General features: G+C 45.3%; 5 protein-coding genes across 5 annotated transcripts; 2 read left to right on the plus strand and 3 right to left on the minus strand.

The window, feature by feature from the left end:
* Positions 1-4226: 4226 nt before the first annotated feature.
* Positions 4227-5204, minus strand: LOC309673297 (proto-oncogene Mas-like; the record flags this gene model as incomplete). The annotated part of the gene is made up of 1 exon (XM_082485038.1): positions 4227-5204. The coding sequence occupies one exon, from the start codon at positions 5202-5204 to the stop codon at positions 4227-4229; it is 978 nt and encodes a 325-aa protein (XP_082341164.1).
* Positions 5205-10835: 5631 nt separating this feature from the next.
* On the minus strand, positions 10836-12013 carry LOC309673298 (mas-related G-protein coupled receptor member H-like; the record flags this gene model as incomplete). Its single annotated transcript, XM_082485039.1, has 1 exon — positions 10836-12013. One exon carries the CDS (start codon positions 12011-12013, stop codon positions 11027-11029), a length of 987 nt encoding a protein of 328 aa, XP_082341165.1. The 3' UTR covers positions 10836-11026.
* An 11603-nt stretch (positions 12014-23616) lies between these two features.
* On the minus strand, positions 23617-25091 carry LOC309673587 (proto-oncogene Mas-like). Its single transcript, XM_082485405.1, has one exon. The coding sequence runs from the start codon at positions 25068-25070 to the stop codon at positions 24120-24122; it is 951 nt and encodes a 316-aa protein (XP_082341531.1). The 5' UTR covers positions 25071-25091; the 3' UTR covers positions 23617-24119.
* Positions 25092-35445: 10354 nt separating this feature from the next.
* LOC309673299 (uncharacterized protein) lies at positions 35446-41191 on the plus strand (the record flags this gene model as incomplete). The annotated part of the gene is made up of 3 exons (XM_082485040.1): positions 35446-36386; positions 38956-38993; positions 40245-41191. 3 exons carry the CDS (start codon positions 35446-35448, stop codon positions 41189-41191), a joined length of 1926 nt encoding a protein of 641 aa, XP_082341166.1.
* Positions 41192-46646: 5455 nt separating this feature from the next.
* LOC309673079 (olfactory receptor 4Q2-like) lies at positions 46647-47573 on the plus strand (the record flags this gene model as incomplete). The annotated part of the gene is made up of 1 exon (XM_082484784.1): positions 46647-47573. One exon carries the CDS (start codon positions 46647-46649, stop codon positions 47571-47573), a length of 927 nt encoding a protein of 308 aa, XP_082340910.1.
* Positions 47574-58714: the final 11141 nt, after the last annotated feature.

Below are 58714 nucleotides of genomic sequence, written 5' to 3' on the forward strand. Positions count from 1 at the left end.
ACGCCCTTGGCTGAGGTACAGCAAAAAATGGGAAGAATTTATGCTCCGTGGCTGGCCATTTATAACCAGAGATGGAAACTCGGAAGAATGGTGGCCACCACAGGGGACTTTTGATCAGCACAGCCTTACCTTTCTGTGCCGTCGCCAAGAGGATGGCTTCCCGGGACAAAGGGATTACTGGTATGTTTGGGATGACTGAGCGCGGGAGAGGAAACACCCAAGTTGGAGGTGCGGGATGAAAGAAGCGTCGCCAAAGGTAACGCTTCCAGTAGCAGAGGATACTGCCGTGGATGAAGCCAGAGCTAATGTCCCAACCGCATCGGCTCCACCTTATATACCTACTTCTCCTTCTCTGCCTTCTGATTCTGCTCCCCCAGCTGCCAGACTCTACCCTATGATTTTTAATTAGGTCTTACCTAATCCAGCTGCTATGTAACCGGGAGATGGCAGGGTTCCCCCTGTGTTGCATGGATTTATGAACCAGCCTCCGAATCCCAGAGATTCCACTTCACGGGGGAGTAAAATGCCCAAACTGAGAGAGGATGCAGAAAAAATGCGCTCAGTTGTTTTACTAATATATGCACGGGGTACGACCCAAATTGGGGAGATACTCAAATACTTTTAAGAGAATTGTTTCAGCCCGATGAATGGCAAAAGATAATTAAGAAAGCTTGCAGAAGTAGCACAAAAAGCTGGGGGAGGTAGAACCCCCTGGCCGGCAAATGATCCAAATTGGGATTAAAATAATGCAGGAGAGAGAGCCGCCAGCCAAACGGCACTCCAAAATTTAGCAGAAGTAATTAGGGCGTGCAGATAATGGGGGGTAAATTGGGCTAAGGTACAGGAGTGCAGACAAAGGCTGGATGAACATCCTGGTGATCTTTGGGCCCAACTCCGACAAGCCTTGTTGAAATATTGGGGGATGACCACTGTCGTGGTTTAACCCCAGCCAGCAACTAGGACCATGTGGCCGCTCGTTCACCCCTCCTTTCCCCCAGAAGGGTGGGGAGAAACGGCAGAAAAGGAAGGGAAAGGGGGAAAAAAACCCTTGTGGGTGGAGATAAAAACAGTTTAATAGAACAGTAATGGAAAAGGAAAATAACAATAATAATAATATATACTGAGCATGACGTCTAGAGCATGGAATATTCCTTTGGCCATTCCATTATTCTGTCTGTGCTCCTTCTCAGCTTCTAGGGGAAGATGAAAAAAGTCCTTGAATACTGTAACTATCACCTGGCAACAAGTAAACCAATACACGATTGACATTCCTTTCATACCAAATCTGAAACACAGCAGCCACTAGAAAGAAAATGAACTCTATCCCAGCTGAAACCAGCACAGACCACACAAAATTTTAATGACGCACTCGCAATTACCGTCAGTGTGGATCAAGCAGCCCCCGGTATACAGAAATACTTTAAAGAACACATGCCTGGATGGCAGGGGCAGAATTTGCAAAAGATTTTGAGCGTTGCTGTGTTTGTCTGTGATGGATGTGAGGAAAGGCAGAAAGATGGGCAGATTAAACAAAGACAGAAAGGGAAAGAAGAGGAGGCACATTTTCTGGCCATGTCTTTGGCAAGGCTCTTGAAAAGGAGAAACAGGGGCCGAAAGGGGGAAGAAGACCAGGTACAGGATCTGGACTAGAACAGGAAGGAAAACACGGTGGAAACAGCTGTTTAAACCTCTGCAGATGCTCTCTGAGAGAAGATGCTCTAGAGATGGAGGCGCCTCATGATCCATGGCGAGCCAAGGAAGATGGTTTTGGCATGGGTCTGGCCACAGCTGAACGGAATTAGCTGCAGCACAAGGAACCGTGCTGGGGTGGACACTGGACAACGTGGTGAAATACCCATCAAAACCTTTTGCTTTGAAACTTGTGCTGTCCAACAGCTCTGAGCTTTCCCTGCCTCAAAAGTGACCTCGCTCTACCCTGAGCTCTAGTAAAACAAAGCCGCGGAGGCTCTTAGCTCCTGCCAGTGGGTTTTCTTTGGTGTGTCTTCTTAAGAGCAGAGGTTGGGTGGATCAGAAGGTTTGGTACAGCAGGACAGAACAACTGCTGGGCAAACCCTTATGCGTGTACCTCCAGTGGGTGCCAAACTGTGTGTAGAATATGTGGAGACTTCACACTCAGCGTTGTTGCCAGGCAAGTAGGCATGTGTTTGGGATCACCCTGGAAGGCTTTCCCAGAACTACATTGCTTCTGCTGCTAACTGAGCTTTGTCCGCATATCATGTGGATCGTCTGCACGCGAGGTTTATTGACTGGAACTGCCTCTGGTGGTTCCTCCCACTTTTCTCTGGGCTGTCTTGATGGTTAGCTTAAGCAAATGCCATTTCGCAACCACGAGCCGAGGTCCCTATCTATTTCTGGTGTTTTTGCTCCTCATCTGGAAAAACAAGAGGAATAGGGCTAAAATGAAACAACCCCAAAAGCACAGCCCTGCCTGAAGACTCTGTAAAGAATGCATTTTCCATGTGCAAGAGAACACAGGGAGAAGGTAGGAAAACAGTGAACTTTCTATGGAAAAGACCCTGTTGAGGCCATGAGGACTGACTCCCTGTAGCCTGACTCAGGCACTTGTGAGGTAAAAGGGGTAGTGGCAACATTTTCTCTGCTCCTCTCTCCCCTCTGTGGCTGTCAGCTCTTGCCATCAAAGAGATGGGGGGACGGGGAGGTACACCAGCTCTTGTTTGCGAGTGAACTAAGCCACCAACAAACCATTGCTTTTGAGTTGGTTTTGTTTCCTGGTGTAACTCCCCACCAGGCACTAACTCTAGTACGAGCACAAGGGAAAGGTTGGGAAGATGCAGCGGGCAGGAAGGGGTGGAGGGAGAAAAGGCATCAGCAGTGCAGACACAGGCCCAGGGGCAGTGCAGGACCCAGGATAGTGGCAGAAGTTTCTCTGCACTTGACTTGTCCCTCAGCCCAGAGCTACAAGTCACTGGACAGGCTGGAATGAAAATCAATCACTTGGCGCGGTACAGGTACAGAGCCATGGTAAATAAACCCATAAAAGCCCCTGGTAAAAACAAGAAGGTGGTGGCCTGGGTCTCGTCGTCCAGCTGTAGCCGTGTTCCTCTTGAGCAGAGTCGGAAAGCAGCACCTCATGTCAACTTCTTGGCATGAACATGAGCGCCGTGAACGCGCCACTCGTAGTCCCCTAGCACTATCGAACCCATACTTTTCTCAGAACGATTTGACCCCGGAATACAACAGTGTGACAAATTCCCCCTTCAAGCTCTTGTTTCTTCCCCATCTTTGCAGCCCAACCTAATGGTGGTTTGCTTCTCTTTCCATCAACGGGGAGCTCAGGGCTGGCTCTGCTGACTGTCTCTTTAGACAGAAGAGCAAGGATGCTCTGTGCGATCCTTACCCCTCTCCTGCCACCTAGAGGCACCAACCCCGCAGATATTTGTGAAATCGCTGCCAGCCCCGTGCTGGATGAGTCCCCGCAGCCTTCTGAGCCCGGGGTGTGGGTGAGCAGCAGGGCCTGAGTCTCCCACTCTTGCTCAGAGGAGTCTGAGCAGCCCCAGAGAAGGCAGAGAGGTTCAGTGAGGCTGGGGAGGGCATTTTGGTGGGGGTGAGTTGCCATCTAGCTTCTCTTTGCTAGGGTATCCTCCTCGGCTTCCAGGAGCAAGTGGCTCTCCAAGGAGTCCTCACCCTCCACTTCCCACCCAGGTGGCAGCGGACATAGAGGTATGGCCAGCTCTGCCATTGCAGTGTCTTCATGTCGAGGGAACCAGGGACAGGAGGGGGTTGCACTACCCCGTGGACAAGCTACACGTCTGCTTCCCACGGCAGCAATTGGCTCTATGCTTTGCTCAGCCTTTCACTTCAGCACGAGTGCAGTGGTGTGGGAGAGATGCCCACTGGACCCCCTTGGCATGATCATTTTGCCCATCCTTTCAGCCATCCTGCTTCGCTTGGACAGCAGAGATAGCCAGAGCTCCCCCAGGGTGTCATGGATCAGACTTTCCCCAGGCAAGACATCCCCCAAAACACCACAGAACTCATCTGCTGAGCCAAAGGGGACAGAGTTTATTTCCTGGGGTCAGAGCAATGAGGGTCATGGCCATGGGAGTAGAGCCCGGGCACAGGGACCGAGCCCGGCTGAGCAGTGCTGCGCTGTCTGGGCTGGCTCTGTGCTACATGCCCCCGTGTCTCCATCTCCTGGCTGTCAGTGAGGGGATACACCTCGAGGCCTCCTCGCCAGCAGTGCCTTACACAGTGGTCTCCACTGCAGCATCCCCACGCGCGTGGCTCCCCTCCTCACTTGTCACTTTCTCTTCGAACACTTGGCGAAGGGCAACTTTCACGGAGCCCTGGAAGCAGCGCTGCCGGCAGCTCCCCACCAGGAAATAAATGACTGGGTTGACACTGCTGTTCAGTGATGCCAGCAGGTAAGCAATCTGAAGTATAAATAGGCGTCTACCAAAATAACGAATATGAATCACCACAGTGAGAGGAAGCCCAAAGATGAACATGAAGATGACGCTGAGGAGGACAGCAACATAGAGTTTCCCCGGGTGTCGTCTCTGTGAGCCACATCGGAGTTTGATGAAGAGGGACAGGTTGGAAAGCAATGGGAATAAAAAGAAAATAAGAATATTCACAATGCTTAAACCATCTAATACTTTGTCACACTTTTGATAATGAAATAAAGTACAACTAATGAAAGCCAAACAAACAACAAGTCCGGCGAGAGCCCAGATCACTCCACACATAATGCCTGACAAGTGCTTTGGGCGGTGACACCGGTACCAGATTGGGAACAAAACAGAGATGCACCTCTCAATGCTCATGGCTGTCAGGAGATACATGCTGGCCAAATACCAAAACAGAAACACGATCATCAGGATAATCCTGGTAAATTCCTCTTCAAATGTGGGAAAACAAGTAGTTGCTGAAATAATGTATAATATAAGTATAACAAGAATGAACAGGAGCAGAGAGAAGTCAGCGATGGCCAGGTTCAGGACATAGACCGTGAAGGGGGTCTTCTTCATCTGGCAACCCAGGAACCACACAACCACCATATTCCCCACAAGTCCACAAAGGCAAATACCAACAAAAACACTTGAAATTATCAACATATCATAATTTTGTATTATGCACCAATATTGTGTAACTGCATGCGAGTCTTCATATCCAGAATCTATGTAGGTCAGAGAGAGGTTGGTTGTGTTGGCCTCCTCCATGGCGAATGACCCTGCTCTGGGTGGCTGCCTTCTCCCTCTCCCACCACCTCCTAGGAGAGACCAGGAATCAGAAGGAAATGAGGGGCATCGGTGTTCCCAGCACTCACCATCTTTCCCCATGGCTCCACCCCAGTCCCGGGTTATGCTGGGAAAGACCCCGTCCCTTGCCATGACCAGGACAAGCTCCCACCCCTCCAGCCCTGTCTCTGGACGGGAGGCATCTTCCACCTGCCTGTCCCCGGCCTCCTACCTCCTGGTTCTCCTGGGAACCGTGCTGCTGCAGGAACTCCAGCACACAGGGATTCCAGGCTTAAAAGAGGAAGAGTGTAGTGATGGCTGCAGGGGCCACCCGCTCTGCTTGGCTTCCTCCCTTGTGCCTGACGAGCAGACCATTGACCAGAGATCACATCATATGGTCCGTAGACTCCCGTCACAATCTCAGTACATCGGTGACAGCTTCCTCTCACATGTCTGATGGACGGCGATCTTGTCAGTAGGAGTTGGCCACGTCACCCCCTTCCTATCCTCCTGATGTCACCCAGTGTCTTCCCACCATGCGAGGGGCTCCTGGTGTTTACTGAGTGTACATGGTGGTCTAAGACTTCCCCCTGCTCTCCCTGGGGGTGCTTTGCCCCCATACAGAGCCTTCTCCTAGATGTGTGGCAACACCTGGAATGCATTGCAAGGAACTTTGCTATGGCTCCAAAACCATGGGAGACAACCTCCACAGAGCCAAGGGCAAGCAAGATCTTCTGCTTGGAGGCTAAGGAAGAGAGAGGAGCACCGTGCCAATAAGGGACAACACTGGGAAATGATTTTCCCAGTGGAGGCAAAGAAAGAAATACACATGCTGTCATTGAAGGACAATGATGAGCTAACTTTTATAGGCCCAGAACTGTGGGAAGTGGTATAAAGGGACTTCATCTAATGAAGCATGACTGAACAACATAGCATGACAATCTGTCCACATGAGGCACTCTGATCCTCTCTTCAAGTGTCCTGAAAGCAAAAGCAGGCCCTATTTCCCCTGACCCCACCCCTCCATCCCCTGCCCATGGCACTGGGGCTCCAGTTACGGTTAGGCCTGATTAACCAGGTGATGCAGGACTTGCACCTCTCTGAAGACCCATCTCCATGCCCCTCTCATGGACGGGCCTGGCGCTTATGATCTAGCCTTGTTTCAAATCTATCTCTGGCCCCCAACTTCTGCAGCTCCAGGCTGGAGTCCCCGGAGAGACAATGGACCTTGTTCATTACAATGTGCTCAGCACATGAAATCAAAGGGCTTCCTTGGAGGACAGCAGTCTTGGGGATGACAAGCAGAGGCAGTAACTCCCAAGAAGAGGAATTCAAAAGATGGAAAACACATGGAAGGGAGAGAGAAAATAAGCAATGAAAATGGCAGTCCCTGTGAGGCTAAAGGATGAAATCGTGCAACAGGAACCACTTGTAGATAAAAGCACATTTGCAGCACTATGTACCCCACAAACCGTAATCTCAGAGGAGACACATGCGTGTTAGGGATGTGATTAGAGGCAGTGGGCAAAGGCCTCGTGCTCTTCTCTATCTGAATACTGGTGATTTCTCACGGCAAGTTGAGGCAAGGCCAGTGCTCTGCTCTGCTCATTGGCTGCTGCTGAGGGGACTCTGTTGGCACCCCAGGTGCAGGGAGTGGGTGTAGATGAGGTTGGGGAGGGGGCAGAGGAAGGGATGGGAATGACCAGGATTGGTTCTGCACCTGAGGAATTGTGGGAAGAAGAAGGAGCCATGGGACCATCAGGGACTTCTGAGGGGTTTCTGCTGGTTCATCCCCATTGTTGATGGTCCCTGGCTCATCTCACCCATTCTCATCTTTCTGCCTCCATCTCGCCCTGCCCAATCTCTTCCCCACCATTGCCTTGGCGATGCAGGCCGTAAGGAGAGAGAAGGAACAGAAGGGAGCTAGGGGAAGTCTTCCACCACCACCAGCTGTGCAGAGCAACACCCAGGAGACCACAGCGTGGTGAGCTGATCCACAAACCTCTCAACCTGCAGAGTCCCAGGCCTGAGCTGTGCCACGCTGTGCTGTGCTGTGCTGTGCGCCGCCCTTGGCCATGGGATAAACCTGGTCGGTTGACAGTAAGAGAGGAGCCTGCAGGCAGCTCCCACTGGGTGCTGGTGATTACACCACCTGCGTGTCCTTGCCTTTATCTGAGACTGCTGCAACGGTTCTCATGTGAACATCCTTTTTGTTTGACAGTAGAATGAGTTGTTTCCTTTTTTAAGAAAATCCCGTAATACCTCAAAAGGCCATTCTGAGGTAACGTTTGCACGGACAGGATCTGCCCTGATCAGAAGTCTGTTTGGTGCTGCAAGACCTGGGGTTGCCAGCACCTGAAGGGACATAAGATTATCTGTGCGACCCTCTCCTTCTTCATAGTTTTAGAGGTAGTAAACGGTGTTTAAAATGATACTTTACGGAGTCTGCCTAGCTTTCTTAATGGCATCATAACATATCAGCACCTCATGTTGAAAAACAGGGGGGAGGAGAGGAAGGCAGTGATGTGGCCAACTCCTACTGACAAGATCACCATTGATGGGACATGTGAGAGGAAGCTGTCACCGATGTACTGAGATTGTGACGGGAGTGTCCTGACCGCGGGACATGATCTCTGGACAATGGTCTGCTCCTTAGGCATGAGGGAGGAAGTCAAAGCAGAGCGGGTGGCCCCTGCAGCCATCACCACACTCTTCTTCTTTTAAGCCTGAAATCCCTGTGTGTTGGAATTCCTGCAGCAGCACAGTTTCCAGGAGAACCACAAGGTAGGAGGCAGGGGACAGGCAGGTGGGAAATGCCTCCTGTGCAGGGACAGGGCTGGAGGGGTGGGAGCTTGTCCTGGTCATGGCAGGGGATGGGGTCTTTCCCGGCATAGCCTGGGGTGGAGCCATGGGGAAAGATGGTGAGTGCTGGGAACACCGATGCCCCTCATTTCCTTCTGATTCCTGGTCTCTCCTAGGAGGTGGTGGGAGAGGGAGAAGGCAGCCACCCAGAGCAGGGTCATTCGCCATGGAGGAGACCAACACAACCAACCTCTCTCTGACCTATGTAGATTCTGGATATGCGATCTCTCAGGCAGTTAAACAAAATTGGTGCATAAAAGAAAATTTTAATATGTTGATAACTGCAAGTGTTTTTATTGGTATTTGCCTGTGGGGACTTGTAGGGAATATGGTGGTTTTGCGGTTCCTGTGCTGCCAGATAAAGAAGACCCCCTTCACGGTCTATGTCCTGAACCTGGCCATCGCTGACTTCTCTCTGCTCCTGTTCATTCTTGTTATACTTACATTATATATTATTTCAACAATCAATTGTTTTTCCACATTTGTATATGAGTTGTCCAAGATGATACTGATGATTCTCTTTGTGTTTTGGTATTTGGCCAGCATGTACCTCCTGACAGCCGTGAGCATTGAGAGATGCATCTCTGTTTTGTACCCAATATGGTACCGGTGTCACCGCCCCAAGCACTTGTCAGGCATCATGTGTGGGGTGCTCTGGGCTCTTGCTGGACTTGTTGTTTCTTTGACTCTCATTAGTTGTGGTTCACTAGGTCATAAACGGTGTGCAAAACTATTAGATGGTTTAAGCATTGTGAATTTTCTCATATTCTCTGTGTTCCCATTGCTTTCCAACCTGTCCCTCTTCATCAAACTCCGATGTGGCTCACAGAGACGACACCCGGGGAAACTCTATGTTGCTGTCCTCCTCAGTGTCACCTTCATGTTCATCTTTGGGCTTCCTCTCACTGCAGTTATTTTTCTTCGTTATTATCTTCCACGCTTATTGGTACTTCAGATTGCTTACCTGCTGGCATCACTGAACAGTAGTGTCAACCCAGTCATTTATTTCCTGGTGGGGAGCTGCCGGCAACGCCGCTTCCAGGGCTCTGTGAAAGTCGCCCTCCGCAGAGTGTTCGAAGAGAAAGTGATGAATGAGGAGGGGAGCCACATGCATGGGGATGCTGCAGTGGAGACCACTGTGTAAGGCACTGCTGGCGAGGAGGCCTTGACATGCGTCCCCTCGCAGACTGCCAGGAGATGGAGACACGGGGGCACGTAGCACAGAGCCAGCCCAGACCAGCACAGCACTGCTCTGCCGGGCTCGGTCCCTGTGCCCGGGCTCTACTCCCATGGCCATGACCCTCATTGCTCTGACCCCAGGAAATAAACTCTGTCCCCTTTGGCTCAGCAGATGAGTTCTGTGGTGTTTTGGGGGATGTCTTGCCTGGGGAAAGTCTGACACATGATGCCCTGGGGAAGCTCTGGCTATCTCTGTTGTCCAAGCGAGGCCAGGCTCTACAAGAGGGATTGCAAAAAATCAGCAAGCCAAGGGGTCCTGGTTGGTGATGGGGGATGAGTGGTGTAGAGAATAAGGCATAGGGTAAAATTACAGTTTTGAGAATGCAAAAATAGTACAAAACCAGAAGGAAACTAGGAAGAAAGAGAGAATGAGAGAAAGAGAGAGATATAGAGAAAATAAGCAAGAAAGGAAGAGAGAAAGCAAAAAAGCAAGACAGAGAAAGGGAAAGCAATGGTTCCCAGTGACAGGATGAGGGGTAATGGGCACAAGTTAGAACACAGGAAGTTCCGTTCAAATACACGGAAAAACCTCTTTACGGTGAAGGTGACAGAGCACTGGCACAGGCTGCCCAGGGAGGTTGTAGAGTCCCCTTCTCTGGAGATTTTCAAGACCCGCCTGGATGCAGTCCTGAGTAATGTGCTCTGGGCAATCCTGCTTTAGCAGGGGAGTTGGACTAGATGATCTCTAGAGGTCCCTTCCAACTCTGAAACTTCTTTCTTTCTTTCTTTCTTTCTCATTGTCATGGTGAAATCCCAGCCACCAAGTAAGACCACGCAGGCACTCTCTCAGTTCTCCTCCTCTTCCCCAGAAAAGTAGGGACAAGAGGGAGAAAAGGAGGCAGAACAGAAAAAAAGCACGTTGTAGATTCACAGAAAGTTTAATAGAGCGATAACGGACAAGGAAAATAACAATAAGAAGAATAATAATGGTACAAGAATATACAAGCCAAACTAATACGACACAGGTCACTCTCACCCACTCTCAACACCCGACGACCGATTGTCCAGCCCTCCTCAAGCAGCCACCACCAATTCCCACCCCCCAGCCAACCCCCATTGATGTCCTGAGCGTGACGTCTATGGGACGGAACATTCCTTTGGCCAGCTTGTCCTCTGCATGCTCCCTCTCAGCTTTTGTGGGAAGCCAAAAAAAGTCCTTGAATCCTATAACCATCACCTGGCAACAACTAAACCAATATGCATTATCGACTTTCATACCAAATGTGTAACACAGCAGCCACTAGAAAGAAAATTAACTCTATCCCAGCTGAAACCAGGACACTCATTCTCCAAACTCAAATTTTACCCTATGCCTTATTCTCTGCACCACTTATCTCCCATCACCAACCAGGAGCCCTTGGCTTGCCCATTTTTGCAATCCTTTTTGCAGAGCCTGACTTCGCTTGGACAACAGAGATGGCCAGGGCTTCCCCAGGGCGTCATGTGTCAGACTTTCCCCAGGCAAGACATCCCCCAAAACACCACAGAACTCATCTGCTGAGCCAAAGGGGACAGAGTTTATTTCCTGGGGTCAGAGCAATGAGGGTCATGGCCATGGGAGTAGAGCCCGGGCACAGGGACCGAGCCCGGCTGAGCAGTGCTGCGCTGTCTGGGCTGGCTCTGTGCTACGTGCCCCCGTGTCTCCATCTCCTTCTGGCAGTCTGCAAGGGGACTCGTCTCCAGGCTTCCTCGCCAGCAGTGCCTTACACAGTGGTCTCCACCGTAGTGTCCTCAGGCACATGGCTCCCCTCCTCGCTTGTCGCTTTCTCTTCGAACACTCTGTGGAGGGCGACTTTCATGGACCCTTGGAAGCGGCGTTGCCGGCAGCTCCCCACCAGAAAGTAGATGACTGGATTGATGCTGCAGTTCAGCAACGCCAGCAGAAGAGGTGCATTTTCAGGAAATAGATCATGTGAACTTGGAAGATTGAGGAAAACCTCTACACTGAAAGGAATCCCAAGAACAAAGAAGAAGATCACATTAAGCAGGACAGCAACATAGAGTTTCCCCGGGTGTCGTCTCTGTGAGCCACATCGGAGTTTGATGAAGAGGGAGAGGTTGGAAATCAACATCATTGATGACAAAGTAATGGAAAATGCAATGGCTACACCTGCAAATACTGTCTCATAGCTTTCAGCAAAGTTAAAGCTAAGATACATTGAGGAAACAAAAAATCCAGCAAGAGCCCAGAGCACCCCGCTTACAACGCCTGATAAGTGCTTTGGGCGGTGGCAGCGATACCAGACTGGGAAGAGGACAGAGATAGAGCGCTCCACGCTGATTGCTGTCAGAAGACCCAGGCTGCTAAGGTCAAAGAAGTGGCACAGAAATTCAACTACAAATACAAAATCTATGTAGAAAGAAATAAAATGATACAAATAGGGGCAAAATGATGTTAAACTCAAAATAGCTAAGAGGAGCAGAAAAAAAAGGAGAAGCAGAGAGAAGTCAGCAACAGCTAGATTTAGGATGTAAACAGTGAAGGGATTCTTCTTCACGTGGAAGCCCAGGAACCACATGACTATCCCATTCCACACAAGTCCACAGAGAGAAATCACAATACAGACACCTACAAAGACCAGCAATCCGTAAGACAGTCTTGAGCATTCATATTCAATATTTTCCCCATAGTCCACATATCCAGAAGTCGTGTAGTTCAGAGAGAGGTTGGTTGTGTTGGCCTCCTCCATGGTGAATGACCCTGCTCTGGGTGGCTGCCTTCTCCCTCTCCCACCACCTCCTAGGAGAGACCAGGAATCAGAAGGAAATGAGGGGTATTGGTGTTCCCAGCACTCGCCATTTCTCCCCATAGCCCCACCCCAGCCCCAAGTTATGCCGGGAAAGACCCCATCCCCTGCCATGTCAAGGACAGGCTTCCACCCCTCTAGCCTTGTCCCTGCACAGGAGGCATTTCCCACCTGCCTGTCCCCAGCCTCCTACCTCCTGGTTCTCCTGGGAACACTGCTGCCAGAAGACCCCCACTACACAGGGCCTTCTCAAGGCCAGACTTGCTAGGAGAAAGAGGGTGGTGATGGCTGCTGGGGCCACCCGCTCTGCTTCAGCCTCCTCCGTTGTGCCTGACGAGCAGACCTTTGGCCAGAGATTATGTCCCGCGGTCAGGACACTCCCGTCACAATCTCAGTACATCAGTGGCGGCTTCCCCTCACACGTCCCATCAATGGTGATCTTGTCAGTAGGAGTTGGCCACATCACTGCCTTCCTCTCCTCCCCCCTGTTTTTCAACATGAGGTGCTGATATGTTATGATGCCATTAAGAAAGCTAGGCAGACTCCGTAAAGTATCATTTTAAACACCGTTTACTACCTCTAAAACTATGAAGAAGGAGAGGGTCGCACAGATAATCTTATGTCCCTTCAGGTGCTGGCAACCCCAGGTCTTGCAGCATCAAACAGACTTCTGATCAGGGCAGATCCTGTCCGTGCAAACGTTACCTCAGAATGGCCTTTTGAGGTATTATGGGATTTTCTTAAAAAAGGAAACAACTCATTCTACTGTCAAACAAAAAGGATGTTCACATGAGAACCGTTGCAGCAGTCTCAGATAAAGGCAAGGACACGCAGGTGGTGTAATCACCAGCACCCAGTGGGAGCTGCCTGCAGGCTCCTCTCTTACTGTCAACCGACCAGGTTTATCCCATGGCCAAGGGCGATGCACAGCACAGCACAGCACAGCGTGGCACAGCTCAGGCCTGGGACTCTGCAGGTTGAGAGGTTTGTGGATCAGCTCACCACGCTGTGGTCTCCTGGGTGTTGCTCTGCACAGCTGGTGGTGGTGGAAGACTTCCCCTAGCTCCCTTCTGTTCCTTCTCTCTCCTTACGGCCTGCATCGCCAAGGCAATGGTGGGGAAGAGATTGGGCAGGGCGAGATGGAGGCAGAAAGATGAGAATGGGTGAGATGAGCCAGGGACCATCAACAACGGGGATGAACCAGCAGAAACCCCTCAGAAGTCCCTGATGGTCCCATGGCTCCTTCTTCTTCCCACAATTCCTCAGGTGCAGAACCAATCCTGGTCATTCCCATCCCTTTCTCTGCCCCCTCCCCAACCTCATCTACACCCACTCCCTGCACCTGGGGTGCCAACAGAGTCCCCTCAGCAGCAGCCAATGAGCAGAGCAGAGCACTGGCCTTGCCTCAACTTGCCGTGAGAAATCACCAGTATTCAGATAGAGAAGAGCACGAGGCCTTTGCCCACTGCCTCTAATCACATCCCTAACACGCATGTGTCTCCTCTGAGATTACGGTTTGTGGGGTACATGGTGCTGCAAATGTGCTTTTATCTACAAGTGGTTCCTGTTGCACGATCTCATCCTTTAGCCTCACATGGACTGCCATTTTCATTGCTTATTTTCTCTCCCTCTTCCATGTGTTTTCCATCTTTTGAATTCCTCTTCTTGGGAGTTACTGCCTCTGCTTGTCATCCCCAAGACAGGTTCCAGGATGGCTAGACGTACAGGTGGAATTGTGAATAGGGAGACTATAAAGTGATTGCATGACAAAGGATTTGCTTGGACAGGACAGATGAAGAAGCATATCCCCAAAGCACTAAATCCTCATGGGTAATTGGGTGAGTCACACATGGGTGTGTCCTGCTCACTCTGGAATCACTGGAGAAAGTGTCATTCACCTGCCAAAGAGCAAGTGCAGCTGTGAAATACCAGACTAACATCTGGAATTAGCTGTTTTAAAAAAAAAAAACCTTGGCTTTTCTCTCCTTTTTCATCACCCACTGACTTGAAGGTTCTTCCTGTGTCTTAAATAAAAAAGTATTTATCTGGTCCAGTCCCTGTTTTCTCTCTTAATTTCCCCCTTTGTTTATTTTCATTATGATTTCCCTTAGACATGGTGCTGTCTTTGACAGTAATTCAAGTATTATTTCCTCTACTACATATTGTGCAATGAGGGTTCCTGGTTCTTCTCGGATCCCTTCTTTTTGTCAGGAACTTCCATAAAATGGGTGATGCGTATATCGCTGTTCTAATGCAAAGCACAGCTGTGACAGAAACATATCCTAAGGAGGCTCTGGAATAGGCAAAATGGACTGGGATAACAAGATGTATTTTAAGATGGAGAAAGCCATATTGCCAAATATGCATGAAATTACTCAATTAAAAGCAGAGAACAATAAGCCCAAAACAATTAAGTAGGTGCTAATATTCATATAATTACCAGGACAGAAACAATCTATATAAAATAGGAACATCTGTCAGAGAAAAAGGATGTTTTCTATACTGCTTATCTTCCAAAGATTCTTGGCATTAGTCATTTCCTCTACACAGAGAAGATGAGAAGTCACGAGCGTCACTGAGTACTCTAAAACTCGGTCCCTGTTCAGAAGAAATTGGACTTCATGAGCTCATTCCTCCTTCAGTTTGAGGTGATGCAAAGACAGCCTCTTTGTGAAAGATCCCAACAGATCCCAAGGGGACAAATTCCACCGGTGGTGCAGCTGGGAAATATTAGACTTCCAAGTGACTGGCTGTAAACCAGAAAACATTCACATGGAAATTGTGGGGAAAATCTGTTCTGTTTCTGTATCTTTCTCCAGAAGGCCCCTTGGTCATGGTCTCACTCCTTGTTTTTCCCACACCCATCGGGATGTGGCAGCTCCAAGCTGGGACCTGAACAGGGACAGCCATTATCGAAAAGTACAGACCTGGGCATGGAAAAGTTCGTATTTCCTTTTGCCTCTTAAAGGATGGGAGAGAAAAGGGAGAAATGGGGAGACAAACACCAGTGAGGAATGCTTTGTAATGAGTCCTTTCCTCTGCCAGGGACAGGTTTGAGGGACGGAGGTTGATGTATTACGGCAGACCCTCAGAACACGACAGAAGTCTTCAGTTCTGTTTGAACTGGTGGAGAAATGTGTCCCTAGTTCCCCTTTGCACAGGAGGTCCCTTATCAATTACTGCCATGGGCAAAACAGACTTGACTTGGGGAAAATCAATTTATTGGCAATGAAAAAAGATTTGGGTAGTGAGAGAGAATTAAAATCTGACCTTTGCTCCTGTCGTGGATTGGGTTGGACTGGCCACTGAAACGAACGACAGATGTTCTCCTTCACCTCTTCCTAAAGGGGAGGAGGCAGAGAGAGAAACAGACTTAGCAGTTTAAAAAGAAATTAAACTACTTTAACGAAAATATTAGTAAAATAATAAAAAGAAAATAACAAAATGTATACAATGTATTTACAAAACCCCATCAAGCTCCCAGGATGATGATCTGGCACTGGGGAAGACCCAGACTGGACTCAGTGACTGACAGGAACTGGATTCTGGATCGGGATGAAAGGCAGACGAACAGAGTCCTCCTCGCACATCGGCCATTGAAGAAGGAGACTGACCCCTTTGATCCCTCAGCTTTTATACTGAGAGTGATGCAGATGGGATGGAATACCCTGTTGGTCAGTTTTGGGTCACCTGTCCTGTCATTTCCTCCCCACAAGTGGGACCCCTCTACACTTTTCCCCTTCCGACCCTCCAAGGGGGCAAATAACCACGTTATCTGCCCTGGCGTGCTGGAGCAATAAGTACAAGCAAGAGCCTCCCTGCATACCATTCCTTGGCACAAATTATAAACACTCAGGTCTTATCACTCTGGGAGCGGGCTACTGTCAGGAAAACACGCCGTTAATTTCAGAGACTTCAGTGAGTCAGAAGAGGCTTAGCTGAAAAGGCAAATTCCTGAAGAGAAACGTGGCTCTGTTTGGGGTTTTTTACCTCAAGCCAGGACAGCCCCCCCCGTCCTCAACCCCTCACCCCAGCTGAGCTTCACTCCTTACCGCCAGGCCCCTCTGCCCCCTCACAACATGGCGGTGCAGTCCCTGCATGGCTGTGTCTCTCTGCTGCTCCATCCCTCTCCCGCTTTTCCCCTGCTCCACCGTGGCTCCCTCTCAGGCGGCCATTCCTGTCAGGTAACAGCCCGGCTGGAACCGGCTGTGCCCCACACAGGGCGGCCCCTCAGCTCCCCTCACAGAGGGCCCTGCAGCCCGTGCTGCCGGCAGCTTGCCACAGGCACCCGGTACACACACACGCTTAATTCTTGTATTTCAGAGGCTTTGGGTGTTCCTTGCTCTGTCCCTCTCCTGTGGGACACACACAGGGTCTGCCATCTCCAGTGCCACCTTCTGCCGTCGCCTGGAGGCTCTGCCAGGAGAGACTGGAGGAGAAGAGACTCGGAATCGGAGAAATTTCTGAGGTACAGGTCTGGAGGGAAAGGGCAGCCATTTTCTCCAGTTGATTTTCACACACTGTAAATGATATATTGTCGTTAATTCTTTCATTCCACCGTTCTTACCCTTTCCCGCCACCTTTACCTGAGGTAAACCACAACCGGGTATATTCCCTCTCTGTTCATGGCCAAGAACCCGATTAGGCCGTGTGTGATGGTTTGAGGAACCCACAACAATTTATTGTCATTTAGACAATTATTATCTCACCCGATGAGCCCTCCCCACCTGGGAAGGGGAATTGGGAAAAAACAAGGAAACCCAAGGGGTTAAATATAAGCAGATTTAACAGAGTAAGATGAAGTAATTAACATTAGTAACAATAAAGAAGCAACACTGATCCTGATACCAATATAAATACAGAGGGATTATCCTCAGCCCACTCTATCCGTAGAAGCCGTGCGCTCCCCGCAGGGACAGCCAATGTGGGACACCGCCAGCGCTGCGGCTTCGGGAGGAAGGGAAGGGCTCGGGGCTCCGGCACCGGGGCGAGGAGTTCTCAGCATGGCAGCCATCACGGGAGAGAGAGAACTCCTCAGCAAACTTTCTCATTTACACTGAATGTGCCATTCATGGCATGAAATAACCCTGTTGGCAGCTTGGGGCAAGTGCCCAGGTCTCTCCTCCTCATCCCTGCACCCGGTGAGCTCAAAAACACCAAGACCTTGAAACATACACACCATAGCTGGCTGTAAAGTAAATATTTTCACCAATTCAGACACTAGAGTATTCTAAAAGTGCAGTTTTCCCAGGCATTAGGAGATAATTTGCTGCAAAGTAAAAATACTGAAAGAGAAATTAATCCTGTGTCAGTCAAACTAGGACACCATGTCCCTGTTGTTAGGCACCATCATCATTTTTTAGTTCGGGCTGGTTTCCATCCTCCCATTCCTCTTTTATTTGTCATCTCTGAAAGGATGAGGTTTCCAGCCTCCCCCCTTTATCCTGCCTCGTTGGTACTAGTTTGCACTTCTGCACACATCTTTCTCTTGCCAGTTCCTGCAATCGACTGCTTCTCAGTCACATTTCAAAACTGTGAAATTGACGGTGCTACCAAGTTATGTGCAACAGCGGTTGCCCATCAGCCCTGAGGGGAATTGACATTTTGGCGTCAATAATTTCCCTCTTTGGCCCAGCATTGAGTCCACCAATCCAAGAGCCTATTGTCTAATGTTGTGTGGAGCAATGTGTTTTAACAATGAAGATACATCGAAGTCCGTCTTTGTATCAGATTTCCTGATTTGTTTAGTTTTGCTCCTGATTTTTCTCTATCGTCCCCTCCTCATTAGCATCTAAAACATACACAGAGCAGTATCAGCTAGGAGAGATCAACGTTCTTATCACTACCTTCCTGCCTGATGTTCTGCTCAGGGCATGTATCAAACCCACCCAATTTTTAGCTGGTCACCACATGTTGTGCAGGCAGACAGCTGAGGATGAGCACGTGAGCAGAGGAGCACAGCTCCCACATAACTCTCCTGGTCTCCAACACATTGTGGGCGTGCTTGCTTCCATGTTTCTTTTTGAATGACTGATTTCTGCTGTGTTTTTTTGTTGGTTTTGGTTTGCTTTTTTTTTTAAGAATAGATGTTGGGGGGTGAAGGGAGATTGCTTTTATGCTGTATTGCCAAGAATAATTGGTTTTGAAATTAGTTTTGAGAAGGCATTTTTGACAATACGTGAGCTATGCAATGGCTTTGGAAGTAAGAAAGTTGGTGGAAAAGGAGTTGAAATGTTGGCTGTAGAGTGACAGGTAAGATAAAAAAGCAAACAAAGACCAGGCAGAGCCATTTTAAAATGCTGTTTATTAAACTCGGCACCCAAAGAGAGTGACAGTAAACAAAGTAAGCTAGTCACAAAGACAGTTCTCATGCTTCACCATGGAGGAGTCTCAATAAACAAAAGTGTGTTTGAATTTGGGGTTAACATATGGGGCTAGCAACATGGCTTGGTATAGCCCTAAATGAGACTCATATATTCACTTTTCCCCCCACTCCTGGCATCTGGGGTGCAATAGTTCAAGGAATCTTTATGTTCTTCCTCTCTTTTTCCTTCTTTGTCCATTTCAAAAGGTGATTGGGCAAAAAAAGAAGTTGTTTAAGAGGGCATAGTTATTGTGTAACTGGTTTCCTGTTCATCTTTGTCATCGGCTGAATCTTCAAAGGCCCTCTGGAATGCCAGCCTGAGGGTGAGCTGGGCTCCTGGGAATAGTGTCTCTGTAGGAGCACCAGCACATGAGGTCTCCAGGTTCACCAGGAAAAGGGACTGGTGATGGCTACCGGGGCCACCTGCTATGCTGTGGCCTTGTCCCTCATGCCTGAGGAGCACATCTTTGCCCAGTGGTCACATTCTGTGGTCAGGAGATTTCCCTCACAATCTCAGCACATCAGCGATGGTTTCCCCTCACATGTCCCATAGAAGGCGATCTTGTCAGTAAGAGGCAGCCACATCACCGCTTTCCTCTCCTCCAACCATCCTCCAGTGTCATCCCACCATGCGAGGGCCTTCGGGTTTTCCCTATGTGTACCTGGTGCCTGACCAGGAGACCCTCCACATTGGGAAATCCCCAGGGTTTGGACATACAACAGCACAAGGGCTTCACCCGCTGTCTCCGATGAAAATCCCCCGGCGGGTGGCCTTCGAGATTGCGCCTGTGGGTTCCATGGGGCTGCAGATGGGGTTTTATCTACAGATTCTTGTCTCACCCAACCTCATCCATCAGCACCGTGGGGACAGCTCACTGCTGTCTATTTCTTTTGCTTTCCCATTCTTTCACTTTCTTTTTTGCTTTCTTTCTTCCAAAGTAGGCAGCGGCCAGGTCGGGGATGTAGACAGTGAAGTGGTTTCTCCGGATGCGGAAGCCAAGGTACCAAATGACCATGCCATTTCCCACCATCCCACAGGCAGCGCTGATGAGGCAGAAGCTCTCCATGAAGTTAAGGACAGCACATGATGCCTCTGTCTTTCCCACAGCCCTGCTCTGATTAGTCCCATGAGCCTGGCTTGCATTGCTTTGGGGAAAGAGCGCTATGAGCTCCTCAATCATGACGCAATACCCAAATCAAATATATTTCCCCTTTCAGTTTCTCTTGGGATCAGAGAAGAGACAGAGGACATTTAGTTACTGACACAATGCTTTTATTCTGACAGCTTTGTGGCTGGGACAGGTAGCATTCAAGGGGCCGTTCATGGTTACTATCTACGTAGGTAACAGCTAGCAAGATGCAAAATGTTGAGGGCAGGCAAAATCATGCAGGAATTTGGAGAGGTGGAGATCAGCTAAGTGTGGCATCCATGCAGAAGATGAAAGAAGCAGATCATTCAACAGAGTAAAGAAAAAGAAGCAGAAGAAAACATTACTACTTACAAACAGAGCAGTAGGAGATTGGGAGGATGTGACTACGTAGTGACTGTGTATGTGTGTATGCCTGTGAGAGAGGACTGGAAAATGGCACAGCAGAAACAAAGAACACTGCAAAACACGTGGATGGTGAGGCATGACCGAACCCCATCCTCAAATGCTTACCTTCTGCCCTGTGCAGTTGAATTGAGCTCTCACAGAAGCTGGCATGTGGCATCAACTCTGGAGTGTCTTCCCCTTGGTTTCTAATTTATCCCATTGGATTTTCCAGGAAACACTTTCTGTGGAAAAGATGGGAAAGATGTTTCACTCTGCAGATTCACTTTGTGTCTTCTGTGATGTAATGAAACAGGTGCTGTCAGGAAGGAGTGTGTTCATGGTGCAGAGGGTGAGGATGGGATGAAGTCAGCAGCAGACGAGAATGGGTTTCTTTTAACGTTGTGAGGCAATTTCATGTTTCTGCTCCACTTCTCTGGTTGCTCCTACAGTTGGTGAGGAGAAAATTACCTGCCAGGATTTCCATTGTCAGGGATGGTCTGGGATATTGCTTGCATCTGTGAAAGACTGTGCATTTGTACTGGGGCCAAATGCTGTTATGCTCAGGATGTATAAAAGACTGGTTAGTAGAGGTTGTGGGAGGTTCTCAGAGGAATGGTATTCTCTTTCATTTTGTCTTTCTTGGAAAATCAGACAGTTTAGATTGGATCAGTCTGAGGGACAGTATCCCCTTCCTCATGTTTCCTTCAAAATTCACTTCCTGGGCAATGCCTCACCCCAAATCCTGCCAAGACCCCAAGAAGATAAGAGCTTGTACAACGGGCTGGGGGTGAGGGAGACAGATCAGACAACAAGGCCTTCATCCCCTGAGGGCTAGGCTTCAGTAATCCTTTCTGGACATGATCAGCCCTCACCTCCCACCCTGTAATGTTTCTGAGCCTTCTTTCTTTCACAGTATGTGTACAAAGGTGCCTATTTCTTTCTCCTGCTGGCAAGCGGAGCCTCTCTAAAGTGCACCAAGCTGTTACAGTTCCTTAATGACTCATTGCTCATCTCTGACCCTGGAGAAATAAAGTATTTCAAGAGGCTGAGCTGAAAGGGACTTTCGAAGGATAGTAAACACAGCAATTTATTCATAGCAATTAACGGAAATACTGCGGACAGGAAATAAACTTGCTGTGTGCCACTTGTAAAACAGACAGGAGGAAATGACTGTGAAGGATGTTGCTGTGCAAGTTTTGAAATGGGCAGGTGTTGGCCCTCAGTTTTCAGGTGTCCCACTGTGAAGCAAGGATCTTTCTCTACCTCTGCAGTCAGGAGTTGCCTTTGAGCAGACTTGATCCACTTTTTGTGATGTTGTGATTGCCTGACTTTGTCACTTCTCTTAGTTCAAATTAAACGGAGCTTAGGATCAGCCTAAGTCCTTTATGGACACCTTCTTGCCAATGGATGCTTGCTTTGATGTGCTGTCTTTTTCTGGCCTGGGTAGGAATGGATGACTATGTTTTCCACAGTTAAACTTTTAAAGCATACAACCTGTAGGACCTAAAGTGGGGTTTCTAGAATGTACCTCGGGTCTCACCAGCAAGGCCTGTCAAAGCCTATTTGCACTGTTGTACCTCCTCTACTCTTCTTTGGGCCTGGTCCCAAGTTGCTCTGTGGGTTGTTGGCTGTGTGCTGGTGCAATACCTAAGTAGTGCAAAAGATAGCTGTCTAGAGATGCTTTGCCCTCCTTCTGTCCCCAGTTAGCTGACTCTGACCCTGTCTTCCAGAAAGAACATAGCCTTCTCTCCCTGGCTGCTGCCCCTTCCTTCCTGTGGCATGAAGCCACATGTCCATGAAAGGTGCAAGAGGAGGAATTTGGCAGCTGGTGCTGGGGAGGTCTGCGAGGGAAAGGCTGCTCCTTTGAGGTGTGTAGTGAGGTAGGCTGGGGTGAGGGAGAGAAGTGGGCGCGTCGTTGTAGAAGTTCTTGGAATGGAGAATGGGGTAGCTGCTTGAAGGGGAGGGTGGGGATAACTACTGGGGGACAGAGGCTTGGGAAAGGGAACCAAATCAAGGCACTGGAGAGTCTTTCACTCTCCTGTATGTGGTGAAAACTGGGCCGTTCTGAAGCGTCCACATGCCCATACATATCCCTTCCTCTAGCCTGTAACTGCACCGCAAAAATACCAACAGTAATGTGTGTGTCTTCTGCTGAAATCAGTGAGAAAACAAAGGTTATTTCAGATTCTGGTGTCTAGGGACTCCTCAGAGGAGTGGAGTTAGGTTTGCTGCCCTTGGGGAACAAGTGACACCATCCCTTGCAGGCATCGCATGCCGCTGGCACATGGACCATGTTGAGGAGCACACTCAACACTTATGGCCAGGGCTGCCTATCTCCTTTCAGCTGTTCCCAGGGAAGCAGAAATGTGGGCTTTTTTCAGGGATGCTGGTGGTCCCTGAGGAATGTACCCTTCTCATGCGTGTCCACTGATCTTCTGGATACTCTGACATCCTTCCAGAGAGATATCGAGCAACTCAGAGGACAAACTTAGTTCAGACACTGAGGACATTCTCCCTGGCAGGCTGGGCTGACTATCTTGGTGTTAATTCAGGGTCTAGGAGCCTGAAAATCATCCCCATCTCCTTGCAGATCCTATCACTGACTTCTTTTGGACCACAGGAGATACACTGTAAATATCTGGCAGATGCCACCCCTGAGAATGCTTGTCTTTTACTATGGATGATTGAGGGTGTCTATGATGGTGGTTTATACGCAGGCACCACCTGTGTCCAAGGTTGGATGTAAAGTGTTCACGATCATGTGATGTGTAAAATGTGTTCACATTAAATGCTGTGTGTCTTCATGGTGGGTATGTTTAAGGACAAGCTGCCAGGATGGAAGGTTTTTCACAGTTTATATTCTGTATGTTTTTATCAGCTGATGGCTTCTTCTGAGCACAATAATGTTTTTAAATACAACTTGTTTTCCTTTTAAAAAAAAGGCTTTTGACATTTTTAATAATAACAGAAAGGTTTCGGTTCTCCCAATGATAAAATCATTACAGATATTAAAAGGAAAACATTTTAAACATGTTTTTTAATAAATGGATGCTCTCTTCCTCTCATCAGTAGAAGTTAGAAAAAACCCCCCTTACTAAAAATAATTGATGACATAGACCTAATCTGAATCAACTATATGTACATTGCAGAACAATAGCATTAAAAATTAAAGAATAGTAGAAATGGAACTCAAACGTCAGCTTTCAGGAACTGTAAACAGGAAGCAAAAAGCAACTACAGACATTAGGATAAACCACTATTTTTTTAAGTGGTGTATTTCAAAATTATAAAAGGACAAATGAACAGAAAAAAAACATAATAGACAATAGAAGAATGCAGCTTCCCTTTAGGAAAATATTTTCAGGTGAAGGCATGAGGAGGAAATCTGTTTGGTTTCTCAAAGAAAATTACCAGTGTTGCCCTTTTCTATCAATTCAGGTTAAAAGAGCAAATGTTATATAGTCTGATGGTACAACATTTCAAATATTCACATCTTGCATCTCCAGGGATTGGGTCTAGAGAATAATTTGTTGCAAATTGTGGTATTGATTTACCTTTCTTCTATTTCTTACTTCTCCCCTATTCTTGAATGTATTTCTATTGGCAGAGGAGATGTTAGAAGCCATGTTTCTTATCACCTGTCCATCTTAAAGGAAGAAATAATAAGATAGATAGACTCTTCTTCCAGGAATTTCATGACTCATTTCAACAAGAGGATTGGTTCCCACCTCATCTTCAGAGATCCGAGTAAAAAAGGACTTAGAAATTATGAGTTTGATATTGATGTGCTCTAAAATACAGAGATTTATTGAGTGAGCTGCAAATTCTGAGTGGGATCCCTTTGATGAAATGCAGACACCAAGACATTTCACCTTATCAAATTGAAATAATTTAATGACCGCTGAAAAGAAATAAGCACTTTCATTGTGGTCCTAATACAGGTCAGATAAATTCTGTGATCCAGATCTTTATGTGTTTTCAGTGACCACAGTTGGAACTTAAAATAACTAGCTAAAGTGTAGAGACCTATAATGAAGATACTGAAGGTTAGGTGAGATAAACCTTCCCCAATACCTCAGAGTTCTTCAATCCTGTAAACTACTGTCCCTCAGCTCCAGACCAGTGTTACTGTGTTAGGCACAGCAGAGTATTAGGAGGACATAGTTATTGTGTCACGGGTTTCCCGTTCATCTTTGTCATCTGCTGAATCTTCAAAGGCCCTCTGGAATGCCAGCCTGAGGGTGAACTTGATTCTCCTATCCCTGTAGCTTCCCACAAGGAAGTAAATGACAGGATTGAGACTGCTATTCACACAGGACAGAACAAAGCCGATCTCCGGGGAGTAGAGAAATTTGTAGCCCAAGAAGTCAAAGAGAATCAGGACACTCAAAGGCACAGCGAAAATGAGGAAGAAGAGGATGGTGAGCATGATGACGGTGAAGAGTCGGCCTGTTCGGAGGTGTTGGGAGCTGCACTTGACTCTAAGGAAGAGGGTCAGGCTGAAGACCAGCATGAGGGGCGTGCAGAAGAGGAAGTCCAAGGCTCCGATGGTGATGAGCAGGAGGTGGCAGCTCTTGGCAGAGGGGCGAACTGTACACAAAACATACCCAAGCATGTTCAGCAGCAGGGAGAGACCCCAGAGCAGGCCGGAGATGATGCCGGACAAGAGCTTTGGGCGGTGGCTTCGGCACCAGATTGGACAAAGCACAGAAAGGCACCTCTCAATGCTGATGGCGGTCAGGAGATACAAGCCGGTCCCATACATGAAAAGATCCAGGAAGAGGAATATTCCAAACTGCACCCCCACATTGAATTGCATCAAGTACTGAACTGTCTCAATGGCGATGCAGAGGAGATACCCAAAGTCGGCAACGGCCAGGTTCAGGATGTAGACAGTGAAGTGGTTTCTCCGGATGCGGAAGCCAAGGTACCAAATGACCATGCCATTTCCCACCATCCCACAGGCAGCACTGATGAGGCAGAAGCTCTCCATGAACTTGAGGACAGCATATGATGCCTCTGTCTTTCCCACAGCCCCGGTCTGATTAGTCCCATGAGCCTGGCTAGTTGCAGTTGGAAGGAAGATCGCTGTAGTACTCATAATGGGTGATTTCAGATAGACCTGTAAGCAGAGAGGAGAGAGGTGGTAACTCTGGTGTGACTTTGCCTCATGGTGACCTGGTGGTGTTTCTGGATTTGTTCCAGCTCTTCGTAGCCAGAGCTTGATTTAGGGAGGGATTGCCGTGGTTGCACTCAGAGCTTGGAGCGCTGTTCAAAGCACTCTATCTAAGGCCAAATTCTATACAAAACGTAGGGAAAGTTAGATTGCAGTGCATTTCTCCCTTTTTAAAATTAATTTCTTGAGGTTCCTTTTTGCAGTCAGTATTGGGAACAAACATCTTAACAAGCATTTATAGTTTAGATTAATCATGTCTGAATCTTGTCTGAATAAAAAGAGAACCCAGTGTTAACAACTCTGGGATAATTGTCTTTGCTTCATGTAGCTAGGATTAGGTGAGACAAATCTTGTCAAAAGTGTGTGAAAGTTCTAGGCAATCAGCATATAAGTTTAATCAGCGTGAAAGCTGATCGAGTTCTGTCCCATGCATAAGCTCAGAAAACATGGTAGAGATTACTCAAAATAGCTGGTAGTTTTTTATGTTGATGACTGATTTCTATTTTAATAAAGGGTTAGTTTCATGTGGTTGGTTTATTCTCTTGAGCCCTATGTACACAGACAATAAACAATTCAGTCTAATAGAGTCAGACCTTAATAACTTCCTTCTCAGAGAGGAACTGTAAGAACCATGTGTGGGACAAAATGTCCAACCCTCACAGGACATGGGAATTATGGCTCAAATAATTATTTCACCCCATTCCTCGAGGCAGCTCACCCTGCTTCTTCCCCCATGATACTGGGATCTGAATGAGAACCTTGGAAAAAAAAAAAGTAAAAAAAGAGATTTCACACCTGGTTTTTTTGCCTGATGAGGTCAAACAGCGTGAAACATTTCCTCTCTCCCCACCAGCTATTAATTTTGCGTGGGAAGGTAGTGTCTTGAAAGACAGTGGGAGATAGTTAAAAAGAGAGGAACAAGCCAAAATGGGGAGAGCTAGGAAGATGTGAATCATTGAACAGTCTAACCAGCATGAATAGTCTGTTCTCTCTTTGTAAAACGCTGCAGCATACATGGAGATAGACTTCCATAAACAAGCTAAATGTGACGGATTGAATCATTTTTGTTTCATGTCTGCACCCCAGACACACTATCTTTAGTGCTGCATGGATAGAGGCAAGATAAATGCCTGATGCAGGTAATTTCCTTGGCCAGCTGATGGCCTGGAGCAGAGGAGACAATCTTGCTGCATTAGTCTGTGGAAGGCACGTAGGCCAGCAGTGCTTGGTTGGGAATCCAGCTGGGACCGTTAAATCTGGCTTCCACCATTAAAAATGCAAACATCTCATTTATCATTGCCTTTAAAGTTGCCATTTGAATTAACGGAGGTTTATGAGCACCACCAACGGCAATGTATTTTATCCTAAGATAGCTGTCTTCAGTAGGTGTGCAGTCACCTACCCATCTTTGTGGACTGCAGATACGTTGCAGAGTGACAGCTTCAGCAAGAGGATTAGTGTGTGGACTGCTGAAATTAGCTGAGGTGAATTCCACCCTTAACTTCACCAAGGCTTGTAGGATGTGAAACCTGTAGGGTTGACCAAAACCAGAGAACTTCTGGCACTGCACCATACTCTTATATAGGAAGCTGGATGATTCCATCCTCAGCTGGTATGGGACCTTGAGTGCTTCTAGTGTTAAGACTTCAGAGACCACTGGTGTCTAAAGAAAGAATTTCAGTACATACTGAAAGGAACTATGGAAAACAAAAACCATCATCTCCTTCAGAATGCACAGAATCTCTGTTGTAGCACAGTTTCAAAACAGGAACACCCCTGAGTTCAAACTCACCTTCTCTTTCCTTATCTGGGGAGGGCAGCATACTGCCTGACCAACATCACCAGCAAGGCTGCCTCTTCCCTAAACATCTGTAGCAAGCAAATTGAAAAGATACAGCCTTATGTCTTTGTTCACTTCCTCGCTACCTGTTTTGGGGTGGCAGCAAATGATCACAGTACTTGATTCACAGTAGAAAGCAGTTGAAGCAGCCTCTAATGCTGTGAACCAAGTCTGATGTGAGGAGAAAGGAAGACTCAGTGGTTAAATGGTTTCCTAGCCTTTAGAAGACCCAGTGCAACACTACCCTCTGCCACAAGCTATCTGAAGCAAATTTCCGACTGACTTGAAGAGGACATGAACATTTGAGTGTCACTTAAGCTCTGTCTAAGCCCGCTCCAGCCTTCTGACCACATGCCTGTTTTAGGAATGCAGGTATTCTACCTCCCTGCAGCAGTCATCTCCAGAAGGCAGTTGACCCCGTCTTCCAGAAGTGTGTCTCTCTCCAATGGGCATTCAGGGAATGACAGGTGATTAGTTGTTTACCAAAAGCTCGTCAAGCATATTTCCTAATGTTAAATGACATCACCCTGTCCCATTGATCATATATGCATAAGGACTGCCAGGTACTGACATGGCTCTAATGGACGCTTTGTGGAAAAATGACAAAATATCAATAATTTTGCCTTCCACTGTAATGGAAGTGAAGGAATCCTTCTCTTGACTTCTGTAGACCATGGAAAAGAATACTGAAAAAGACACTCACAGTTCTCATATATTTATTTATGACCTTGGAAAGACTGATTTCTTCTTGTCTCCAAGACACATTCGTGTCTCCAAGACACGTTCAAGATGTGAGTCTACTTCCTTAACGAAACTGATTAATGAAAGCTTGCATCAAACAGCAGCAGACTGAGGCTAGGTGATCTTCTTCTCTCTTGAGATTAAACATCCTGCCTGTGATTTGCATGATAAGTACCATGTAGTTCTTGTGGCAGATGTCAGTCTGAACAACCTTGACACCACAGAGACATTTTAGATTATGGACACAAAGTTATGATGTTGCATTTTCTTGGCTAATGTCAAGTGATCATTTAAGACTAAAACTGCTAATCCTAGGTCTATGAATAATGGTATCTTGTACTACAGAGGTGTATTTAGAGCAATTTAATAGCACTTGTTCATGGAAAAGGGTCCCCAGAATGAAGTTCTCCTTATCTTGAAAATGATCAAGCCATTTGCTTACCTATAGCCAATTTCTAACCAGCAGGAGAAGATGTTGCATCTCCTTTCCTCCATTTTTTTCCTCCTCCCTTCCCCTCACCGTCTCTCCAAAAGCATGACAGAAAGCATTAGACAGAGTGCAATGGCAAAGATATCATCTAGGAATTTCTCACCTTTTTGTGGGCTCCTTGGAACTTCAGTGACTGATTTGCAGCAGCTGCCTGGTATGGATCTGCTGGGTAAAATTGTCACCTGAGTTCTGTGACATACGGTCCAGATAAAATCCTTGTGTCCTACTGTAGTGCTGGGCTAGTTCAACAGTGCTTAAAAAGCCACCGTCTTATCGACGTGACATCTGACAGCTAGCCAATCACTCTCTTGGGGAAATAACTATTTTGTTGTGTGTGGTCACTTAGTGAACTACTTCCCCCTTCCCTCTGTGTACAGAACCTGTCACTGTCATGTTACTACTTCTCCCTTCTTCAGCCAGTCTCACAATACGAAGAAACCAAGAACTGTCTGTACAAAATTATACCTTGCCTCTTGCACCGATGCTTTGTTTCCCACTCATGTCCCTGAGGTGCTCCAGTTTCACAGACCTTGAAGAGGATGCCTTACTGCTGCTCAGGGCCACATAGATTGAGAAATTGTCAGTCCTCTTCCATAACGCCTGCCGATGATTTCACAACATCCCTCAGCACAACTTCTCATACCCCAAGGGCCTGTTGTCCCTACCAAACTTGCCTAAACACACCCATCACCACAGAGTGTCCTCTTCTGACCCACAGCCTCTCCCAACACAAGTTACCACCCTGCTTAGTCCCTGCTGCTTCACACAACCTTTCCTGGAAGAGGGTCCATCCAAACTCCATAGCCTTACCACACCTCAGCAGATAAGATTGCCCAGCCTCTGCTTGTGCTGCCTTCAATACCCACTGCCCGCTTCTGATGTCAGGAGCGTTTTCAATGCAATTTCACACCCCACAGTATTACCTGCCACTTCACTCTGTCTTTCAGCACAGTCCTTCACCACACCTCAGGCATTTCCGATTTCACAAAATCCCTCAAGACAGCCTCCAGCCTTGTGCCTTCCATTTCCAGTTTCAAAACTTTCCCTCAAGCAGTGTCTCAGCCCCATCCTGCCCACCATCAAATTCACACCTCTTCACCACCTCACGTCTCTATCAAGACAGCCCCTTGCCAGCATTCACTACCCACCCACAACACCTCCCTCATCTTCTCACCATACACAGTCCCCCATGTTCATGAGCTACCACTACCATGGTGTCTAGATCCACGTGCCAAAGTAAGTGGAGTGAAAAGGGAGAAAACACCTTTCTCCTTTCCTGGCAGCAAGCATATTCTTAGAGGGAACAATTGTGCAACAGGAGACACCGGCAACTCTTGATTTGGGCTTGTGTATTAAGTCACTTCTGCTAGTCCGTTTGGCTACAGAAAGAAAAGGACATGAGTATGATGCTAGCCAAATTGCTGCCATTTGTGTAAGTAGGTACAGAAACTGGCAGATTTGGCCCAAATTAATTTATCAGGCCAGATACCCGATGGTTCATCTTTAGCTTCTTCTGTCATTTGTTGTTCCTCTTCCTTTCCCAAAGATTGTAAGATTGTTTTTACTTTCTTACCCAATACTCTGTTTCCTATAGTGCGTGCTGTTAACCCTTATTAACCTGGCCAGGACTCCAGGCTACACTCTACGATGATGTTTAAGTTAGAGGACTATTTTCACCCAGAGCAGTATTTAACCTCCTCTTTAATTTGGGGATTTTCATTTTCACTGGAAGGGTCGCTGTCATTCTGTGTCAGGAGATGGTTAGATTACCTTGGTTGTTATTGGGCCATTTTGAACTTCAAGAAATGCCAACAAAACAAAGTAACGGGCAATGCATGAAACTATTTATTTATTGACACCCATAAGTCAGAAGCTAAAAATACACAGTACACTTCAGAGCAGTGATGAGTTTCAGTTGAACTGATGCATGAATTGGCATATCAGTTTGCTTTATTGTGTTTCATTTCATAGATTTACCTTTGGCTGCAGAAGTTTAAAGTTAAGAAAGATGAGGTTCTTCTTGACAGCAAGATTGCTTAGAATCATAAGATGGTTTGGGTTGGAAGGGACCTTTAAATTTCATCTAGTCCAACCCCCCTGCCATGGGCAGGGACATCTTTCACTAGATCAGGTTGCTCAAAGCCCCATTCAACCTGGCCTTGAACACCTCCGGGGATGGGGCAGCCACAGCTTCTCTGAGCAACCTGGGCCAGGGGCTCACCACAGTCATCATTTCTTCCTTGCGTCCAATCTAATTTCTTCCTTATGTCCAATCTAAATCTATTCTTTCAGTTTAAAACTGTTGCCCCTTGTCCTGTCACTACAGGCCTTGTTGAAAAGCCTGTCTGTCTTTCTTACGAGCCTCCTTATACACTGAAAGGCCACAAGAAGGTCTTAAGGAGCCTTCTCTTGTTAGCCTTCTTCATAGGAGAGGTGTTCCAGCCCTTGGATCATCTTTGTGGCCCTTCTCTGGACCCACTCTAACAGGTCCATGTCTGCCTTGTACTGAGGACCCCAGAGCTGGACACAGTACTCCAGATGGGATCTCACCAGAGTGGAGCAGACAGGGACAATCACCTCCCTTGATCTGCTGCTCACACTTCTTTTTATGGAGCCCAGGATACGGTTGGCTTTCTGGGCTGCAAGTGCACATTGCTGGCTCGTGTTCAATTTTTCATCCACCAGTATCCCCAAGTCCTTGTTTGCAGGGCTGCTCTCAATACCTTGATCCCCTAGTCAGTACTGATAGGATTGTCCTGACGCAGGTGCATGACCTTGCACTTGGCCTCGCTGAACCTCATGAAGTTCTCATGAGCCCACTCCTCAAGCCTGTAAAAGTCCTCTGGATGGCATCCCTTCCCTCAAACGTATCAACTGCACCATTCAGCTTGGTGTCATCTGCAAACTTGCTGAGGGTGCACTTGATCCCACTGTCTATATCAACAATGAAGATATTAAATAGTATTGGTCCCACTACAGAGCCTTGAGGGACATCTCTCGTTGCTGGTTTCTACTTGGACATTGAGCCATTGACTGTAACTCTTTGGACACAGCTTTTGTCTGCCCTAAGTAATTGTGTTCAAAATCTAGATGTCTATTTCAGACCTAATCCCATCCTAAAATCAGGCCTGAGGTAGATCAGGTGAGTCATTTTCTGGAGAGAACGATTTCTTTTCAGACGAGAGCTGAGAGTGACAAAGATTCAACTCAGCTGACTTCCATAGGCATAAAAAAGCTGATTTCCTCCCTCAGTTTCTCCATTTGTAAAAGAAGGATTTTTTTTTACTTACTCTGTAATTTGCTGACCTTTGCAAGAGCATACAAGTTCTTGCAAGAGCACACAAGTTCTTGCAAGAGGCTTTAATCACTGGATTGCCAGTGACGAAATTTCACGCAAAATAGGACTTGAAGGGTCATCAAGAGGCAACCCAGTCCATCTTCTGTCTCTGTGAAAACTTAACTTGAGCATAACCACTACTGAGAGAAGTGTGCCTAACCTGCCCTGTAAAAGCCGACTGTGACAGGTAACTCTTTACCACCCGCCAAGCATGGCTCCTATCTCACTACTAGAAATCTCTCAGACTTTTTTGAAACAAAGATTAGTGGTTTAGGTGTTTTCATTTTTGGAATACACAAAGATGTGCAGTACTGGTTTTTTGATTTGGTTACTCACAATGCTTTAAAGCAAAAGCAGTGGGATTAATTGGCCTCTACACTTGGGAAAACCATAAAGTACGGCTTAAGGAAGGACTCTGGAAAAGGTTAACTGGACTAGGTTGCTGCACATGCTTGTGCAGTTTAATATCCAGCTAATCCATTGGCTGTTATTTCTACTTGAGAAATCCTGAAATGCTTTTATAATATCACTATCACCATGCCTATTTCTTTAATATATGCTTGCTTGAACTTTTCAGTAAGGACAGAGTTAATTTCTCCTCCCTTACCCCTTCCTTTCATGCCTTCCTTTCATTAAGCCTCCACACCTCCCTCCTCCAGCCCCAAGAGCCCTTCAGGTGGGAGATTTCCTTGGAGAGGGTTACCGAGTGCTACTTAAACAGTTTTCTTCTCAGCCTTCTTTCTGCTGCTGGGTTGTGAATGCATCATTTGGTGCACACAGGGCAGACCACGCTATCCAGACAGCTCATCAAAGCAGTTCTCACATAGGCAAAAAAATACCAAGATACACTTGTGTTACAGAAAAGCAAGAAATTAAATTAGATGGGATTATACGGTAAAAGTGTTGGAAGCTTTCCAGAAGCTGTTCTGTGTTCTTTAAAGACTGTGCTCTAACGCATTCCTACAAGGGAAGGCAGGTGTTGAGGAGATAAAATCATACAGCCTTTACTCAAAAAATTAGATCTCCAAACTTAGAGGAGGTAAGTTTTCCAGGTTCACCGGATTCTCTCTTTTCTATTTTCGTTTCCTTTCTTCTTCTCTTTTTCTGATTTCCTTTCCTCTTTTCTTTTTCTGATTTCCTTCCCTCTTTTCTTGTGCTTCTTCTTGAACAAATGTGAAAAGACAAAAAGGAATTTTCACTAAAGTTATCAACCGTCTATGGCTGGAACATGCACAGAGCTAGTTCTGTAGTCCCCAGATCAGATGATTTTGTTATTTTGTTTCCCATTAATCACCTGAGATTTTAGGAAAGAATGTTTGCAATTTCTCATCCTTTTTGAAATGTTAGCAGTTCACATTGTATTTATTTTATTTTGCAACTCATTGCATTATATAGTCTCTCTGTGAAAAGATACTTGTAGAAGTAAGACATAACTTGTGGGAATCCTCTACTGAATTAGTCGTTCTAGTCATCCTCTCAGGGTCAACAGAAAGAAACGAGCACGTCCAGCATGTAATTCATCACATCTTTAAGTAGACACCTTAGGCTGGTCATGAATTGCCCTACAAAGGCAGAAAAAGGAGTGCATATGACTGGCTCAGATATAGGTGCCTGCATGTCACAAGTCAATGAGATGGAATGAGGCAGATAAATATATTGTAAAATGTACTTCCTTTGGAGCAGGTCCAGAGGAGGCCATGAAGATGATCAGAGGGGTGGAACACCTCTCCTGTGAGGACAGGCTGAGAGAATTGGGGTTGTTCAGACTGGAGAAGAGAAGGCTCTGGGGAAAACTCATAGTGGCCTTCCAATATCTGAAGGGCACCTACAAGAAAGCTGGAGAGGGACTTTTTAGAAGTGCATGTAGTGATAGGATGAGGGGGAATGGCTTCAAACTGAAAGAGGGGAGATTTAGATTAGGTATTAGGAAGAAATTTTTCACTGTGAGGGCGGTGAGGCACTGGAACAGGTTGCCCAGAGAAGCTGTGGCTGCCCCATCCCTGGAGGTGTTCAAGGCTGGGTTGGACAGGGCTTGGAGCAACCTGGTCTAGTGGGAGGTAAGAAGGTATCTCTGCCCAGGGCAGGGGGGCTGGAGCTAGATGATCTTCAAGGTCCCTTCCAACCTAAACCATTCCATGATTCTATGACTGTGATCTTTTTTTCTTGGAGATATATCAGAAAATGAATTATCTATGTAGATTTTACCCTCCTTCTTGAATATCTGTTACCTACTGTTAATACAGCTGTCAGCTCAGTGAAAGTCCCTAACTTTCCCAACTTCCGGTCTTGGCTTTACTTCGTGGGTTTGAAAGCAATTTTGGTTTTTCTCCATTTCAATGCTTCCTGCGGATGCTTAACCAGTTTCTGATTTTGCTGTAATTTTAAATAGTTGCTAGGTAATTGGAATTAGCTGAATCATTTCACAGATCTGCTCAGATCGCCTGCAGAAACAGGGAGAACTGCTTGTGTTTTCATTGGGCAGGACTTGCAATGGCGATTTTTAACTGCAGTTGACTGGGGATGTTTTGATACTGGGATGAATCCCATACAGCTGATAAACTGTTTCTAAAAGGTGCTTATTTTTGGTCAAACTCTGTAAAGAGTTTAATCTAGTGGTTTCCAGGCTTCTTTGACCAAAGCAACTCTGGTATCTGGGTGCATAATGACAAGTTGGTAATGTTAAAGACTAAGTCTTTTTAAAGATGTAGATCGTTTACTTACTACTAATAAGTACTGCTCCGGGGGCTTTGGCTGGAACAGGCCAAACCAAAGAAGCCCCACATTCACACTAGAATGGGACCATGTCTGGAAAGAGAAACTGTAGAGGTGTAGAAACAACTAGAGATAAGGAGTTCAGGCATAGCACAGAAAAAAATGAGGATGGCATTGTGGAAAGCTCTGAGCTACTTTCAGGGGACAAGAAGGATTATTCTCTGAAGTTAACTTTACCCTAGTGATGTTAATTTACTTAGGTTTCTCTTAATCGATGGAAATAGAAAGGGTTCTGTAAAGGACCTTAGTTTAGTTGTTCTGCGTATAGAGAGACTTTGTCCACCAACTAGATTGGCTTCACTAAACAGAAATTAACCCTCGAGAATATCCCTTGAGTGTAGCACAAATCAGTATAAAGTGGAATTCATACGATGCTGGGACAGAAGATCTAAAAAGATCCTTTCATTCTTCCTTCCTCTCAAAGGAGCATTGCTGAGATTAGAGCAAGCTAAATACTAGAGTAAGTCATATGTGAAATTGTTTGCTGTTTTCACCATGATAGATCATTCCCCCAGAACTCATTGTTCAGAACCATGAAGCTGCAAATTTGTTTCAAAATGTATATATACACAAGAGATTCTTTTTTTCTCTGTGAGTGGTTTCATTTCATTTTCTCTGAAAAACAATTCAAAGATAATTTTTACTTATAAAATAAACCAGTGTTCCAAGGAATACATCTAGGTGTTCTTAAAACCACTGGTTTTACAAAGATTCTTATCATGGACTTTGTCTACACTGAGAACAAACATGCTTTTAAACATCTGTAGCTCCTGCAGTGCTCGAGGTGAACACTCTGGCCGCCTTCTTAGTACACCAGCCATAGATCCAGCCCTTCAAAATCCTGGAGCACCAGGATGGAGGGACATATCACAGAGTGCACCTGTCTCAGTGCGGTAACAGCCATGGCTGAAGTCTCATGCAAGGATGATTAAATACCTAAAGGGGGAAGTAACAAAAACAACAAAAACCCCACTTCATAGACTTAATGCTCATCCTATATATTTCTTAATCTGTATGCACTTCTCCTAAAGAGTTCATTATTAATAATGAAAAAACCTGATGAATCATTTGTCTTTATTTTTCCATGTGCCTAGGCTGTATGTTGCATACCACCGCCCAGATGATTAACGTGGAGAATACAAGCAGTGTGAAGGAATTCATTCTTCTGGGCCTCTCAGAGAATCAAGGGGTGCAGAAAATATGTTTTGTGATGTTCCTGTTCTTCTATGTGATTATTTTGGCAGGAAATCTGCTCATTGTTATCACTGTAATTAGCAGTCAACGTCTGAACTCCCCCATGTATTTCTTCCTGTGCTACCTGTCCTTTGTAGATATCTGTTACTCTTCCGTCACAGCTCCCAAAATGATTGCTGACTTCCTTGTTGAAAATAAAACCATCTCCTTTGTAGGTTGCATAGCACAGCTCTTTGGGGTACATTTCTTTGGCTGCACAGAGATCTTCATCCTCACTGTGATGGCCTATGATCGCTACGTTGCCATCTGCAGACCTCTCCACTACACCACACTCATGACGAGGCGTGTCTGTGGCTGGATGGTCATCGGCTCGTGGGTAGGAGGCTTCCTGCACTCTATAGTTCAGACTCTTGTAACCACTCAGCTCCCTTTCTGTGGCCCTAACAAAATTGACCACTACTTCTGTGATGTCCACCCCCTACTACAACTGGCCTGTACCAACACCTACGCTGTGGGCATCATTGTCGTTGCCAACAGCGGAATGATAGCTCTGAGCTGTTTCTTCATACTGGTCATGTCCTACATTGTCATCCTGGCTTCCTTGAAAAGTCAAACATCTGAAGGGCGGTACAAGGCCCTCTCCACCTGTGGGTCCCACATCACTGTGGTGATTCTGTTCTTCGGGCCATGCACGTTCGTCTACATACGTCCATCCAGCAATCTGTCAGAGGACAAGAGCGTCGCAGTGTTTTACACTGTCATCACCCCCATGCTGAACCCACTCATCTACACACTAAGAAATGGAGAGGTGAAGAGTGCCATGAGAAGATTGTGGAGTAGAAAAGTGGTAAGTGAAAATGGAAAAGTGTAGAGCTGTGGTGACTTTTCCAAAGGGTCAGAGAAAATCAAGCACATGATCTCTTTTGTGAAAATTCCCCAAGAACTGCCTTTTAAAGAAGAGCTTGCTGTTAGCTTCTGTTGTAATTAGGAAGATACTGAGGGTTCATCTTTTGATTTGAAAGACGTTGTAAACTCTGTGACAAGCAGGCATTCCCTTTCTAGGCTCTTGTCAACTAGCGCAGGCCCAGGCCTGGGGTTCCTGAGCACACCAGTGTTTAAATAAATACTATCAAAAATACTGAAAATGTTGTCCAGGTAGAACATCCCATGACTCGGGTATAAACTTTTGGATGAACTCCATCTGCTCTGTAAACCATTCAGCCAGGAAAGAGAGGACTGTGGTCACCTGCTGCTGGAAACAGAGTGCCCTTTCTGCTTGCAGTAAATGCCTTTTAATGAGAACCATATTGTGGTATCTTGAATCCATGGGTTAGCAAATAAAAACCTGATATTAGGTTCTAGTTGGGTCATTTGCTAATGCAGGTAACAGGAGAGGAAGCTTCTCCCCTTCTCCTGCCAGTGCAACAAATCCTTTCTGCAGTGTTCAAATTCAGGCTGAATGGGGCTTTGAGGAACCTGATCTAGTGGAAGGTGTCCCTGCCCGCGGCAGGGGCGGTTGGGCTAGATGATCTCCAAAGGTTCCTTCCAACCCAAATTTTTCTATAATTCTAAAATTCTATAATTCTATCTACTTCACCTATCATTGATGCCATCCTCCCAGCCATCCCCTCCGTCCTTCAGCTCTGGTCAGGTTTTTATTTTAATGTTTAGACTAATACAGAATCATAGATCTAATGAAAGTCACCTTGCTGAGTGTAAGGAAAGAAGGAATCACCAAAAAAGGCATTTGGAGGCACAATTTCATGTGTCAATGGAAAAAAAAAAAAAAAAGAAAGAATTGTTTAGGAACTATTCTAGTATGCAAGACAACTCCTAACCCACCAGAGCACATTTTCACACTCATGCAAGGGAAGAAGCATGTTTTCCATGGGAACAGCTGCTACACCTACTATTGCAAGAGGGAAGAGAAAAAACATGAGGATGAAAGACCAAACCAGTGCAGTGGCAGTCAAAGCTGTCATAGCGTGAGAAGCTGTAGCAGCTCATGGTCTCCACCTGAGGAGCCAAAATGAGAAAAGAGACCCTACCCCTTACCTTGCAAGCAGAAAACTACCAAATCAGCTGAGTAAGGAAGGAAAAGAACTGCTTGGTGCTGTCCAAAAGTAATTGGAGCACTTTTATTTCTTCATTTACATTCCCTATAAGCACCTGCACCTGTGTTACCTCAACATGACTTTAATAGGCTTCAAGGTTATATGGTGTTCTCAGCCCAAGCTAGAGCTTAAAACTTTTTATGTATATACACAAAATTATATATATATATTACAAATAGATTTTTTTTAATGCTTTGGGGGTGAACACCCTTTTTTTTTCTGGATGTCTCACTTCTGGATGCTGCTGGGCAAGTATTGGGCCATAGCTTATGGAAGGTATTCCTGAAAACAACATTAGGCTCCTCTACACTTCAGCAAAAATTCTTATAGGAACTTAATACTTGGGGTAAAGAGTTGTTTCTGTATTTTGCATTGTCTCAGCAAAAATACCTGATAAGCAGTGAGGACTAACCACAAACCTTTCTAAATTTTTGAAGTAACTTCCTTGTTTACTTCTTGTTTCAAATTTGTTCAGCATATGTCTAAGGGTTAACAGTCTATAGCACAGTTGTGATATTTCTTTCGTGCTGTCAACAGGCAATGGTAAGAACAAGTAAACAAGAAATAAGAACACGTATGAGAAATATTAGCTTAGGACAGAAAGGAGAATTTATATAAATGTCCTATGTAAAACACATTACTTCAAAAACATTTGATTGCAAAGTTAAGGTGAATATAAATCTTGCAAATGGCCAGGTGGGATGTTTATTTGAACCAGAAATTCTTCCAGAAGAAATACATGTCCAGTAGTAAATTAAGTCTATTTATCTGGACAGCAGTAAAAAGCCAGCCGGCAAACAAGCAAGTAATCAAGCAAACCCATGCACAGTGTGGCCGTTTGGATGACCACACTCCAACATGACTCTCCAGAGACTACCCTAAGAGATATTCCAAGTACAATTTGTAGCTCCTTATCCACTGATGATTTCTGACAAGAACTTTGTATGCCTCTGGGATCTCATTACTCCTGATACTCTTGTGCATCTGCTGTGTGATTTACTTTAAATATTTCTGCTACAATTTCCCCATCTTGTGAGAGGTAATTGTTCTTGAAGGTGCTCTTGGAAGTTGCTTTTCGCAGAATGAGAAATGCAGGCAGACAGTCAGGCTGTTCTTTTCAAGCTGCTGTAGGTTTCAGAATTGGCGGAGGTATGGACTGCGTTCACAACATCTAGGCAGCACCTTGCAGCTGAGACATTCTGATGAAACCACCTAAAATGGTCAGAGGAAGTGATCAGAGGAGCAATAGCAAGCGAACTCTCAGAGACTGGCAAATATGAACTGTGTAAGTTTTCTGATATTTTTCCTTTGTTCTGTTCAAGCGTGATTGAAATCCTACCTTCGAAAACAGGCATTTCTGGTGAGTGACTTTTGTGAGGTCCATTTTATGAATTAGAAAAAACTCAACTACACATTTTTTCAGCCTTTGTTTTAGTTGGCATCTTGTTTGCCTTTTTTTCCCAGTTATGTGCTGTTACCATAAAGATCTGTCAAAAGGACATTGTCAGTGTTAGAGAGGACTTTGGAGCTGATGACGGCGCTTCCTATGTGCTCAGTCTTACATTATCTGAGCTGTACACGTCAGGCAACAATGGTCATGACACACACTTTGGAATTCCCAACAGTGCTTTCCCTCTGCTCATGGAGGGGCATGGAGAGAGGGATGGAGACACTAAGGAGCCTTTCTTCTGCTGCCCTTGTTGGGGAGTAGCCAGTAAGTGAGGCAGAGAGCTCAGGAGAAAGAGCTGAGTGTCCTGTGATTGTCAAATAAAATTCAGCCCCCAAAGGGTTTGCTGATATCACAGACAAGATTATTACGCCTTTGCCACGTCTATCTTCATGTACAAATTGAACACTAGTGATACTTGTGTACTGCATGGGAATGCCACAAAGGTGAATTCATGGTGTTTGTTACTAGCAGTGCATTCATTTCCCTACTGTCACTACAGGTGTATTTATGAGGTGTTCCACACTAAGTCCAGGACCTGGATGAGGTATACAAACCCCTGCTAATGCACTGTTTATGCAAATTAGCTCCAGATTAGTTTGTTCATGTACTGTAAGAAAGGCGGTCCAAGGAAACGTTTGCCAGCTCTTTCTGTGACTGAACTTATTCAGGTCTATCACAGTCAAAGTGATAATAAGGAGTGGTTCTGTGGCATTCCTTTAGAGGATTGAAAAGGAAAGTACAATCACTGCTTGCACAAGGACCTTCCTCAGGCCGTGATCAAAGTGTTGAGTCTTGAATTATAGCTCTTTTCGTCAACTTTTATTTCCAAGTCAACATTATAGGGCAAAAGTGGGGGGACCTGGTAATTAGTCTTCTTTTTTAAAGATGCAAAGGTGAGAACTAGGATTCTTGAGGATATTATTTTTACTACACTCCTCAAATAAATAGTCTGAGTTTGTTATGATATATGTCAATAATACATTCTGATTTGGATATTACCTGTTATTCCTTGAGGGGAGCATTGAATTTAAATGGAAACTGTCCCAAAAAGTCAGCAAGGGAAATATGCTTAATGTTTAATATATCAGTGGTCGGTATGTTTACGTACTGATAATGTTGCATGTCTAATGCCATAGCTGGCATCTCTTTTCTCTGCTTCAGGTCCTGTCTATGTGGTGTCTATGGAGAACGAAAACAATGTGACAGAGTTCATCCTCCATGGACTGACCCAAGATAAAACAGTAGCAAAAGTGTGCTTCTTGTTATTCTTACTCTTCTATGTGGCTATCATTCTTGGAAACCTGCTTATCATCATTACTATAAAGACAAGTGAACAGCTGAACTCTCCCATGTACTTCTTCCTGAGCTACTTGTCATTTGTAGACGTCAGTTACTCTACTGTCACAGCTCCCAAACTCATTTATGACCTTCTTGTTGAGAAGAAGACCATCTCTTTTGTGGGCTGCATAGCTCAACTGTTTGCAGGCCATTTCTTTGGGTGCGCTGAGATCTTCCTTCTCACAGTGATGGCCTATGATCGTTGCATTGCTATATGCAAGCCGCTTCATTACACAAATATTGTGAACAAGCATGTCTGTGGCTGGCTGGTGGCAGCTTCTTGGGTCGGAGGCTTTGTACACTCCATGGTGCAGACCCTGCTGGCCATTCAGCTACCGTTTTGTGGGCCCAATGAGATTGACCACTATTTCTGTGATGTTCACCCTTTACTGAAACTGGCCTGCACTGACACCTACATCATTGGTGTCACTGTCGCTGCCAATAGTGGTGTGATTTCCCTGAGCTGTTTTGTTGTTCTTGTGGTGTCCTATGCTGTCATCTTGGTTTCTTTGAGGACACGCTCTTCCGAAGGGCGTCTCAAAGCACTCTATACCTGCACTTCCCACATCACTGTTGTAGTTCTGTTCTTTGGGCCATGTATTTTCATCTACATGCGCCCTTCTACCACCTTCTCAGCTGACAAGATGGTATCTGTATTCTACACCATCATCACGCCTATGCTCAATCCCTTGATCTACACCCTCCGAAATGGAGAGGTGAAAAATGCCATGAAAAAGTTGTGGAAGAGAAAAGTGAAGAGTGAGCAATGAAACGACACAGTACATGTTTGTAAGATGATGTGAGCTTAGGAAACCATGGGGAGGGAAAGAGAAGTGTTCAGGAGAGACTTTCCAGTAATGTTGCTCTGTTTTTAGCACAGCTATTCGGAATAGGGCTGACACAAAATTCAAGGTTTTACATAACTCGTCTCCTTTGGAAACTGTCAGTCTGAAAGATGTGCGGTTATTGTCAGCTACCAAACTTGAGCATTGGGGGTGGTATTGTGGCATTTACCTTCAGGCACCTCATATCTGCATCTTGGGTATCTGTCTACATTTCTCCCAGAATTAGGAGAAAAAACCAAGTATTTTGAGACTTTGTTCTTTCCTACTAGGTCCTAAAAGCTTTGGAGAGTAGCATCTCCTTACATTTCTGCACAAAGGAGTGATGGTGGTACCAAGCTTCCAAGAGTAAACAAACCTTTCAGTACAGCACAGTACTGGCAGCTTTTATCTCACACACATTGACATGCTGACATGAGATGTCTACAACTGAACAAGCTGCTGAGGAAAGTCAGCAGCCTTTGGGTGGACATGACTCATTTTGTAGTAAAATAGAATCATAGAATCATAGAATCATAGAATCATAGAATGGTTTAGGTTGGAAGGGACCTTGATGATCATTGAGTTCAACCTCCCTGCCCTGGGCAGGGACACCTCCCACTAGACCAGGTTGCTCCAAGCCCCGTCCAACCTGGCCTTGAACACCTCCAGGGATGGGGCAGCCACAGCTCCTCTGGGCAACCTGTTCCAGTGCCTCACCGCCCTCACAGTGAAAAATTTCTTCCTAATACCTAATCTAAATCTCCCCTCTTTCAATTTGAAGCCATTCCCCCTTGTCCTATTGCTACATGCCCTTGTAAAATGTCCCTCCCCAGCTTTCCTGTAGCCCCTTTAGGGACTGGAAGGGGCTATAAGGTCTCCCAGGAGCCTTCTCTTCTCCAGGCTGAACAACCCCAACTCTCTCAGCCTGTCCTCACAGCAGAGGTGCTCCAGCCATGTCCGTGAGAGATATAGGAGGTTATATTAGATCTCTGCGTGACAGGGAGAGATGGCAGATTGTACTGAAACACCAGCAAATAAATACCAATATGTAAATATTAAAAATGTTTTCCATCCTATTAGCTAGAGTGGGAATTTTCCTTCAGACAACCTGCAGCTACTCTGTAGCCCATTCAGCTGGGAAACAGTGGCCCACAGTGTCTGCAAAATTGATTGTTGCCTGCTGCTGGAAGCAATCATACCATTGGCATTCCCTTTCTGCTTGTGGTAAATGCCTTGTTATGAATGCCACATTGTCACATGCTGAATCCATGAGTTAGCTATTAAAAAGCTGGTACTAGGTGCAAGTTTGGTCATTTGCTGATGCTGATAACAAGAGGGGAATCTTCTCTCCTTCCCCTGTCGGTGCAATTTCCAGTATTAATAATTACTATTGTTACAGCTCAATGTTGGTACCATGACTCAAGAGCTCACCAGGCTAATAGCTAAAACCTTTCCTACAATGGCGAATCTGAATGTGACTATTTTTATGTATTTAATACTTTCCGGTGAATGCGCTACCTGCTTCAGTTTTGTTTTCCCTCCTGCCCCTCGTTCCTCAAACACTCATAATGTAAGCTGTCCAGTGACAACAACTGTAAGACATGCAAATTAATGCCCAGGTCAAAAAAAAAAAAACCAACCTCCTGTACTATAACCCTAAAATTATGGCTATTCTTGCTTGGATAAATTTCATTTAAACGATCCCTGCTGTCTAACACCTTTCCAAGACCTTGAGTTTATGTTGTAGGTGACCTTTATAGTCTATCAGGGCAGCAATCCAAGCACAAAGACCATAGACACTGACTAATCCACAATGCAGTGGAATTATCAGGATAGTTTTCATAGTTTTATTTAGACACTGAACGGATTTTCATGTTTTGGCCAGTACTCTGGAGCTATTACACTAGTATTATCTAAGGGATACGTATCACAGTGCAAATATGAGAATTAAATATTTCTCCATACTGAAATACAACCAAGTTCCTAGCTGAACATGGAAAACATTCCTCATCTTCTTAATAAGAGTGTTATCATTTGGCTGACATTTTCCTAACCCGTTCCCAGTAAAGAAAAGCAGAAATGCCCCTAGAATCTGGGTGATGCTCTTCCACTGCAAATTGACTGCCTGTGGCCAAGGCATAAATTTCCTAAAAACTTCTGTTAGCCCAAATATTTTAGGAAGGGAGGCAGAAGAACATGATGTCCTTGAAATGGTTGACAACTCACTAATTTGCCTCAAGGTAATTGATGACACATAGAGATGAAATAACAGCAATAAGTCCTTGTTAATTTATGATGCTAGTAAAATTAGAAGTAAAATGTCACTACTTGAACAAAGAATTTTTATAATTTCTCCATATTTCCAGACAGAATAGGAAGAGAAAAAAGTAGCAATGACTGACAGAGAGGAAGGTTTATCTTCCCTGCTGTTAGAGGGTAAAACCAGATGTGTAGTTACCAAAATTTCCTTTCTAGATTTCCAAGTTCTTCCTCACTGGAAGAGGTTACTCCTTTCATCTCCTGAAGGTGTAGCAGAAATGGCCACAAAATTCAGTAACTGTACTTCTTTTTCTAGATTGCATGCTTTCAGAGACTAGCTCTCCATCTCTAAAGTTCATGCCAGGTTTGCCTTGGCTAGTGGCTGGGTGTCCACCCAACCTGTCTCTCACTCACTGTCTGCAACAGGGCAGGGGGAAAAAAGGAGATAAAAAAGCTTGTGGGTTGAGAGAAAGATTGGGAGATCTCTTACCAAGTAACATCACTGGCAGAATAACCAGTTCAAGCTGATTTGAACTTGAGCCACACAGTGGCATATCACCACTGACATCTGTGGTCTGCCCAGACCTTCCTTTGCCTTGGGGAAAGAACATTCTTATTAGTTTATCTTTATATCTCATCCTGATGAGGCATTGATCCGGTCTATCCCTGAGTGACTGCAATTTCCCACCATCGCTACCTGTCCCAGCTCTGCAGCTTCTCTGATCTCAAGCAACATTTCCTGGTGCCCAACACTGTCTCAATGCAGGGATTGGTAGTACAGACCTACATTTACGTTTTTATTACTAGAGAATTGTGGGGTTTTTCATACAAATGGCTTCTGAGTGCTTAGAAGTGTGTGGTGTCTTATCCTCTCTTTCCCAGCCTTCAGGACTCCAGGCACAGAAGGTCATTGAGCAAATTGGTGTGCTGTTGCACACCAAGGGACACAGCCACCAAAACGGTTTAATAAGGCCCTTGGGTACCTGCTTGGAGTTTGGTAATGAAACAGTTCTCACAGGTCAACCTCCACCAGTGGAAAACTATCTTTTGCCTATGTTTAGTACCCAGTATGTTACAGGAGTATTTATATGTTGGGATGGGATGACTATAGGGAGAAGGAAGATGCGGGAAACACAGAGGTCAGTTCAGAAAGCCTTGGAGGGATTGACTCGTTGGATCTTTCTGTCTAAATGATAGACAGAAAATGGGACATTGAACCATCAGAGTAAAATTTGCCTGTAACATGTCAGGAGAAGAAAAATCGTTTGAAAACCTCCTGGAACAAATTTCTATGCAACAAGAAACTTAAACAAGAGCAAGGATATGGCAACTACAAGCCGGAGGAAGAAGAGTGGAACAATGCCCTGACCTGTCGGATTAATAACTTGAAATAGATCTAGAGTGAATCATTTAAAATGTTTTCAGACAACAAGTGCTGTGGAGTTCAGACTTGAAAGTTCATGTTGTATCAACATCTAGTAACTGGGTACAGTAGTAATCATTTTTTTCCTCTCTGCTTATGTTCTTCATCTCAGCCATGGCATATTAAAGCCTATGTGTGTGGTTGTGTTTGTTTTTGTGAAAGGCAGAGAGAAATGCTCGGTAATCTGTTGAAAAATATACAGATAAATTTAAATATTACTGTGACATTTGGGTCATTTGGATCCTTCAAAGCAGCTTCATTTAATGTTGACTGCATTCTAGACATCTAGCATGGTGCAGGTATTTTCTCTCCAAGAGCAGATGTACTATCTTCTATGGTATAAGTCATCTCACTGTAGTGTAATGATCTAAACAAGGTAAACCGAGTCATGGCTTTAAGGTGTTTATTCCTCTTCATTGATTATACAGGAAGCCAGAGCTGTTTTGCTCAAACTGTGATGCCTGTTTTGCAGGTCTCTGTCTAGTAGAACGTCGGGGATCACAGTTGATGAGACGGTTCTCCCTCTCTGCAGCTGTACTAGCTCTGTAAGACTACCGAGCCTTTGGGAGAGGTAGAGAGGAAAAAGTGGGATAATTTCTAAACTAGTGCTGTGATTTAGAGACATATGTTCTGAATTATGCATGAAGCAAACCTGTTTGATGGGAAAAGAAAAACAGTCTTTAGGAAATACCATAAAGTGGTAGAGAATAGAGCAGGACCTGGGGGAAATGCTCAGGTATTAGCAAAAGGCAACGGAGGCATATGTGACAAACAGGCACTGCTTTCTTAGTAGTAATCTCCTGCTGGCTGATTTGTAAACTCTTAGGCAGAAATGAGCAGCTGAAGAACTTCCTGGTGTGACTGTAAATGAAAATGACCATTCCTCTGCTGGTCGCATTTTAATGTCCACAAGACAGTGAGTGTATTTTTCTACTGAAGAACTTTAAAAATTATGCTGAGTGACAAAGAGGCAGAGAAACTGTGCAGAGTTTTGTAGCTTCTGCTATGTTAGAAAATACAATTTCTTCAGGAGATCATGTTCTGTTAACAACAGGCCTAAGAGAGCACTCAACCTACTAAACATCTGCTAGCTCAATGGAGAGGAATACCAGTGGAGAACCTCCCAGACCTGCTTTCTGTGCATGCGTTTCTAGTTGCAGAGCAGACAAGCTAACTGGAGAACCTTTTTGTCAATTTAGGGAAATGCAATTAGGAATAGAATATGAAATAGCTCATGGTTGAGACATATATTGTAGACACAGTGCTTGAGCATGGCAAGTGTTCACTTGCCATCACAGCACTTTAAACTCCCAGTAGGTAAAAGGATGGTGTTGCATTTTTCCAGCATTTGCGGCTCTAGTCCTGTGAAAGTGGGATGTGATTCCTCCCTGACAGAATGGGAGCATGCACTCTGTCACACCAACTACAATGCAGAAAAATAGTGGTCAGGGTGAGTTCAAGGGTGAGGGTCAGCACGGAGGGACCAGAAACCTGAAAAGGAAGTGGAAAGGCAGTAGAAAGGTGAACAGTGCTCTTTGCAAACACTGCTCGCCATAATTTATGATGTGACACTGTGCTTTCTGTAGCAGGCAGAACAGCAGTAAATACATCCTGCTCTCATCAGCCATGCACCTTGGAGCTGGAGCACATCCCCTTCTCGTGCCCGTCAGCCCATGACTTCACCCCCACACCTGTGCTATGGGAGTTTGAGCTGAAGTGATGGCACTGGGAAACTTCTCCCGGGTGACTGAATTCATCCTCCTGGGGCTTTCCGATACAAGAGAGCTGCAGGTCCTCTCCTTCACCTTCTTCTTCCTGGCCTATGCCATGGTTCTGCTGGGGAACCTTCTTATCATTGTGACAGTCAGGACTGACCCCAAGCTGTCCTCACCAATGTACTTTCTCCTCTGCAATTTGTCCTTCATAGATATCTGCTGCACCTCTGTCACCTCGCCCAGGATGCTGGTGGACCTGTTCTCCCAGAGGAAGGCCATTGCGTTCGAAGACTGTATAGCCCAGCTGTTTTTCCTGCACTTTGTTGGGGCATCAGAGATGTTCCTCCTGACTGTGATGGCTTATGACCGCTACACTGCCATCTGCAAGCCTCTGCACTACACAGCCATCATGAGCCGGCAGGCATGCTGGGTCCTGGTGTCTTCCTGCTGGGCAGGGGGCTTCCTCCACTCCATTGTCCAGACGCTGCTCACAGTCCAGCTCCCCTTCTGTGGCCCTAACAAAATCGACAACTACTTCTGTGATGTGCCTCCTGTCATTCAGCTTGCTTGCACAGACATCTATGTCACTGAGTGGCTCATGGCTTCCAACAGCGGCTTAATATCCCTGGTTTGCTTCCTGGTGCTGGTCACATCTTACACGTTCATCCTGATCACAATCAGGGTCCGCTTCACTGAGGGGCACTGGAAGGCGCTTTCCACCTGTGCTTCACACGTGATGGTCGTCACCCTCTTCTTTGTACCCTGCATCTTCATCTACCTCCGGCCCTTTTCTACTTTCCCCTCCGACAAGCACATCTGTGTGATTTACACTGTCTTGTCCCCCGTGATGAACCCCCTCATCTATACCCTGAGGAATAAGGAGGTGAAGGCGTCCATGTGGAAATTGTGGAAGCGCTGCAGAGTCTTCTGAGACAAGCTGGGTTTGCAGCAAACCTGGAGTTGCTTTCCTACAGACTAATGGCAGATTGGGGCATGGGAACAGGGTTAGAATCCAACAGGTGGGGCAATAGCTGAAATCCAAAGGATGTTTAGTTCCAGCTAAGGAATGTATGTAACCTTGGTTTCCTCAGAGCTCTAGATTTCATTGGTATTCTTACCTCTTTTGGGGGCTTTAGGTTCTCTTAGTCCACCTACAGATTTTTCACTGCTGCAGGACAGATGAGACATTTTTAAGATTTTTACTATTCACATAGCTTTGCAATTATAATTGCATTTTCTTATGATAATTAGAACATCTTTCTCTGCACCCTCAAAGAGAAGGCAGGAGGACCAAACTCTTGAGTACAGAGTGATAGCGGTATGCAGTGATCTTTGTGACACAGTGAGTGAAGTTTTGCACGGGCAGAGCTCAGACGTTTGGGATGAAATTCTAAGGGAAAAGAAATTATGCTGAAGAATATAATAAAAACAATTTGAGCACTGGATCTGTGTGACTGGGAAATGTCAAGCAGCCTCCGAACATTGCTTGGAAAGCGTAAACCACAATTACATAACAGAACTTGCACTAACGTGGTTACTGTTTATTAAGAAACATGGAGAAATTTTTAAGGCATGGATAATTCTTTTCCCTGAACTACAAATCAGAAAGGTCTGAATAAGTGTGGTCTTTGCCAGTGTCTTCCCCCCCCCATCTTGTCTTTGCTTTTCCATGTTTGTTTCTGTGATGTTCCTCCGTTTCTCATAAAAATGGATGGACTCTTCCCATCACCACAGCCATTTCTCTGCCATGGCAAGAGATTACAACCTCTTCAAAAACATTACAGAACCCTTCTTAAGCAATTCCCTGCTGTTACCACAAAAATCTGATTAGAAAGGAGTTCTGGAGCCTGAGTGACCCCTGTTTCCATGTTGTTGGTGAAAGAAAATAATTTCCTCTACTTCAGCTCTGAACCAATTAAGTGTGTGGAAAAACAAAGACTGCGCTGTCCACAGTGACTGACCGCTGCTTTTTGGACTGCTTCTTATAGGCATTATCTGAAATAACAGAGGCAAAGTGAGTTTATATTTGAAACTGGGCTTACATTTAGCAAAGCATCACTTCAGGGTGAAGTGGAACTAGAATATTACAGTCTAGGAATCCCAGAACAGCCTTATTCCAGTTTTGGTAACTCCCAGCACTGTAAAAATAAAAAGCAGCTCCAAAAAACTTGCGCCAGGTTAACAATGGAACCTTTATGTGTATGTATACACATCGGGAGGACAAGGGTGTATAGGGAAATCTGGCAAGTAACCCAGTCCTTAGCAGAGAGACTTACAAGCAGCTACACAGCCGCTTCTGCTTGGCTCGTTACAAGAGCTGCCGAAACGCACACCGAGGTGATTTCCCAATTAGGAAAGCGAGCAACTCTGCCTGTGTTGAAATCTGCTGTTCTAGCAGAATTGAACAGTAGCTATGACGGAATGATTGGCCTTCTGTCACAAAGAAGAAATGGGAAATGGGAAACAGGTCTTTCATCACCGATTACTAAGACCTGAGGAACACAAGTTTCGTACTAACCAGTGTAACTGCTGAATTCCCTCCCACAAGAAGCAAGAAATAGTCAGGTTTTTTTAACCTTAGTAATCATTATGTATCAAAGACCTTTCTCACCTTAGCCCCACAGGGTAGCATGGCTGTACCTGACACAATATTTCAGGATACATTGAGGGAGTAATGGGGTTATGTTCATATTCAGTCACTTGGATCCCCCAGTTTGAAGGACATGGTGTGAGTTTTTGCTTTCTACCCTTTAGCTGTCTGTGATGTAAAGTATGCGATGTTAGAAGTAATCAGCTTCACCTGTGTTGCTCATCTGATCTTCTTTTTAGTTAACGACGAAGGTCTGTGGATCCTAGGGCATGAACATGTCTATTCTAAGAGAAGATGAAAAGTGACTGACAAGTGCTTTCTTTGACCACGAAAGAAGCTTAGACTGATGAGGTCAGATGGACTCACTTCTGGTGCAGATTTGGGTGAGATAAATCAATGTGCTTATCCATATTTGGGATAACTCGGGACAGCCCGTTGCTGAAGCTTATAGCTAGAATCACACCCAGCTATTTGAACAGACTATCTCTTATATCTTGCTGTCACCACATTAATATATAATGCAATGTTATAGTGTTCAATGCAAGATAACACAAGATAATACATTATTAACAACTAGCAACAGTAAACAATAAATACCACAAAGTCAAGCGTCTACAAAATTTGAGCCCTTCAAATTATGGATATATATAACTGGTAACATTTAAAAAAAATGTTAAAAACCTGAAACTTTCTAAACAGTTTCAGTTGTGTGGGATCATAATTTTCAAAGAAATAAATCCAGTACAAGAATTTTCTCCCTCTCTGGCGTACTATTCCTGTGCTTTACCACCAGATGGCAGAGGCAAATACACTAAGCGTGTCTAAACGCACTCATAGTGACGTTTACAGGTAACTTAAAGACAGCAGAGATTTTGTTTGTAGGATTTTCTCTAGACAGACAAGGATGCAAATTTTTTTAACCTTTGAGAGCATAGTCATAATTCTCTCACACAAGTGAATTACTAAAATCATCCTCGGGACAATATATAGAGGAAGGAGTGACACGATCCAGCATTCTATCTGGGGAGATAGCAACTATCTTTGGGGAAGAAGACTAAAGAAAAGCCAACAGGATTTTGTTCTGCAGTGTGTTTTTTATAACTGAAATTTCAACCTTGCAGTAATTAAGTTTATGTACTCCTTTATCCTTTATGAAGGTAAAATTATATCACCCAATCCACCAGAAGTTCAGTGTCTGCCATCAGGAGAACACTGTAAGTTTCTTTGTGCTAGAATGATTTAGGAATGGATTCATCCCACCTAGATTAGGGCATCCCGCTGCAGCATCTCCTTCTGGAGCCTGGGTTGCTCAAGGTCCCTCAACAGAGAAAAAGATACCTTTAAAAGGAAAAAACAGGGAGGGTTGAGTGTGAAGAAGTTGGTGCCATCTGCCAGTAAGCATGTCCAAGTGTTGTCTGGGTCTGGTCAGTCATCCAAGCTGCCTCCATACTCGGTGGAAAGAGGCAGTTCCTGGAAATTATTCATCCCATCCTCAGGAAGAATTGCCCTTTGAAAACGCTCGTTTCTTTCTTTCTGATGAATATAGAGGAAGCCTGATTAAACAGGTCACTTACATGCAGCTGAAGTCCAGTGAGGAAATCTTCCTTTATGTTTACCCCTAGTATTGGACACGTCCACGTGTTTGAAACAGTTCGTCCTGCAGACTTATCTCACCTGTCGGTGTGGTGTGGAAAACTGCATTATGGCACGGTACAAAACCATGGGATTGGAGCGTAAGGCAGGTGGATTTCCAGGGCAGGTGTTTTTACATGTGTATTTGCCACTGTCCGTGTCCGTTAAGCCCCGTGCATCCCAAATACAGCTGGTTTACTGTGCACGCAAAGATTGTCAGAGCAACATGTAGTGCTCCCTGGTCTGATATTCCAGAGCTGCAGCGCATCTCCCGGGCACAGCTGGGCAATGGAGACAGAAACATCAGTCTTATTGCGTGTATACAACACGTCTATACAAAAAGTAGGATTCGTCTCGCTGAAGCTGAGCTATTTAAATACTAAATGACTTGATCTAATCTAGTTGTCTAGGCTCCCTTTCTAATAGAGGAAAGAAACAGACCCCCTCAGAAGATAAATAATCATATCCCTCTTACAAACTCATCTTAGGGGTCATAAATCATCCTCTGGATCTGCTTGTGTACACCTTTCACTACAGAGAGAGCTGATAGCCTAATTACTGTCAGGTGAGATTTTTTTTTTGCATCCCACATCTCCTCCATCTTAGTTGCGTCAAAACTCTCTGCTTGTGCCGCAGCGGTGATCTGAGATATTTTATCTGCCCAGGGCACAGGGAAAGCTCTGGGAAGGCTGTATGGAAAGAGCTGAGTGGCCACAGCACCAGCTATGTGTCTGTAGCCATCACTGCAGTATCTAATTCCATTTTAAGACTCAGACAATGACAACACAGAAGTCTGTAACAGCTTTCATCTGCAGATTTTAATGATGGAATTCCGTGGTTCTGTGATTGTCCAGACTTTCCTCAGGAGCACACAGATACCGGTCCACTTGTTACATCCCCAGGATAGATATGTGGGGGAGGCTAGATTGAGAATAAACATGTGCCTTGATCCCAACCTCGTTTTCTGAGCAGGTGAATTGCTGCAAGGAAGTGGGAGGCTTTCCACTCTCTCTATCTCTCCTCTGGTAGAATGCTGTCTTAAATCAGCCCTCACTCCCACACCAGTAGAAAGAGGAGGATCAGATGCATTGATGAGTCATTGATCCTCCTGGTCAAGACAGATTTCCAAATATCTCCCATCTTTGTGCAAATGATATTTCCTTTTACTGGTGAACTCCTACTTCTGTAATATTCCTTTGTGTTAGAAAGAAACATTGAAATATTAAAACATCCTCTGGGTCAACTAGGGTAAATTTCAATTAATAAATATAAAAATGTATAATTCTGATAATATTGAATCATTTCAGTAAAGTTTTTATTAGACATTTCAGAATGTATATTATAGAAATCATACGCAATCATATAATATTTAATAACACTATTTTAAATTACATAAAACTAGATAGGAAAATAGACATGATCCATGTTTTATCTTAACTGAGGCAAATGCTTCAATGTTATAAGATAGCAGCTCCTCAGACTTCTTGATCTAAAATATAATAATGGATAAACTATTACATATATATATATTATATATATAAAACTAAGCCATCTGACTAGCTAGGCAGCTGGCTTAAAGTAAAAACAGTTTAAATTATTCATACATGGGGATCACTTTAGTCATTGGGAGAAACATCCCATCTGGTGCAAAATGCTGTATCTAATCTGAGGACAACCAACCAGATCTCTGGCTGATACGAGAGAGCGTAGCTCCTGCAAAGGGCACGTAGCCAAGGAGTAGGTTAGAGGAAACCACCCCGTAGCGCACAGATGCTGGTCACCCAGTGACCAGGTCAACATGCTGAGTCCCACTGACATTTCCCAGCTCTGGTGAATCACCACCACCTCTAATAAAATCCCTGGGCCAAATAGCACTCTATTACAACAAGTTTTCCAGAACTTCTTGTGTTGTGGAGTATTAACACTTTAACTGAAAATACACCATATTGGTGGTAAAAATAACTGTTGCACCACTGAGGCCTGTAAACCAAACCCTCAAAACAGTGCAAGCGCAGTTATGGGAAGCAGGTGGAAAAGTCTTCAGCTGTTGTAAATCAATGCAAGCCTAATCAGAGCCCGTGGTCCAGTTATTCAGCTGATGGTAATTTGTTTTGCTTTATTTGTTCAGCAGGTATAAATCAGGGGCATCAAGAGTTTGGAGGTGATCCAAGGTGCTGGAGAGAGTTTGTGCTGGAGGGATCCAAGAGCTGCCTCTGGAAAAAGGTCAGAGTGTAGGTGAGCAATGTCACTAAATTTTTTTCTCGGTGCTATTATTGCATTGTCCTGAATTTGCTGCTGGATGCTACAGGTGAAATAGTAAATCCAGGAATTTCTTTTTTTTTTAAAGAGGAAGAATCATAGCAAATGCAAAAGGGGGAAAAGTGAACTTTAAGTGGTTGATCTATAAATAATTCTGCATATATGTCTGTTGTGCCAATCTTCAAGTGTACAAGATTTATCAACTGAAAATAATTGGGAATGTAATTATGTCCCAGTAACAGCTTATAGGAAAGATGTCCTGATATCTGTAGGGGGGTGAGGGCAGACTGAATTGACAGAGATGGCTGTGCTGTAAAACTGAAGTGGCTCAGACGGACCCTGGAGAGAAGCCCCAGGATTGCAATGGGAGTGAGTCTAGGAGTAGAACTGTTGCTCTGCAAACCAAGGATGTGTAGATGAGTTTATCTTGGTGATTCCTGATGACCTCACTCTCTGTTATTGATTGGAATGAGGTATGCCTTAGCCCCAGGTTGGGGTAGTGCTTTCTGCCATTGCCAGCACCTACAGTCTGTACTGTTGCCTGCAGAGGCTGGTCCAGGCACCGGTCCAGTCCTCTGGCTGCTTGACCACATCCTGTCCTCAACTGCTCTTCTCACGCTTGCTTTGAGCGCTTGCTGCAATTAGACTTGTGCCTTCTCCCCCTGTGTAGTCATCCCTCCTTTTACTCCCCTTTTCCTTTCTCTGCCTGTCCTCCATCCCAAGCCAGGATCCTCCCACACAGCCAAACCCCCACTCCACCATGGTGGTTCACCGTCTTCCTCAACTGAGTTCCTTGCCCCGCCTATTCAAGTCCCATCTTGACATGTACTCAACAGACCACACCAGTGTTGGCTGCATCTTGTTCAGCCACCCAGACATGTAGGTTCCTTCACCTCCAGGTTCTGGAGCTGGTCTTGCAGGCACAGTTGGGTTATCCTTAGCCCTGTGGGTGGTTTTTTTTTTTTTAAGTCTGAAAGCTGTTGTGATATAATGAGGCCAGAGCTGATGTTCACTGGTGGGAGCAAGCGGCATCTCTGAGTGGTCTGTTGTGTGAATATATTCTGGGGTGCCAAAGAACTTTTTGGAACAGGGGACTGAACCCTGTGTTTCCAAGTATTTAATTAGCCGCTTAGACCCCAACCCCAGGTCTGTGGGTTGGTACATACAGGGAGATGGGGTAGAGATGTCCTTGGTTGTTGATACTGTAGGGAAAAATGAGGATTTGGGAGCCTTGATCAAACTATGGGGTGCTTGTGGGGCAGGGTTTGAGAGACGAGCTGTAGGGGTTGGCTGTCTTGATTTGGGGCTCCTGACCCATGATGGCTGAGCTGTGCGCTGCTGGGGTGAGTGAAAGGCCTTCCTGGCAAGCTGTGGTTGGAAGAGACAGCACCTGCATGATGCTGGTACAGGGGGACAGCTGTATGTGAGTGGGTGTCACTGCAAGGGACAGCTGGAGGGGCCCTGGGAGAAGGTGTGCCCTCAGCTGGGGGTTCAAACTGGTACCAGCAGCTGATGACAGATACCCTTGCTCTCCCCGTAAACACATCATCCCTCCCTGGCACGGAGTATGCCCTCAGACTGCTGCTGACACAGCTCTCCGAGCTCCGTGGGGAAGCCTGGGGTGTTCTGGTTTCAGGGACACAGGATTAATTTCTCTTTCAGTTATGAATCTTCTAATGCTTGGGAAAACTGCATTTTTTGGAAGACTCTAGTGTCCAAATTGGTGAAAATATTTACTTTACAGCCAGCTATGGTGTATATGTTTCAAGGTCTCAGTGGTTTTGAGCTCATCAGGTGTGGGGATGAGGAGGAGTGAGACCTGGGCACTTGCCCCAAGCTGCCAACAGGGTTATTTCATACCATGAACAGCACATTCAATATAAATTAGAAAGTTTGTTGAGGAGTTCTCTCCCGTGATAGCTGCCATGCTGAGAACTTCTTGCCCCAGTGCCAGAGCCCCGAGCCCTTCCCTTCCTCCTGAAGCTGCAGCGCTGGCAGTGTCCCACATTGGCTGTCCCTGTGGGGAGCGCACAGCTTCTATGGATGGAGTGGGCTGAGGATAATCCTTCTGTATTTCTACTGGTAGCGGGATCAATATTGCTTCTTTAGTACTGTTAATGTTAATTATTTCATCTTATTCTATTAAATCTGTTTATATTCTAACCCTAATTCCCCTTCCTGGGTGGGGATGGGTCATCAGGTGAGAGAATAATTGTCTGAATGACAATAAATTGTTGGGGATTCCTCAAACCGTAACAGGGATGTACACCGTCACACTTCCGTGTGTTCTCTAGGGGAAGTGCCTGCTATTTCCTTTCCTGCTCTATGAGGAAACACTATGCAGATCATGGCATCTGCTGATTTGAAATAATTGCTTTGATTTTTGACAAGGAAGCCGAATGTAAATTCCATGCGGTTTTGGGGAGCCTGTATCTCAAGACAAGCAATTTAATCTAATTGATTTGTATCTCCAAGAAACAGCTTGGGATGATTTTAATAAGGCCTCAGTAGATGCTGTTAAAAAGTTGGTGCCTGACAAATCGCAATGGTGCAACTTGGCAAGTGAGTTTATAAGTGTGTGTAAATTGGCTCCGCTGTGCATCATTAAAATCTGAAGTTCTTTCTCTCCTGGAAATTAGCAGCTCTCTGAGCTTGCACTCAGGTTTGATTATTGCACTGATCTAGGGGACAGTAAAAGATTGTCTCAAGGGAAGAAAAAGTAATTTGAAAACCAGCAGGATCTCTACGATGCTTTTGTTAAACCCTATGAAAACTGAAGAGATCCTAGTCTAATCAATTTTATTTAAAGATTATGGGTCAAGCAGAGCTAATCTACATTGCTCTGTTGGGGCCACAGCTTTAAAATTGCTTGGGTTGGGCTTGGTATCAAATATCTCTCTTTTGTGGGGTGAAACACTGCAGACTGATGAATCTGGTCTCCACAGCAAAACCTAAACTCAGAAATGGTTCTTGGCAAAGATAAAGCTAATCCAGAGCTGTCCCAGGCTCTGCAGACCTCTTCTAGCTGCTCTTCCTTGCCAGAGCCTGACAAATAGGGCACAAAGTCTTGAATAAAGTCCCAAATTTAATTTTAGAAGGGAGGATATTGTCAGGGAATCTGACAGTGAGTACAGAGCTTATCTGGAATGTGAGTTGCACTGTGGGATTCTTCCATTGTTAAGCATGAGACAGCAGAATTACCGTAAATGAGCTTATCCCTGTGTCTGAAACACACATGGTCATTAGACTAAAAGGAGCATTTTTAGCAGCCAAATCTGTAATCAGTCTGGGCTCACGAAGAGTGTTCTTAGCTGGAGAGCTCAAGACTTGAGAAAGCTCAGTAATCCCATGGTTGGGATCCAATCACTTTGGTTGTGTTATGCTGGGGATAGTTCTGGTGTAGTGAGAGGGGTGGACAACAAAGCCCCTCTCCAACACAGCAGCTGTCCTGGTGGTGTGTCTCTGAGTTCAGAGACGTGGCCAACACTTTTGGTTTAAACTGGCAGCGGCTGGGTACCTCTGATCCAGCGTCACATCAGCTGGTGCCTGTCTGTCTTCTGCAAATAGATTGCTGAGGTGGGTTTTTTTGTTCCTGTTTTTTCAGGAAAATGACTGGTTTACTATAAAATATAATGTAAGAACTGTAATTTTAAAGTGTGCATCCTCAGCTAGGGATTTCCTGGGGAGGCCAGAGCAAAATGAGCAAGTTGAGTTGTAGCAAGTGACTTTGGATGACTGATCTGTTTGGGTGAGTTTTCACTATATTACATATGCTACTACATATACCAGCAGCTTGGGGGTATGGGATAGCGCCATCTGAGGGATTTACACCATCCAAGCATCTCCAGACTGCTTTGAGGTATTATGAGATGAGGAATGCTACCTCAGAAATTTTGATTTTTTTTTTTTAATTTTTTTTTTATTTTTACCTTGAAGCAGAATACTGTTTCTACAAGCAATATGTCATGTCTGCAGACATTTGGGCTTAAGGGCTAATTTTTTTCCTGAGCAATATTTTGGAGCAGCTGCAGTTACTGCATGTGGACTGAATATTTCAGTATCTAGTGTATGCAGGGGCTACTAAGGTTATTCTTATGAATCATTTATTCATGTAAAATTCACTAAGCCTTGGCAAGCATATGGCAAATACAACTGTTTTATTTATAAAATAACAGCATGACAGGCACAGCTGAGGAAGCTTTTGGTAACTGTTGATGATTTTCATGAGAGCTTAAAGGCTGTGTTTGCATGTGACAGACTAGTGGTGCACTTTAGACACTAATGGCATGTATAGGTCATAGCATTGTAATCCTGGGGGTTAGGCCTTTGTAGTGTTGGGCTAACAATGTCACAAATAACCTCGTTAAATGGCAAGCCTGATTAGATTAGACTAAAAGCCTATCTTGAATACTGACCTATGTTTCTACTTCTAATAACCCTACTAAGAATATCCCTGCAAACGTACAACTGAGTACTAGAGGTGGAGTTGAGATCCCTAGCCCTGGGTGGCTGCCACCTTGATGTGGCCAACGCATCCCACCCCAAAAGAAGCATTTAAGATCTATGACGCAAACCTCTGCCTGAAGGTGTTTATATTTGCACATGTTACCACACCACCACTTTTTAGAAGCTTGCATTTTGGTGAGAAGCTACCACATGTATGTTGTGCTGGTGGCTAGCAATGAGTAGTTTTGCACGTCAGGGACTTCACAGTTGTAAGGGTTGGAAAGAGACCCCTGGAGATCTAGTCCAACCCCTCTGCTAAAGCAGGTTGCACAGGATTGCATCCTTATGCTGCACTAAGGTTGGATTATCAGCACTGGACTTGAGACATAAAGTCTCAGATTAAAAAATGCTGGAAGCAAATAGGAGGCCAATATTGGCACATCATCTCTTGACAATAATTTGGCAGGGTTTTGAGTATCTGCAGAGAAGGAGACTCCACGACCTCTGGGCAGCCTGTGCCAGTATCCTGTCACCCTCAAAGTAAAGAAGTTTGTTCTCATGTTGAGATGGAATTTCCTGTGTTTCAGTTTGTGCCCATTGCCCCTTGTCCTGTTGCTGGGCACCACTGAAAAGAGTCTGGCCACATCATCTTGACGCCTGCCCTTTAGATACCGATAAGCATTGGTGAGATCCCCTCTCAGTCTTCTCCAGGTTGAACAGACCCAGGTCTCACAGCCTTTCCTCATCAGAGCGATGCTCCAGTCCCCTGATCATCTTCGTTGCAGTGTGCAGCAATGTACTTTGAAGCGTTGTACCGGGGAGAGATTTTGTGTGAGGTATTGCCCTCTTGTGGCTGTTCAACGAAAAGATGGGTAACTGTCAGCCAGTCGGTGTAAGTAGCATCTTTAGGAAGATGAAAGGCAGAGTCCTAGTTCTTCTCACAGCTATGGATGAGATTGTTCTCTTTGCTGTATCTCTTTCTGGCATCTGGGTTTATTACAAAATGATTAGCTCCGTTCTTTGCAAAACATGGAAAGTATAATGTTTGCTGCTCCTGGGGCTAATGGCAGTATGCAGAAAGACCTGGACCGTGTGAATTTATTCCAACCACATGTCTACACAACCATGGCAGGATACGCCTGTGC

The sequence above is a fragment of the Vanellus vanellus genome (genome assembly GCF_965231255.1).
Source record: "Vanellus vanellus genome assembly, chromosome: 6".
NCBI lineage: Eukaryota > Metazoa > Chordata > Aves > Charadriiformes > Charadriidae > Vanellus > Vanellus vanellus.

Bases quoted from the DNA above. Each gene is read 5' to 3' on its own strand.
- LOC309673587 (XM_082485405.1), bottom strand. From the start codon at position 25,070: ATGAGTACTACAGCGATCTTCCTTCCAACTGCAACTAGCCAGGCTCAT.